This window comes from Puma concolor, chromosome B1, assembly GCF_028749965.1.
Source record: "Puma concolor isolate L17-30 chromosome B1, mPumCon1.1.hap2, whole genome shotgun sequence".
NCBI lineage: Eukaryota > Metazoa > Chordata > Mammalia > Carnivora > Felidae > Puma > Puma concolor.
Window position 1 is genome coordinate 72,509,873 of NC_141670.1, and position 71,205 is coordinate 72,581,077.

A 71,205-nucleotide genomic window follows, 5' to 3' on the forward strand; every position below is an offset into this window, starting at 1 on the left:
AACAATCCTCAAGAGAGTTGTTCATATGCACTGTCTCAAACTTTTCTTCTTGGATTCTCTTTTTGGCCACTGGAATATTCATACTAGCCCTTCTCTAACTCTGTCACAGTGTTTAGCTCAATGTCAAATTTCAGGTCTCATCTTGCTTGAATCATTAGCAGAATTTAACACCGTTGACGACTCTTCCCCTGTGAGTCACCTTTTTCATTTGGAGACAAGTATATCTCACTCTCTTGGTTTTTCTCCTGCCTTCCTCTCATTGGTCACTCCATACGGTCTTCCCTTTTCCCATAGTTTTTAAAATTGGAGATTAGGGGTCAGTCCTTGATCATCTCCTCTTCTCTAGCTACACTCCCTGGCTTGATGACTCATTCTAATGGCCTTAAATACAATCCAGTTGTCACTCATTCCTAAATGTCTGTCTCCAGCCCAGACCTCCTTTCTGAACTCCAGACTCAACCCTCTCCAAATGCCTGCCCAACATCTCTACCTGAATGGCTAATAGGCATTGCAATCTCAACAGGTCTAGAACTGAGCTAACCTTGCCACTTCTGCAAAATCTACAAAGAGCCTTTATTATCTCATGTGATAGCAATTTCATTCTGATTGCTCAGGTCAAAACTCCTGGAGTCATCCTTCACTCCTATCTCTTTCTCACAGTCCACGTGTAATCCACAAGAAAATCCTTTTGGCTCTACCTTTAAAAATGTAAGAATCCAACAGCTTCCTATAACCTTCTCCACTACCCACTCACTCACCCTACCCACCCCCCACACATATGCTATTCCCAGTACCTTAAGCAAGAATAAACATAAATAGGTTCACGTCATTCTTTAAACAAATTCACAAAAATTTTCCATTTTATTAAAATAAAAGATAAAACTCTTACAGTGGTCTACAAGCCTAGTATTATATGCCTTCCCATTATCCTTCTGATCCTTTCCCCTCTCTTTTTCTTACTACAGTCCACTTATATTGGCTTCTTTGCTCTTCCTCAAAAACAAATAGCTTCCACACAGGACCTTGGTTCTAGCTATGCAGAGTACCTGGAATGTTCTCCTCTTGCGTTCTCCTTTACTGCTTTCAATGTTCTCCTTTACTGCTTCCAAAACTGTTCAAATATTACCTTCCCAAATATGTCTACACTGCCTACCCCACTTATTACAATAATTGACACCATTTCCTCAAAACTGAGAAATCTTGATCTCTTCTGCCATGTTGTCTTTCTCTTTCTTTCTTTCTTTCTTTCTTTCTTTCTTTCTTTCTTTCTTTTCTTTCTTTCGTTTTCTTCCTTTTTCTTCTTCTTCTTCTTCTTCTTCTTCTTCTTCTTCTTCTTCTTCTTCTTCTTTTCTTCTTCTTCTTCCCAGAACACATTTCATCTTCCAACTCATTAGGTAACTTACTTAGCGATTAGGTTTATTGTCATCTCTTCTAAACTAGAAGCTCCACAAAAATAGGGACATATGTTTTGCTCATTGATGCATCCTATACAACTGCAAGCAGTATCTGGACCACATTAGGTATTTTATCTTTGTTGAATGAGGATAATTAACCCTGAGAATTTAATGCTAACCCAAGGACTGTATAAAAATACTTTTCATTATTCTTGATTTACTGAAAATGTTATAAAGAATTTGGTCTTATGATGCAACATAAATGTTCATGAATTTTCTTGCCATTGTAATAATGTTTGTTTAAAAAATCCTCTACATCTAAGGGGCGCCTGGGTGGCTCAGTTAGTTAAGCGTCTGACTTCAGTTCAGGTCATGATCTCGCGGTCTGTGAGTTCAAGCCCCACGTCAGGCTCTGTGCTGACTGCTCAGAGCCTGGAGCCTGTTTCAGATTCTGTGTCTCCCTCTCTCTCTGCCCCTCCCCCACTTGCACTCTGTCTCTCTCTGTCTCAAAAATAAATAAACATTAAAAAAAATTTTTTAATTAAAAAAAATCTTCTACATCTATCTGACGTTCATCTGGGTTGTCACATTTGTTTTGCCACAGAGCTGCGCATGAGTTTCATCTCACACACAGTCTCAGCAGTCACCTTTTAATTTTTTTTTTTCAACGTTTTTTATTTATTTTTGGGACAGAGAGAAACAGAGCGTGAACGGGGGAGGGGCAGAGAGAGAGGGAGACACAGCATCGGAAACAGGCTCCAGGCTCCGAGCCATCAGCCCAGAGCCTGACGCGGGGCTCGAACTCACGGACCGCGAGATCGTGACCTGGCTGAAGTCGGACGCTTAACCGACTGCGCCACCCAGGCGCCCCAGCAGTCACCTTTTAAAAACACAGTTGAACTAGGCTCTTTCATCAGGCTTAAAAGTCTTTTTATTTATTTTTTTTCAGTTTTAAAATTCTTATATTTGCCAAGGAACCTCACAACTTTTTATAAATCTTAAAATTCATCTGATTTCTCTTCAACATGTGTACTAGGACAACTGTGACAAATCACCATAACAAATGTGGTTGCTAAAAACAACAGAAATTTATTATCTCACAGATCTCTAGAAGTTTAAAATCAAGATGCTGTAAGGACCATACTCCCAGTGAAGGCTACAGGGGGACGACCCTTCCTCAACTTCTCCAACTTCTGGTGGCTTCTGGAGTCCCTTGGCTTGTGGCTACATCATTCTAATCTCTCCCTCTGTTTTCACATGGCCTTTCTCTGCAAATGTCTCTGTGTCCACATCTCTTTTCTCCACACAGATGGCAAATTGATGCTGGTAAACCATAAATCCAGAATTATTTCATCATCTGAGATCCTTAAACAAATCACATCTGAAAAGAATCTATTTCCAAATTAATTTACCCTGAGGTTCTAGGTGGACATGAATTTGGAGAGAAACTATACCACTGTAGTATAAAATTCACATGGTGAAAATTTTTAAATCATTTATACTATATTATTCCTCATGCCTCTTGAATTCAACTTTTGAATTTTGTTATTTTCGATTTGTGTTTTTGTTTTGCTTTGCTTTGACTTCTTTTTTGGTAAGATACACTAAGCACACAACTTATAACCTTCCTTTAGAATAGTCTTCAAAAATATGAAAATAATGACAAATGAATATTTTTGTTCTGGCAAATACATTTCTCTCAAATGTTCTGTTGCACAAAAAGGTAAGAGGTTAGAGTGAAGAAAACAAAGAAACATAAAATTGCAGCTAGTATGTTTGTATAATTAGACCTGTCCGGGTAACCTTGACCCACAGTGTCATGTTCTATATGGACACATGATTTTGCAACTTTCTGGGCCTACAAGTTAAGCATTAGTGGAGTCCTTCCCCCTATCTCGACCAATAACAGGAACGTTTTTCAATCCTGTGAGCAAAACCACAGGGTTGAGGTGTATAAACAGAGCTGTTTTACTGATGGCCTGGCAGCAGCTGAGTAACAAACAAAAACCTCCCACATACTGAGCCAATAGCACACCATGGCAAGAAATGGAGTAAAAAACTCATTAGCAGATTCTCAAAAACCTTTCATTTTCAGAAAGTTGAGCACACCAGCTAGGGATGGGCTTTTTTTTTTTTAAGTTTATTTATTTATTTTGAGAGACAGGGAGTATGTGTGAGAGGGAGAGGGGCAGAAAGAGAGGGAGAGAGAAAATCCCAAGCAATTTCCGCACTGTCAGCTCAGAGCCCAATGTGAGGTTCAAACTCACGAAACTGTGGGATCACGATTTGAGCCAAAACTAAGACTCGGACACTTAACTTACTGAGCCATACAGTTGCGCCAGGATGGGCTTTTTAAACAAATAATTAGACTATATTCATGATACATTTATTATGATTGTTAATGACGATGTCACAGATACGTAACATTTTCTTGTGTATGTTCCTACGTGAATTATAAAGCAGTCACTTCCTACATTCATCTAGGGATGAACATCCCATTAAATCAATACATGAAAGCATGAATCAGAAGAATTGCTTGGATACCAAGATCAACATCTTATTAGATACACTCAGATAACAAGACATAGAATAAAGAAATACACAGCATGCTATTCACTTTTGTTTTGATCCAAGAAGTTTGGTTTCTAGTATATTTGCTAGAAAAACATAAAATAAGTATAGTATAAAAAAACTATTGAGTTATTTAAAAGAAAAATCCTTCACCTTCTTCATGGAGACAAGTATATCAAGACAAGTATATAATCTCTTGGTTTCTTTTATATAAGATGTAGATATATGTCTATATGTTGCCTTACCATTTTTCACAACTATCCAAATAACTGACAACTGACACTACCATGAACCCCACCTCTTCTCCTACAGCTAATTGTTTTGGTGCTTTAAATTGATTAATCTGAGTCTAATGCATAATAAGTCTGTCTTTTCAAAATTAGCAGTATTTTTCTTCTAACACATTTTTGACTTACAATCTTTTAATGGATAATTATGGAAAATGAGACAGCAGTAAGCACAGAAAACTGACTTCAGTCCTTGCAGAAAAGGTGCTACTTTGAAGAATCCCTTAAATGAGTAACCATAGGACTATGTTTTAATATATAGAATAATCCATTAGTTTAAAAACAAAATCACGGGGGCGCCTGGGTGGCGCAGTCGGTTAAGCGTCAGACTTCAGCCAGGTCACGATCTCGCGGTCCGGGAGTTCGAGCCCCGCGTCGGGCTCTGGGCTGATGGCTCAGAGCCTGGAGCCTGTTTCCGATTCTGTGTCTCCCTCTCTCTCTGCCCCTCCCCCGTTCATGCTCTGTCTCTCTCTGTCCCAAAAATAAATAAACGTTGAAAAAAAAATTTAAAAAAATAAATAAATAAATAAAAACAAAATCACAGAAACCAGAAATTAATGCTCTTGTTTCCGGAAGAATGCCAACAACAACAACAACAACAACAACAAAGCAGAAATGATGACAGAAGGAGAATATCATCATTTTGGAAACATCAGAGTAATAATGAATTCAGACAAGATTCATTGATCTATGCTAAAATCCTTGCATGAAAAGTTGGGAACAAGATATTTTAATCTCAAAGAATGTCTCCCAGTGTTACTTATTACTTATTAAAGGGAACAAGTACATTTACAAAGGACACATCTGATAGGCAGCACTTTAACCAAGAGATCAAATGTGCGGTCACCAATAACAGGAGAGACTGAGATGTATAGGCCTCTGGACGCGATGCCTTGTGAAGAACATACATAACTTTGTGGTACTCCAGTGACCTTAAATATTTGACTGGAGCCTAATCATCAAGAAGAAACTATACAATCAAGAATTCAGAGGCATTCTGCAAAACATATGATGTGTATCAATTATTCAAAAATAGAAATGTAACAAGAAGACAAAAATAAATTGATGGCTAGGAAACTGTTCTGGATTAAAGGCAACTAAATAGACATGACAACTGAACACAATCCATGATATGATGGTGGATTGGGGAAATAAAACATTATAAATAAAATACCTTTCTGTTTGGGGACGAAGTTGGAAATTCTGAGTGTGGAATGACTAATAAGTAATGGTGCTGTATCGCAGTAAAGCTTCCTGAGTAAGATTTTTATATTGTATTTTTGCAGGAGGATGTCCTTTTTTTTTTTTTTTTTTTAATAAAGAAGAGGATGATGTATTGCATTTAGAAGCAAAGATAAAGCAAATGTGGGGTGCCTGGGTGGCTCAGTCGGTTGAGCATCCGACTTCAGCTCAGGTCATGATCTTGCCCTCTGTGAGTTCAAGCCCCGTGTTGGGCTCTGTACTGACAGCTCAGAGCCTGGAGCCAGCTTCAGATTCTGTGTCTCCCTCTCTCGCTGCTCCTCCCTACTCATGCTCTGTCTCTCTCTGTCTCTAAAAATAAATAAATGTTAAATTTTTTTTAAAAAAAAGATGAAACAAATGTGGGAAAAAGTTAATAATTAGTGAATTATAGTAAAGCGTAGTTAGGTATTCATTGCACAATTTTTTCCACTTTACTATAAGTTTGTACTTTTAATTTTTTTTATTTTTTTTAAGTTTATTTATTTATTTTGAGAGACACAAAGACAGTGTGAGTGGGTGAGGGGCAGAGAGAGAAGAAGAGAGAATCCCAATCAGTCTCCACACTGTCAGCACAGAGACTGATGCAGGGCTTGAACTCATGAACTGTGAGATCATGACCTGAAACCAAGAGTCAGATGCTTAACTGACTGAGCCACCCAGGCATCGCTGTAAGTTTGTACTTTTAAAAATAAGAGGTTAGAGGGGCACCGGGTGGCTCAGTTGATTAAGCGTTTGACTTTAGCTCAAGTCATGATCTCACAGTTCTTGAGTTCAAGCTCCACCTCAGGCTCTGTGCTGACAGTTCAGAGCCTGGAGTCTGCTTCAGATCCTGTGTCTCCCTCTCTCTCTGCCCCTCCTCCACTCATGTTCTGTCTGTCTCTCTCTCTCTCTCTCTCTCTCAAAAATAAAATAAACATTAAAAAATAATAATAAGAGGTTGGAAAAAATTACAATAATTTTCTTATATTAGTGTGTGTCATGAGAAAAGTACAAGGCTAGGACAAACTTTTTATTCATTCACAAATATTTACTACCTACCTCCCACCTGCCAGACATTTTTTAGAGTTGGATGGATCAGCAAACAAAACAGGCAAAGAGCCCTGATTTCATGGAACATCTGAGCTTTTACCTCATGTCTGAGCTTCCTCCTTTTTTCCATAGATGAGGATGGAGGATGACAATTGGGCTGGACTCAGTGAGGTCTATCATAAGGTCCCGTTCTACACTAAATGCTATCATTTAGATGAACGAATTTGTGTTGAATGGATATGATAACAGTGGCTAATTTCTTCCACTTAGTGTTTTTTTTTTAAGCTTCTTTTTTATTTTGAAAGCAAGAGAGACAGACAGAATCCTAAGCAGACTCTATGCTGTCAGTGCAAAGTGTGACGCTGGCTTTGAACTCACAAAGTGTGAGATCGTGCCCTGAGCTGAGATCAAGAGTCAGATGCTTAACCAACTGAGCCACCCAGGCTCCCACTTAGTGTTTTAAAAAAAGATTATATTGCAATGAATGCAAAACCACTAACCAACAATGCTTACGTACAGGATATAACAGAAAATACCAGTATCAGTCCTGCTTTTTGTATTATTACAAACCAAAGCAAGACACTATCAAAGTATTTATTGAAAACATCCTAAGTTGTTAAATTCTCTTTGGTTTTTCTTTCCAAAATTATTAAGGAAAAAATCTATTTCCAGTAAAAGAAAACATATTCTTTACCTTGTCTTCCTTTATAGATCCTATACTGCTTTTCCAAATCTGTCTAAATTAAAAAAAAAAAAAAATGCATCACCATTAATGGTTATGCATTGTCCTAAACAAAATGTAAAACACGGAGTGTTAATTGAAAGCTAAATTTAAAAGTAGTAGCCAAAGATGACTTGTTAAAATAACTTTAGATATCTGCCAATTCAATAGGATCGACATTTTTATGAAAAACACATAAGATTTTCTGAAAAATAGAATAAATAGGAAATACTTGTCTATTTAATTGACTGGGCCAGAATATACTTCTCTAGACACTGCATACAATTCTTAATGTTGTTTATGTTCTGAATTCAAATTTGAGGTCAGATGAAAGGTTTTGTTTCTTTCCTATTCATTCTCTTTTATTTTATCTTTTGAGTTTATCAATAATAATGAGTAGCTTTCTGCTGTTGGTGCTACTTGTACAATGACAGTTCAGAACTCTCCAGATCCTCACTGCATTTGCTTTGACATGTAATTACCCACTTTTGTGTGTGTGCATGTTGTGGGGTGGTGTTGGACGGGGTCTGAAAAATCTTATCTTCTAGCAAATGCACTTGCTATGCAAAACAAGTACAAGAAGCCTGGAAAGTAGGAGAAAGGAAAGTGGAAATTTCTGTACTGATGTTTAAGGAGATCCCTCAAAGTGTTAAGGAAATTCAGATCAGGAAGAAGATAGAAGGGATAACTGTGGAAAAGACACTGGGCTTTGATTTCAATCAAACAGGGAAGAACAAGGCAAATGAAAGGAAGATTTTCTCGCCAGACAGAAAGGATGGAATTTAAGTTTACTAAAAGTTGCTAATCGAGTGGGGGAGATGGTTAAGTATTTTTCACCTGAAGAGAAAAGGAGAGAAGAAATCAGCATTGAGAAGTTTATCTTCAAGAGGGAGAGGGGCACCTGGGTGGCTACGTTGGTTAAGTATCTGACTTCTGCTTAGGTCATGATCTCACTGCTAGTGAGTTCGAGCCCCGCGTCGGGCTCTGTGCTGACAGCTCAGAGCTTGGAGCCTGCTTTGGATTCTGTGACTCCCTCTCTCTCTCTGCCCCTCTCCTGCTCATGCTCTGTCTCTCTCTGTCTCTCAAAAAACAAATAAACATTAAAAAAAATTTAAAACAAGAGGGAGAGAGATGAGGAGGTATTATATCAGTGCAAGCAGGAACAGATACTTTCATCATATTTAAATGTCCCAGAAGAGAGGGACAAGTTTGAGCAAATAAAAATAAGAAGATGATTTTCTTTCTTTTCTTGTTTATTAAGTATAAGACAGGCAAGAAATGGAGAGATCTTGCCTGCTCTCCTTCCTTTCTGTTTCATTCTTTCTCCCTGTCTCTCTCCCTCTCTAACACCCGAAGGCAATGTGGGGAAATAACTAAAAGTGTGGGCTCAGAGCACCTGGTGGCTCAGTCGGTTAAGCGTCCAACTTTGGCTCAGGTCATGATCTCACAGTTCATGGGTTTGAGCCTGTGACTTCCTCTTTCTCTGTCCCTCCTCCACTCACTCCCTCTCTCTCTCTCTCAAAAATAAACATTAAAAACAATTATTTAAAGTGTGGACTCCAAGAAAGAGGAAGTGACATGGAAGTGAAGATATTAAGAAACGTTAGGAAAATTGCTAGTTATTTTTGAGCCTTGGTTAAATTATAAGGCAGATAAAATATAGCTTTGGAAGACTCTCTTTCTCTTAATTTTGCTTCCCTCACCACCTGTTCCCCTCCTCTCACCACACACCCTCATAGGAACCCCTCTCCCCACCCACCTTCTTTATTATTGTTGCCTGCCTGACCTGTTCTTTCTGGATTAGCCCCACTTCTTACCAGTCTGTCCTCAACTTGAATCAAGTAATGACTCTGCCTTTAGAAGTTCAAACGGTGGGGCGCCTCAGTGGCTTGTTAAGCATCGGACTATAGCTCAGGTCATGATCTCACAGTTTGTGAGCTGGAGCCCCAAGGGGCTCTGTGCTGACAGCTCAGAGCCTGGAACCTGCTTCGGATTCTCTGTTTCCCTCTCTCTCTGCCCCTCCCCTTCTCTCTCTCTCTCTCTCTCAAAAATAAATAAACATTTAAAAAAAAGAAGTTCAAACAGTGGATAACTAATAATTACCTTATTTATAGAATATAAATAATAGGATTATATAGGATAGAAAATATAGGATATAAATAATTAGGCCTATTTAACACTGTAATCTATGACCTTGCTAACCAAAGGGCTCCAACAGCTGCTGTGGAGAGATGGTGAGAAGAAAGGGAGGAAGGCCAGGAAGGCAAGGTGAATAGGTAAGTAGCTGTTATTCCTCTCAGGAATACCTAAATTTTAAAAACTGAAGTTGTCATTTAACCCCAAAGAAGAGATCTTTCATGGAGCAGTTTATCCACCATGAGACTGACCCTCTTCCTGAAATCTTTGATTGTTGGGGAAGTATCCAGGATTTTCATTTACATCCCTTGAAACTTCTTACTTTGCCTCCATATAACACTAGTTTCAGCTTACAGTACTGAGTTTCCAAGAAACTGTATGTAAAATATATCTAACCATGTTAATGGTCAGTGTTAAAAAATTCTAAAAGGCTCAGAGTAGTGATACATGCAGTTCCTCAGTTGTGTCAATAGGTGGTGCCATTTATACACAACAATGTATTTTCTCACTTCTTATTTAATATAATAATTTCTCAAAAATGTTAATATGGACAAATAACTGGCCTGTGTGCTCTATTGAATTTGTATGCTTTCAGCAACCATTACTTCTTGAGGAGAAATTTTCTAATGTTATTTTCATTGATTACTATTTCTGTTTAAAACAGTTTACATCTGTTACTAAGAAAGTCACTTCAGCCAGGAAAAGGCCTCTCTACCCCCCAAATTTCATTTCAACCACGTTTTGGTTCAAAGTGGTAAAAAGAGAGGGGCGCCTGGGTGGCGCAGTCGGTTAAGCGTCCGACTTCAGCCAGGTCACGATCTCGCACTCCGTGAGTTCGAGCCCCGCGTCGGGCTCTGGGCTGATGGCTCGGAGCCTGGAGCCTGTTTCCGATTCTGTGTCTCCCTCTCTCTCTGCCCCTCCCCCGTTCATGCTCTGTCTCTCTCTGTCCCAAAAAAATAATAAACGTTTAAAAAAAAAAAAAAAAAAAAAAAAAAGTGGTAAAAAGAGAGAGGCAGAAACGAAAGCTAAAGAGATTCTCTTCCAGGTACACTGCCTAAGTGTCAACGAGGCTGGTCAGGGGTGATTCTAAAACCAAAGATATCTGCAGGGATTGTCCCTTTCATTCAGAGAAAAAGATTTCCCAATTATGTATTTTGTTTCCCTCTCTGATGGCCTCTCGTCAGTCCATAAATACTCATAGCTGGTTCTGCCAGCATTTTGGGTTTGCAGATTATGTGTTTTATGAGGCAAAACATAGCAACACAAACATTTATACTGCCCCCACGTTTTACAACTTCAATTGGTGCATTTTATATAAAGGCCACAAAATGAACACGGTTATGAATGAAAATTGGATATACCTCAAGGACGCCACAGGCTGAAATTGAGAATGAAGCAGATTGAGAAACCAAAAGCCTATGCTGAGAAAGGTAAGGAGTGAACTCTTCCAGTTACCATTTTCATTCCCACAGGCTAGAAATTAGCCAAGGGAAAGGGAGATTATGTTTTTCATTTCGGAAACTTGATCTCTGATATGACTTGGATATAAGTAATGGAGTTTCTGTTATGTAGGAATGAAGTAATTTCTATGAAGGAGTCAAACAAAAATCATTGTGAAATATCACTGTATGCTAGGATCTATTTTTTGGTTTTATCTTGTTTGGGTTTTTGTTGTTGTTGTTTCTATGTATCATGCGCCTCTAAGTTTTTTGTTTTGTTTTGTTTTGTTTTTAAATACAGTAAAACTTGTTTGATGTTCCTTAAAATGCTTCTCTAAAGATCAGTATTCAATGCAAGGGCCACTTGCCGTAGTTCTGTAGGGTTTACTTCAGTCAGGAAAGTAAGACGTTTGCTTTGTCTTTCAGGCTGGTGTGTCATTTATTAAACCAATTTTAACCTTCCTCATAGGAATATTTCACCTTGTTTCTTCACTATTCATGAGCAATAATAATTATTTCCAAAACTCTTTTAAAGTCTTCGCAAATGACTAAGAATATTCCAGTAAAACCGCAGTAATTGTCAAGGAATGGGTCTATACTAAACAAGTTGACAGATACACCTGAAAACTTTGATTCTTCAGGGTATGCTTGCAACTGGCAATACTTTGGTTGGCCAGTTACTAATTACTAGATCACTCTTCCCCTTCTAACAGCTTTGGGCCCTGGAGTAGGAAGGGTGCCAGATGCCCAGAGACTGAGTTGTCCTTCAGTAAGAGTTCATTCTTTGTGTTTGTAAACTGATGGCTAAGTAATACACACAAAAGAGCATTGTTAATTTATCTTGCTAGGAAATAAAAATAACAATAGCTTTTTTTTTTTTTTAGAGACAGATGCAGAGAGAGAGATCACAAGTGGGGAGAGGTGTGCAGATGGAGAAAGAGAAAGAATTTTTTTGTTTAATGTTTATTTTTGTGAGAGAGACAGAGACAGAGACAGAGAGAACGAGTGGGGGAGGAGCAGAGAGAGAGGGAAACAGAATCTGAAGCAGGCTCCAGGCTCTGAGCTGTCAGCACACAGCCCGAGGTGGGGCTTGAACCCACCAACTGTGAGATCATGACCTGAGCCGAAGTTGGACGCTGAACCAACTGAGCCACCCAGGTGCCCCACAATAGTTTTTCTTATATTTCTAATTTTGCCCTGGGACTGGGCCAATTACTTTATATATACATTGCCTAACTCAATATTAAAAGCAACGATACGTGGGACAATTGTAAAATTTTTGTCTAAAGTTAGGCTACTCAGATTAATACATAATTTCCTGCTTAGTGTCTAGTCTGTAAAATAATCATAATATAATTTGTAATTGTGCCCTAAGACTTTACAAATGAAATGGAGTCCCTTAGAAAATGTTTATAAGTGCCTTTTATATATCATGATGTAAGCTCAGCTAATTGATTGGGACCTATGATGTATTAAGTAATGATTTAATGATAAGCCACACTTGAAACCTTTTAGAAACAAATGCTGACCAGTTGAAACAAACGATACTTCTTGAACTGAAGCAAAATATAAGTCAATTCACTTGATTATAAGCATTTGTGAGGCCATTAAGAACTCATTTCTTAAATGAGAATTTTAGACAATGTTTAAAAATCCCCGAATATTTCGCCATTTGCCACATCACTACTAAATTAGCAGAATAATAAAAATAGGTAATACTAATTGAGTACTTTTCATGCATGGTTCAGGTGATGTGCCAATTTATCCCCAGGTATTGTCTTATTTAATACAACAAACTCATGAGGCAAATACTGTTCTCCCATCTGATAGAAGAGGAACTGCTTACTAGAAAGATTAAGAAACTTGGCACAGTTTCTGAACAGTAGCACAGGTTATAAGAGGCCAGGCCTGACCAGGCGAATGCTATTTCCATGTCAAAGGCCATCTCATCCTCTGAGCTGTATTTCAGACTTCCTTCAGCGAAGAAATTCTGAATGTCTTCTACAGAAAAATAAAAACAATTTTTTTTTGTTTCCAACATAAGATTCAGAATATGTTATATATTGCCAGGAAAAATTTAGGGCCACATTCACCAGCCCTTATCAATCAATATAAATAAACACGAGTTGATTTATTACTGACAGTATTGAAAAAACTCACTTTCTGAAGAGGTTGAAAATAGATTGTTTAACTGATAACACGATTTTAAACATTCTGATTAGATTAACCAACTGAAGTAAAATAGTTGTGTTTCGACGCCTGTGACGCTGCAGAGGTTACGTTCAGCCACACACGCGTTACTGTAGGACTATGATTAATTGAAGATCAATTAAAAGTCAAAGATTAAAGATTGCTTTTTAACCCCACTTCTAACTCTCAGAAGAATCAGCCTGACTTTGCTCAAGACATTTAAGAGACTTTGTGTTTCATGGGGGGGGGGGGGGGGGGGGGGGCAGGGAAATTGTATTTCAAAACTGAGAGCTAATTCTTTTAAAGATTATGAGTTGTAAGCATCCCATTTGATTCGACCCATGGAATCAACACGTCTACTTCTTAGTTTCTAAAGAAACCATGTAACTCAAGATGGATTTTGAAAAAGGTGAAAAGGGTAACCTGTTCAAACTTTCTTTGGGTTGTGTTTCTCACAGATTGCATTAAGGTTTTCTAACTCATTACTTGTGTTTGTTTCATTATTTTGTTCAACTTAAGGACTCTTGGAAAAGATAAAGCTTTGCCTCTCAAAGAAACCGCTGCCATCTGCCAATGACCGGAAGAAGTCGACCATGACTTTGCCATCTCCACTTCTTTCCACGGAGTACACAACCTTGTTCACAGCCAGAGCAAAATTCGCAAGCTGATCTGGTTGTTGGTGGTCCCGGGCTCAGTGTCACTCATGGTGTGGCAGGTCTACAGTTGCTTGGTCAGCTACTTCACATGGTCCACCACGATGTCCATCGAGGTTCAGTATGTGGAAAAGATCGAGTTCCCGGCTGTGACGTTTTGTCGTTTAAACAGGTAACAATTACTTTTAGTAGTGATAGGTCTCTATCACTTTGCTAGGGTAATCTTGCTTGTATAATGTAAGTTGGGTTTTACTATGTGATATTTAATGTATATAAAACCTTTGAAGTTCTTAAATTATACCTAAAAACCCAAATTTAGGAAGGCAAAGGAGCTTATTTGATTTCTTCTTTAATTTTTCTTTCTTTCCTTTCTTCTTTCTTTCCACAATTATTCACTAGGCATCACACCAAATCCTGCGGTTAGATAAAAGTAAAAGTCTGGATCCTTGCACTTAAAAAGTTTGTTGATTAGGAAGAAAGAGAGAAACATAAACAGTCACCGTGCAGTGTGTATGATAATTGTGCAGTACCATAAAGGTATGTGCAGGGGCTCTGAAAGCACAGGGGACAGGGGACAGTCTCGGTCTGGAGTGTCATGGAATTCTGAGTATCAAGGATGCCCAGGCAGTTCCTAGATGGAGGTGAAGAAGAACCTGAAGAGGGAGCCACTGTGCGAAAGTAGTATGGAGACAGGCAATGTACTGATGTGTACATAATGAGACCTTTAAGGTAACCAAGGCAGGGCCAGTGTCATGGATGAGTGACCTGTGCCATCACACGGGGCCCGAAGCTCAGAAGAGCTTTACACTTGGCTTAATACTCTGCTGTTCTTGAGTCCTTAGCTACAACTCCCTCCAGAAAACTGCAATTCAATGACTGTATCAGGTCTCCTGTAGGAGGGTGGCTGTGCTCCATGACGCCTTCCAGAAAAGCCCTGTAATTGCCAATGGATGGCCTGGAAGAGCATATGCTGGATTTACCCTAGAGACAGGGAGGGCGATTTCCTTAAGATCTCCCACTGATCCACTACTTGATCATGGACAAGTCACTTAATCTTAGCTTCAACTTCTGTATGTGTAAAATGATATGGTGTTGTCTACCCATTTCCTGTTGCATCAGATGAGGTGACACATACACCATTTTGTCTCATTCCTGGGGTTTTCCTTGGACAGGTGTTCAATATATATTAGATATTTTAGCACACTTGTGTGACTGTTAGATATGTGTCAAGGTGTGCATCAAGGTCCCAAAGAGTAAAAGCAAATCAACCCCATCCCCCAGAGATTTTTAATACTATTGCCTCGTGCTATGTTAAATGGTCTGTGTTCTAACATAAGCAAAGGCTGATTGAAGATATCTGTTCTTAAAATAAAATGTATATACTATTTTGACAATGGCAGTGTGAGGAATTTCACAGATCCTCTCTTCAGAGAAATAACCATAACTGGTAAAAAATTATTTTTTTTTAAAAAGTAACCATTGAGAGGTAAATCTCCAAAATATAAACAACTCTCCCCCACCCCCCAAAAAAAACCCACAAAACTTAATAACCCAGTTAAAAAATGTACTAAGGATTTGAGTAGACATTTCTTCAAGGAAGACATACAAATGGAGAATAGTTATATGGAAAAAAAAAATGGTCAACATCATTAACCATCAGAGAAATGCAAATAAACACCACAATTAGATATCACCTCACACCTGTCAGGATGTCTATTATCAAAAAAACAAAAACAAACAAAAAACAAAGACAGCTAGTGTTGGTGAGGATGTGAACAGATTGGAATCTTTGTACACTGTTGGTGGGAATGCATAAGGGAACATTGGCTAGGAAAACAGTGTAGAGGCTTCTCAAAAAATTAAAAATAGATTTACCATATAACCCGGCAGTTTCTCTTCTAAGTATGTATCCAAAAGAATTTAAAACAGATCTCAAAGAGATACTGACACTCCCATACTGATTGCAACAGTATTCATAATACCTAAGATCTGAAACAAACTACATGCCCATTGATAGAAAAATGGATAAAGAAAATGTGATATGTGCATACACTGAAATATTATCCAGCCTTAAAAAAGAAGGAGATTCTGCAATATGAAACCTTATAATATAAACCTTGAGGACACTATGCTAAACGAAATAAGCCGGTCGCAGAAAGGCAAGTACTACATGAATCCACTTATACGATGTCTCTCAAATAGTCCAATTCATTGAATCAAAGAGTGGAACAGTGGTTGCTAAGGACTGAGGGGACAGGAAGTGGAATTGGGGAGTTAGCAATCAATATGCACAAAGCTTCAGGGGCCCCTGGGTGGCTCAGTAGGTTAAGCTCCGACATCAGCTCAGGTCATGATCTCACAGTCCGTGAGTTGGAGTCCTGCACTGGGCTCTGTGCTGACAGCTCGGAGCCTGGGGCCTGCTTCAGATTCTGTGTCTCCCTCTCTCTCTGCCCCTCCCATGCTCATGCTCTGTCTCTCTCTGTCTCAAATATAAACAAAAACATTAAAAAATATATGCATAAAGTTTCAGTTATACAAGATAAAGAAGTTTTAGAGATCTGCTGTGCCACATTGTACCTATAATCAACAACACAATATTGTATACTTGAATTTGTTAAGAGAATAGATCTCATATTAAGGGCTCCTACCACATAAAAATTTTTTAAAAATTAGTAGCAAAAAAGAGAAAATCATTGTATCTATTACAATAATTAGAATATAATATGGAGTGCCTGGGTGGCTCAGTTGGTTAAGTGACCGACTTTGGCTCAGGTCATGATCTTGTGGTTTGTGAGTTTGAGCCCCGCGTCGGGCTCTGTGTTGACAGCTCGGAGCCTGGAGCCTGCTTCGGATTCTGTGCCTCCCTCTCTTTCTGCCCCTCCCTCACTCATGCTTTCTCTCTGCCTCTCAAAAATAAATAAACGCTTAAAAAACAAAGACATGTTAAGGGATTTTAAATAAAAGATGAAAGCATGACTCTTATACAAATATAAAATGAACACGTGTCAAAGATTTTATTTTAGTGAGAGAGCTGATAAGATATTAAAATTGGCTCCTAGGAGATCCAACCAGCAGACATTCTTCCCCATTTTTACTCTCCATAAAACGATCTGGAAAAGACTCATTTCTTGTTAATGCATGGTGGACTTAAATCTGTTTTGGTGGGATTCAGTGAAGGGCTGAGTCAGGCATCAACTTGGACATCAGATGAAGCATATACATTTGGGTTACATAACCTGGGGATGTGTAGTGAGAGGGCATTAATCCACACAAGAAGGACAGATTCGTTGACTGGCTATCACTTATTAACTTGTTTAAACACATCAGTGTATTTTTATTATGTTTTCTTTTGCTAGCCTCTTACCAGTGTATGTTAAATGAAAGAGTAAGCACACTCAAACTAAGCAAGGTTTCTGAAAGATTAGACACAGGAAGGTTTTAAAATTTGAATTAAAGTTGAAAATAAACTCAGCAAGGCCCTTCGGTTTTATGCTGAACAATATGTCTCACAGTTTTTTTTTTTTACTTCCTTTGTTTCAAATATTGTTAGGCTTTATTCATTAAGTTTAGTTCATCTGCTTAAATCACCCTCATGGTCTCAACTATTATTATGTAATACAAAACATTTTAAAAGATTATTTTAAAACGCCTTCCCTTGTACTCATTTTATCTATTGTATTCATACCTCCTACACGTGTGGTAATTCCTTCACTTCTCTGCACAATCCTTTTGAAAAGAATCCGGTGAACATTATATGAAGTAGTAATGATTCTTGACCCAAAATTGCAGGGCTTTGGAGCTGATCCCTGGTATGCTGTCAACATTCAGAGAGACAGAAGGCTGAAGGAAGTGGAAGGTCCATCCCTCAGTTAGGGCTAACACCATGACTCTCTCCCAAATCCTCTGCAAATGTAGATGGCTAACTCCTCAAAGATCACTACAAACACTTTTGACCAAGAAAAGCAAGGTGTTGGCTCTAACACACTTAGTAGAATACCACCATGAGTTAGCTGTGTTTTTAAGAGAAGAGGAAGTCATAGGAGGCTATGTATAGGATTCTAGAACCTGGGCTGGTGGATTTAAGACAGGCCCTGCAAGGGTCAAAGCTGGGTAAGTAAGACACTATCTTAGGACCTGGCCATTAAAGCAGTTTCTCATCTCTGAAAGGATGTATATTGGCTTGGGTTTGTTTTCTATTTTCTATGTTTGGTTTTGTGTGTGTTCTACCCTGACCGAGAAAGGGTTTCACGTGGCTTATATGAGAAAGCAAAAGGATATAAAATATAATTGAAAGTGAAGATAAAATATAATATAAAATCTGGGACATAAAGGAAGTCCAAGAGTGTGGTTACATGCACACAAACCATGCACCACATAGCTCTGTGTACTTACTTACCAAGGGTAGATACACATTTTATTCTATGCTTTCTCGCAGTAAATTTGAATGGAGCATGTTTGTTCAGTTTCAAGATTTATAATATCCAAAGTATGAAATACCAATCACATTTTGAAAAGAATATAGAGTATACATTTAAACAACCACACATAAGGCAGGGTAGAAGTTGCTCAGCAGAATAAGGGAGTTACAAAATCCTTATTGTAGTTAGGGCGAATAGCTAACTTCTGCTTTAGTTGCCAGGAAAGCACTTTGACCATAAATGAGGCATTCATTTATTTAATGCATATTTACCTACCTCTCACTGTATTCTAGGCACTCTTCTAAATTTTTTAGGAAAAATAACTTAATCATCAAAATAACGTTTTGAGACAGGTTTGGTTTTATTTTTTTTTTTAACATACACCAATTTTACAAGTGAAGAAACTGAGTCACAGTGAGAGGAAGAAGTTGGCTAAGTCATCCCATTAAGTGGCTGTAACAATCAGGGCTCAATCAGAGAAAAAGAAGCCCTGTGAGTGACACAGAATAAGGGATTTATTCTGGGGATTAAGTCCACTACACGTAGGGGCTGGTTAAGCAGTCTTTGTAAGTCTCTTGCCTCTGTTTCTGGTGCTGGGCTTGAAGTCAGCAACATCAGCAGTCAGAAAGGAAAATAGATCTGAAGTGAAGGAAACAAACACAGACTAGAAATGCGTGTCTCTCTTTTTCACAAGCCCTGATCTTGGTAGCGTAGGAGACCTACAGGATAAGCTGGCACCTTCTCCAGGTTGTACTCCTTCTTGACCCAAGATCTGAAGAAGCTTAAGGAGGCCAGGGAGCTCCTGGCTGCTGTCCCACCTCAACAAGTTGAGTCAGGAGATCTACAACAGTGTGTGTACCAGACCAAAGCTCCGACCCTACAATGACCTCAGATTGTAACCAGATAAATCCAAGGAAGAAGATGTTGGAAAATAGTTCCAACATAACCACAGGGGCACGGTACAAAGCCACAACAATGACAGAGCTGGGATTTGAACTCAGGAAATCTGGCCCCTAAGTCTATATTCTTAGTGACCTCGTGTTCCTATTCTCTTCATGTTGCGTCTCGAAGATCCGTTAGGACGTATCCAGATCAATGTCTGGGAAGTATTCTAGGTAAATGAAACTGTATGTACAAATACAAGGTAAATTTCAGGATGTGACAAAGACTTCTTAGGGATTCAATTTTGCTTGAATGTGTTATGAATGAAGGAGAGCGTAGCAGATATGCCTGAGAAGTTTATAGGGGCCAGATGTTTGGCTCCTAGATAATGTGTCTTCTAGATAATAGAAAGTTTTTGCTCTTCTAAATATTGCCTTTATTTCTACTAATAGGTTCCAAGCAGATGCTGCAGCCAAATTTAGTATTATTTTTCTCTTATGGAATATTGTATCCAACGTCCTCTATCTTCAGGAAATCAGGTCCAATTATACTGGCTTTAAAGATGCTATTGATTTTTTTGCAAGTTATCAAAACTTCAGCATTACAGAGTTTGTAAAAAAAAAAAAAAAAAGGTCTTTATCTCAACAATAGCACTTTGTTGGAATGTGACTTTTTTGGAAAGCCATGTGGCCCCCAGGTAATGGTTTGATATTTCTTCCAATATCATCAATATAATAAAACTATAGCACAGTACTGCTTCACACTGAGATAAAGTTTACTTTCGTGCGGAATCAACTGAAACTTGCTCAAAGATTGTGTTTAGTTAGTTGAGCATTATGACATCAGGGGTGTGGAATACACACGAGAGGTATTTCTTTTCTTAAGTAGTTTAGATAAGAAAAGGTAGAAAACAGAAATCTTCGATTACCTTTATTGAAGGATAATCTTTCCAAAACAAAAACAATTGTCACCCCAGGGGATATTTTAATTTTTCGCATTCTTCAGTAACTTATTCCAACGTAGCATTTTTATTATCATTAAGGAGCCAACATTTAGTTTTTTTGGCTCGGGGGCTATAGAAAATGAGTAGGCACCAGCATTTGACTGTGAAAATTATGTATATTTCTCTGATCACTCATAACATCCTGTTTTTATCCTTTATAGGATTGATCTACACTTAAGATAAAGTTTCAGATATACCTGAAAACTACTAGCAAAGGCAATTTGACATCCTGTTTCTTGTATCAGCAATTCTGTAGCATGTGTTGTCAGGTGATTCCAAGTTAATTTCATAAATTCATGATTTTGGGACACAATTCTGTATCCTTTTGGTAGCCTTCTTTAGCACACAGAAAACAGGAAAAAAAAAAAAAATGCCTGACAGACCTCTGACAGAGATAAAGCCCTGCTGTACTCTTAATTTAGAGAAGAAGTTCTTCTCTGTTGCTTGTTATTTACCAACCAACATATTTAAACTTGTCACCAAGAAATTTTATAGTAAACATGTATTAGGTCCTCTCTCTCTGTCTCATGACTCACGTTGGCTTTTTCCCGTGTGAGTTCTCCCTCCCAGAGCCATGATGACTCCTGGCAACTCTAGCCTCTCATTACCATAGATTAATACTCCAGTATCCTCTTAATAATTCCATGGAAGACTGATTAGTTCTTCTTGCTTATTTACATATTAAAATGTCCCACCTAGATAATCACATACAAAAAAATAAAAACTATTATTGAGCACAAACCAGAGTCACCACATTATCTATTCTTTCTGATCTTTATGCATTCTCATTTAGACATATGATTTAAAAAAAAAAAAGTTTGAGCAATTTAAACTTCAAAAGTGACCAAACTACCCAGCTGATTGTATTTTCTTTGGTTCATTTTCTTTTCTTTTCTTTTCTTTTCTTTTCTTTTCTTTTCTTTTCTTTTCTTTTTTTTTTTTAACGTTTATTTATTTTTGAGACAGAGAGACAGAGCATGAACAGGGGAGGGGCAGAAAGAGAGGGAGACACAGAATCTGAAACGGGCCCCAAGCTCTGAGCTGTCAGCACAGAGCCTGACGCGGGGCTCGAACTCACGAATCGTGATATCATGACCTGAGCCGAAGTCGGACACTTAACCAACTGAGCCACCCAGGCGCCCCTATTTGGTTCATTTTCATATTGGAGGACTTTGCACATGTCTTCACTGAATATGGAAATTGTTTTACTTTTAATTATGGCGAAAATATCCGAGCAAGGAACAAAGTGAGTGTCTCTGGAAGAGGATTAAGCTTGCTCTTCAATTTCAATCAGGTACTGAATTTTCCTAAACCTAGCCAGGGCTCAAGACAAAAAAGAATGATCAAAAGACTTGATCAAAACATTTTGCCCCGTCATATTGTGCCCATGAATTGTATATTATTTCCATTTTTGATTATGTAGACTGGAGTCCCATGTATGCAAATATTGATCTCTAATATTAAAAATTCATAATTTAGAGGCTAACCTGGACATTTTTAGCTATACTACCGACTGTCAGTTTTGTGACTCCAGAAACATTTATGCCACAAAATAAGGAAACCAGAGGTTTCTAAATCACAATGTGTGTAGTTAATTTAAGATGACTTTATGTATTTTAAGAATATTTTTAGAAAGATTTTTATGTAAAGAAGGCAATATGTTTTGGAAAGAAGCCATGCACACGTATTTAACAAACCATGGAACCTATAGTCTGAAGGATTATTTTAAAAATACTTGCTATGGAAAGAATTTTGTATAAATTGATTTTGCCTAAGCCTAGCTTCTGTAAATTGGTAATTGATCCAAGAAGTCTAAGTGTTTAAGCTTGAGAGGCAGATGTCCAGACACCTAAGAAATTCAACAGACGTCAGCTTCAAGCGTAGCTGGTGTAGCTCCCACCCAAGGTTAATTCTTAAGTTTTATCTTACACAGCTGTTTCTAGTATTACACATTTAGAGATAATCTACTTCATTATAGTGGTTTTATAAATGAGGATTCTGAAATGCTGATAAATTAAGTATCCGAAATCACACAATTAATGGCAAAGTTGAGAAATACATCTAGTTTCCCCAAATCCCATTGAATTATCCTATCTTCCAATCCAAGTGAATGGGGCCATTGGCTACTTTCAAAGAATTTTTCTTAAGGTATATTTCATAACTTCCTCTTGTATCTCATTCAAGATACTTTTTGCTCAACACAGTACTGCACAGTATAATGCATGTATATATATTTGATTATATACCTTTACTGTATTTGCTTGTACATATATTTGATTAATATTTCCAGGTGATTTCAGGGGAGCGTGGGTGGTTCAGTCTGTTGGGCGGCTGACTACCGCTCAGGTCATGATCTCGCGGTCTGTGAGTTTGAGCCCCGTGTTGGGCTCTGTGCTGACAGCTCAGAGCCTAGAGCCTGCTTCTGATTTTGTGTCTCCCTCTCTCTCTGCCCCTTCCCTGCTTGCTCTCTCTCTCTTTTAAAAATAATAAACAATAAAAAAATTAAAAAAAAATATTTCTAGGTGATTTCAATACTGGCCATATGGTCAGTTCCAATATTACATTGTGGATTATACAAGCTAGAATTTCCCAAATATTTTTAGGATGCAATTAAAGTCTGCAGATGCAATGCAATACTCCATAAGTGAATGGCTCTTAAATACTTGTCCAGACTAGCCAACTGAGTATTTCTTAGAGTCCTAACAGACCCAGGAGAAATAGGGTCCTGAGTTACAAATGGAATATTAAGCACGTTCATTAAATGTAATTACATATACAATCGACCTATTCACAGGAAAAATCATCGTATCCCCAAGCCCATTCTTTCTCCTTATAACCTGAAATTACAACTACAGACAGTCTCTGACTTCACAATGTCTCCACTTGCAATTTTTCAGCTTTACAGTGGTGCAAAGTGATACACATTCAGTCAAAGTCACACTTCGAGGTTTGAATTTGGACCTGTTCTTGGGCGAATGATATGTGGTGTGACAGCGTCTCGTGATGCTGGGTGGTAGTAGCTCCCAGACAGCTACGCAATCATCAGCATAAATAACTGATATGCTTACAACCATTCTGCACCCATACAACCATTCTGTTTCTCATGTTCAGTTCCATATTCTGTCAACTACATGAGATACTCAACATTTTATTATTAAAAAGAGCTTTGAGTTAGATTATTTTGCCCAGCTGTGGACTAAAGTGAGTGCTCTAAGCATGTTTAAGGTAGGCGAGGCTAAACTATGATGCTCAGTAAGTTAGGAGTATTAAATGCATTTTTGATTTATGGTATTTTCACCTTACAATGGCTTTATCAGGATGTAATCTCATTGTACGTCAAGGAAGATCTTTAATAACAAAATCACCAGAAGTTTCTTCGTTTTTTTCATCTGGCACAGGATTTATAGAAGAGCATGATGTTAAAGAAATAGTGTAAGTCTTCACTCTTAGGAGGAAATGAATTTCAATTTTAAAGAAGGCCAGAGATTTTAATTGCAAAGAGACGAAAGGAGCCAAATGATTTTCTAAAACCAATGAAGCGAAGAGAACAGCCAAAGAAGAAGCAACTAAAAGGCAACAAGGTGAAGAGAGGGCCTCCAGGAAATCAGATGATTAACAGTCATGATACGTACTGTGGCATTCATCTAAGGTGAAAAGTAATCTATGGAAACTCTTGACACATTGACATGTGATTCAACCATGAAAAGTATGTCTTAGAGGTGTTTAATTTTCAGTTTTTATATAAAAATTGAACAGTGATATGAAATGTTTGATTTTAAGTAAGTCAAATGCTATCATGAGATAGTATAACTAATTCTTAAACTTTTGTAGGATTGATATCAATTTGTAACTTGGGGAAATTGTTGTTTGTTTCAGGAGGAATTCACTTATGAAAAACCCTTGGTTTTGTTTATGCTGGAATCATCTTTGTTATCCATTCACCACAGAAGGTGCCCCAGATTGATGGTTTAGGCTTGTCGTCACCTGTGGGAATGCATGCATGGGTAACAATCCGCCAAGTCAAGGTAAATAATATTCACAAGGTGTAGAGTCTCAGGGAATCAGGTAAGGTAATAAATGTATATACACATAAATAATACTTCCACTAGAAACTTTTTTCTGCCATGCTCTCAGAAGACCTCTGGAAATTCCATAGTTTCATTTCAGATTCTTTCCCATTAGTAGGAGGTAACTATTTAGCAAAAACAATGAATTCACATGTACAACATAAGTGAAAGCTGGGAAACCTGGTAAAATCAACATAATTTTAAATTCCATTAGAGATGGAAAGGATCAGTAAATATGAAGAGACTCCTAAGTTGCTGAACTGTGCGTTTTCTCAATGAGATGTTCTGGAAAGAAGAAAAATAAGTGGGAAGAGGAGGAATTTTGGAGTCAGACATGTCTGGCTGATTTCCATTGGCCAGCCTCTTGCTCTGCAATTTCCTTAATTAACTTCCTGAAATTCCATCTCCTTTCTCTGATAAAGATAATATTGTGTTTTCATGGTTATTATGAGGTTTACGTGAAATGACATAAAGAAAGCACTTACCCACTGCCTGGCATAAAATAAGTACTCAATAAAGGATTTTTTGTGTGTGTATGATTTTGGTTCCTATTTTGTGGGTGGAGTGATTAATATGGTAACATATTATTTCCATAAATAATACTATTTTTCTTATATGAGTTAATTTTTAGAGCAGTCTGTCTGATTTTATTAATTCACTACAGGTACAGAGCATTTGGGATATGTGTAAAAGGACCCCTGTTATATCTACCTTCAGGGATTTTCATGTTAATAGAGCAGGCAAAATAGAAAATGTAGTCAATTAAAAAAAAAAAAAAGAATCAAAGAGATCTGAGAAAAAAAGTAAAAATGTATATTAGCTTCTCTTCTTGGAATGGAGATGTATGGATTGACTCAGATAAACTTCCTGAGCCAGGTATTTATTTTATCTCAAGACAGTGCATCAAGAATACCCCTGGGGAGAATGCAACCCTAACATCAAGCTGCAGAATTTTAGTACCTACAGCACTTCTGGTTGCTTGAAGGAATGCATGGCTCAGCACATACAAGAGCAATGTGGATGTTTACCTTTTCTGCTTCCTGGTAAATAAAGAATGACAAATTTCCCTTATTTAATTTTTCCTACTTAATTTGAGTCACAGGAAATGAACGTATCAGAAAATTGTTTTCCATTCTTATGAAATTCTATGCCAGAAAGTCATCCATTTAAGAAATACAACCTCCACTGACAGATTTTAAATCCCGGAGTCATAGTGGAGATTTCTGGAAAAGAAAAGAAAATTGAATGAGGCCCCAATTCTTCTTTTGAGCATGTAAGTCTGGGTGCTCTTAAATATCTAAAGCTGATCATCACAGTTTTCTCAGTTTGAAAGCAAAATTAGATCATCTATATAAACCTTAATCAACCCCAAATATTTCATCATTGGGGAATTCTTTTCTTTGTGGTTAGAAAAACAACCGAGGCTCCCTTTGCATAGAATTTGGAACATTTCCAAAGTCATGGATATTGGAAGCAAGCCCCGAAGGATGCAGGAGGGCAGGGTGGATAGGAGCTAGACTCTGACCCAGGCTGTTCATTTCAGCTACACAATTTCTCCTCTATGTGACCTTCAACTAAACCCCTCTGTACCTCCTATAAGCTGGGAAGAATAATAATAGTATCCTAGCTCATGGGATTGTCATAAGGATGAAAGGAGCATGTAAGTAGCTTGAAACCCACCTGACACAGAATACACTCTATATAAACACTGGTTATTTTTATTCAGATTTGCCTCATCCCCCTTCTCCGGCAAATTTATAAAGAAGTGTAGAGTGCATTAAAGGCAATACCAGTTTGGCCCTTTAAATTTGCTGCTATGGCCCATCTCACGCGTGCACACACACACACACACACACACACACACACACACACACACACTGGACATACTAATGCTAACTCTGCTTTTATTAACAATGGTTTCCACTTGGCAAACTTCTTAGGAATTTTGAGAATCATCACTTCCTTCTTTCGAGCATTCTGATCATTGGCCTCTGGCCCCTCAAAAACTGCCATTCTGTAAAACTGCTAATGCTGGATCTGATCCATCATTCCTAATTATCTTTCCAAAGTTTCTGGGGAAAAAAAAAATCTGAACTGATGGATGAACCATAATGTTTATAATTTAAAAATGTGTTACTTCTTACAAGTCAGAAACTGGATTACAAATATGTAATTTTGTAATTTAATTACAAATATGTAACTAGGAGCTAGACAAAGTGAAATATAAAATACAAAGCATGGCATTTGTGCAAACTTTTGCATATCCCACGTGCTTCCAAAATGGTATCTGATTTGGTTTGATCCTCACATATCCATCTATGTGAGAACATAAACGAGGACGTTAAAAATATAGAGACGTTAAATGAAGCAGCGAAAGTACCTCTACTAACAACTTGCAGAGCCAATCCCCAAAATCAGTTTTTCAGATATGGATTGTTTCCAAAACGTCATTGTTCTTTGCAATGAGAAAAACAGCATTTGAAGAAGCCCAGCATACTTTGGGAAAGACAGGCTTCTTTATCAATTTCATGCTGAAAGTAGATTTTATTTTTGTATTCCTTTCATTTCCTTTACCAAGAGCACTTCCTCATAGTTAGCCAAATGTATCTGCAAATTATAAGTGGACAATCCCTTTTGGTTATTTTCAAGATCCCTGACTAAACATTGAGGCTAACCCCAGAGACCGCATGGGGTTATGGCAGTAGACAATTAGCTATGTTAAGGTGCAATGACTAAAGATTTAGAATCAGCCTGGAATTAATCCCAGCTCTGCTACATATTGATTTTACAATTTCTCGCAAGGTCCACAGCCAATGATTAACAATATTGGTCCTTACCCGCCCCATACTACCGCTAGAAAGGCAACATGCCAGATGTGCCAGTGTGTATATGTATGTTTAAATCACATGTAAGTATTGTAATCATAGGTAAGTTTAAATCATATGTAAATATGGAAGTGTTCAGTCATTAAATTGTACACCGGAAACTAATATTACATTGCAGGTTAACTAACTGGAACTTAGATAAAAACTTTTTTTTTTTTTTTAAAGAAAGTATACTGTATGCTATGCATCTTTCAATACCATAAAAAAAATCAAGCAATCAATCAATGGATAGAAGGAACAGGACAGAAGGTGAGCAAAATGAGCCAAGCCCAGCTCCCCTGCAACTGCTTGGACAAACCACTTTCTGAACCTTAGTTTCTTATTTATAACGATGATTCCCACATCACAGGATTAGTGTAGGGACAAATGAGATGATAAGTGTGAGAATAATTTTAAATTTCAAAGCTATGTTTTAAGACATTATCTCCACTTAAATGATTTTGCCTGATATAGATGGAGGAAAAGAAACATGGAAATTAACAAAAACATTACTATTTTTCCTTCCAATGTATATTTACCTTAAGTATTAGCATGGTTTCATAGTTTGTTGTTGTTCTCGCTGTTTTGCAAACAACAAGATGGATGGATAAAATATATTTTTGTCATTAGGTCACTTATTTCATGAAATGTAAAGTCTTTATGTTTAGATTTATTATTTTTAAGGAAATGGAATAGAGTGTGACCTACAAAAGTTTTACAACTGTGTTTCACCTACACTTGGTAAGTGGTTTAATTTATTTCTTTATTCTCACGATTTATATGAAAATTGCTCAGAGTGATACAAGACATTAAACCATAGTATGGCTAGTCCTCAGATGAAACAGAATAGAGACTGTAAAGAGGAACTTTTTCAATGTTTTTAAAATTAAGAACAGTAGCTTATATAGACATAGACAGTAAAACAAAACAAAACCCTCTGAATTCACGATGCACCTGAATTAAAGATATTCATTGACCTGGGCACCTGGGTGGCTCAGTGGGTTAAGTGTCAGACTTAAGCTCAGGTCATGATCTCATGGTGTGTGGGTTCAATCCCCATGTCAGGCTCTGTGCTGACAGCTCAGGGCCTGGAGCCTGCTTCAGATTCTCTGTCTCCCTCTCTCTGCCCTCCCTCCACTTGCATGCTCTCTCTCTCTCTCTTTCTCAAAAATAAATAGACATTAAAAAATTCTTATGAAAAACAGATATTCAGTGACAAAGTCACAGCAGAAAGCTTTGATTCTTATTTGTTTTCTTAAAAAAAAAAAGTGTATTTATTTTGAGAGACAGAGGGAGTATGAGCAGGGGAGAGGTAAGGAGAGAGATAGAGAATCCCAAGCAGGCTCTGTGCTGTCAGTGCAGAGCCCAACGTGGGGCTCTATCTCACAAATTGTGAGATCCTGACCTGAATTGAGATCAAGAGACAGATGCTTGACTGACGGAGCCACCCAGGCACCGCGTGATTTTTATTTCCAAATTTTGTGTTTTTTCAATTTTATAGTTTTGTATAATCAAAATAGCCTTGCTTTTTTTTTTTTCTTATTACATAAATAAAGCATGCTTGTTGTGACTAGTTCCAACATTACAGAACAGAGAAAAATCTTGCGGAGATCAGTACAATTTGCATCACTCTGAGAATTATTATCATTATTTAGGTGACCATCCTCTCATTTATTCATTTCGCTATACACTGCATTATATGTAAATGCTTATATAAATTTTTATGCAAATGAGACCAATACCATACGCCACCTTTACTGGGTACAACTTCTTTTTAAGCAATATTTTTTTTTTACTTTCATATTTATCTTAACTCTGAACCAATGTTAATACTCTAGTATATTCTACTTTTATTTTTTTCCACATAAATAGGTTCGTATTTGTGATGGTAAATCATTGCTTTTTAAAATTAAAATAGAATAATATTCTATAAAACTTGCTGTTCTATCCCATTGTGGAAATATCTCCAGGACACCAGGAATAGAATGAGAAGTTTCTTTTCCATTGTTGTAAAATATTTCATGGAATGGATACGGGTAGAAGGAACCTGATGTATTTTTTAATATCTTTCAAGCTGAATATGCAGAAGTCAGATTATTGACCAGTGGAGTTAGGAGTTACGTTGTCAAATTTCTTATGATTTCCTATCCCTGATGGAGGCTGGAGAGAAAGTTTGGGGAAATAAATCATGCATGCAGTCCTTCAGGGAGTGTGGAGTGATAATGGGTTACACAGAAAAATGTGTGCTTATGACAGCATGTGTATGTGAGTGGATGTGTTTGTGTGAGTTGAAGGGAAGGATGGTGTTTATTACCAGAATCAAGAACTAGAGAAAGCAAGCAAAAGTCATGCCCTGAAGAAGTATCATACTTAGATTCCAGAGAAGAAACCCAAAGTTTGCCATTAATCAGGGAGTCTTGGTAAACAAAGCATTCACAAGAACAAAGAGTTTCAGTAGCAAAACTACAGGGAAGAACAAGAAAGGAATATTTACCCAGAGTGAGGAGCAGAGAGATTGGGTACCAGGATGTGGTCCAAAGGAAAGCTGGAGACAAATACCACCTCCTGCAGGGGATTTTTCAAGGATACATTTGCATCGATAGCCTGATTGCTCTACAGAAGTCAAGACAAGACAGAGGACGGAGAACCTCGGTAGTTGAGTCAGAAGTCACTAGGTCCACAGCTACAAGATAATCTGAACACCCAGCCGTGTATTTTACGCTGTTAGAACTTGAGATAAACCGCAGGATAAGTTTACTTTAAACCTGAGTCATTGGCTTTCAGGATTATATTTCAAAGTTCCTCTCAAAGTGATATAAGGTCACACAAACAACTTTCCATCTTTCTCCTGTCCAAATGCATACTATTTTATGGAGATAAACCCAAAGAATTTCTAGAAAAAAACTTCTCATTTCTCACAAAGGTCAGAAGCCAGTGACTCAATGAATTTAAAAGATAATAATTCCTATGTTTCATATTCTGTCTCCTTCGCTGTATTTATGTTAAAATATAAAATATAAACACCATTTGTTAAGACAGTGATGATAGAAATTGTTAACCACGTTTTTAGCATTGAAAATCAAATGATAAAATTTTAAAAAGCTCTTTCCTCCCAACTGTGAAATGATCCCCTTTTCTCAATATCCTGTCCTGATTTTCATTTCAGACTACATTAAAGTTAAGGAATCATGTACAATGGGAAAATATAATTCTAGCTGCCCTGTTCCTTGTGAAGAAACAGAATACCCTGCTACTATTTCTTATTCTATTTTTCCAAGTCAAAAAGCTTTGAAATATCTTTCCAAGAAGTTAAATCAAAGTCAGGAATATATCAGGTAATCTTTTTTTAGTCTTGTAAATTCCTTGAAATCAGCACGAATATTTTGTTTACTCAAAACTCTTAAAGGCCGAGAAAACAAAATTCTGATCAATCAAAGGAGGCAAAGACTTATGTCACTCAATTAACAATGAAAACCTAGAATTTTAAAAGTACATAAGGTCATGCCCTTGAATCCTTTAATTGTGTGAAAACTAAAATGAGGCCTACTTGAGTAATTTGCTCATGATCTCACCCTTGTTGAGCCAACTGGAGAAAATAATAGTACTGACTAATATTAGTTGATGCTTTAAAGTATGAAAACCTCCAGGACACCTGGGTGGCTCGGTCAGTTGGGTGTCTGACTTCGACTCAGGTCATGATCTCACGATTTGTGAGTTCAAGCCCTGCATCAGGCTCCATGCTGACAGCTCAGAGCCTGGATCCTGCTTTAGATTCTGTGTCTCCTACTCTTTCTGCCCCTTCCCTGCTCACTCTGTCTCTCTCTGTCTCCAAAATAAATAAACGTTAAAAAAATTAAAGTGTGAAAACTCCTTTCCTGCATATCACATAGTTTGTTTTAATAACTGTAAGGTTGGGGCGCCTGGGTGGCGCAGTCAGTTGAGCGTCCGACTTCAGCCAGGTCATGATCTCGCGGTCCGTGAGTTCGAGCCCCGCGTCAGGCTCTGGGCTGATGGCTCCGAGCCTGGAGCCTGTTTCCGATTCTGTGCCTCCCTCTCTCTCTGCCCCTTCCCCATTCATGCTCTGTCTCTCTCTGTCCCAAAAATAAATAAAAACGTTGGAAAAAAAAATTTAAAAAAAAATAAAAAATAAAAAATAAAAAAAAAAATAACTGTAAGGTTGATGGAACACAAATTATTTTTCTCATTTTACAGGTAAGGAAACTGAAGCACACTGTATCTCATGTAAATGTCCTATAAAGGTAGTCAGTGGCACAGAAAGAACTTATGCCCAAGACTTATGACCACAGATTCCTTGTATTTTTCCACACAGATATATACTTCCAAGTTTCATTAACTGAGGATTAAATTAGGTCTCTTTCTGCTACACCATTAGAAATTGCAAGTCAAACTTCATGGAAAACTCTTTTAAAATCAGGGAGCAGCCTTAACATTTCTCTTTGTTTCGTGTTTATATTTTTAAGTTGAGCACCTGAAACAGCAACATAGTACATTGGTGTTTGCAATTTCATTTAATATAATTAAAATATATTAACTAATTAAAAGCTGATTTACTTTTGCACAGCCGGGTATCTAACGGTAAAAGCGTGTTTTGAATCCAGTGTTATCCTGGTATTTATTTTAATGAAATAAATAAAATACTCTCCCCATGTAAATACCCAAACAATAAAGTGATCTTTAAAAATCAGAAAGTGGGGCAACCGGCTGGCTGGGTTGATTAAGGGTCTGACTTTGGCTCAAGTCATGATCTCACAGTTTGTGGGCTTGAGCCCCACATCAGGCTCTATGGTGACAGCTCAGAGCATGAAGCCTGCTTTGGATTCTGTGTCTCTCTCCCTCTCTGCCCCTCCCCTGCTCATGCTCTCTCTCTCTCTCTCTCTCTCTCTCTCTCTCTCTCTCTCTCAGAAATTAGAAACATTTAAAACATTTTTAAATCAGAAAGAGAAAGTACTTTCATCAAGACAGGGTTGATAAGGTATGATTTCAAATACTTAGCAGATAAAAAGAAGAAAAGGCTAGAAAATTTGCAAGGATCTCTGTTAATGGTTTTGTATCCAGTACAGATGTCTCTTTGTATTCCATTTTAATATGTGAAAGTGATTTATGTATGGTATTATTTCTGTTATGCTAAAATATGACCAAGAAGAGTACTTTGTGTGACTTTTGGCTGCTAGAGATCTCCCGAGTTTCATCATTATTTAATATGCAAAGAATGTAGGCATGATTTTGGAGACATATCGGTGAATCAGAAAAGAACCCATGTATAACAAAGATGATCCTAGAGAACATTGAGAGGTTTTTTTTTCCCTAAAACTTAGATTATTATAAGTTTCTTTCCAATTAATCTTATCACACAATGGATATGTGAGGACCTCACATGGTTGTGAATAGTTGAGGCCATTACTGCGAGGAATAGGGCAAGTCGCTGAACTGATGCAGTGGAATGCAGGGTGTCCAAATCATAGATGGAGCTGGTGGTTGGAAACCACACATATAATTAGGAAACTGGCTTGGGCACAGGTACCAGAAATCAAAGAGTAATAAATCAGAAAACACAAATGCCAGGAGAGCAGATGTGAAATCTTAGCCGCGGTAAGATTTGAAACAAAGCAACTTCCAACATACGTGAAGACTTGTCTGTGTTTCTTCCGTGCACACAAGCCAACCTCAGACTATGACCAATCCAGGGCCTCATGTGGCAGCTGCCAAACCCCATTAGAAAGATGATAGGAAGCTTAGCTTGACTAAGGTAGGCAGTTTGCAAGTGAATATAAAGATAAATTTTGGCTGAATCCAGGCCAATTCCGTTAGCAAAACAAATGAACTTTGTGAATTGTTCTGTTTTAATTTGACAATTTTTCAAGTAAAAATTGTATGAAATTGTTTGTTTTATGCAAAACTAATTCATTCCCCTTAATACAGCACTCGTACTCAAGAAACTGGAAGTCCTTATTTAGTGTTTTGTAAACGCAATATACTCTCGATTTTTATGTTGATCTCCTTACTGTTATTAAAACCCAAATATGTTATAATTGTGCCTCCCCTGACACAAACAAATATTCTTGGACTTAAATCCCAAACAATTTCATTATCTTCAAGAAGCATAGATTCAATGAGAGCCAAATTACTAGGCAAGGCACATGCCTGCGAGAAGTAGAATAAATGTCACACTATTTTGTAAGGGATGAATTTATCTTCTCTCAAAAACACAGATGGATAATGATTGGAAACAGTTATGAGGTTTGTGCTTAGGAAATTAAACAATATTATCAGTGTACATGCAAATGAGGAGCACAATGGAGAGGAAGGAGATTGCAGTATTGCTAAAATTATTGGACTTCCAAGACTTTATTATTTCCTTCACTTTGGCAGCTGTTTTATTATTTGTAAATATGGCAGTGCCTCCTGATTATCAACTTAAATAAAATACATTCTCCTGTCACCCTGGGTTAAACCAGTGGAAATTAAGTAAACATATTAATGATATATTTTGAAGTAAGTGTACTTAGGAATATTGATTTCTAACTGTGAACAATTAGGAGAGTGATTTACAGCCATGTTCCTTTGATATATGAGAAAACACCACGTAATTCCAAGAAACATTGCTAATAGGATTCATTCTTATTGTTGCCATCTGAAAAATCGTCAGGTGGTTGGTTTCCACCTCAGCTTATAAACAGACAGGTTAATATCTACCCCTTCCTTCATTGGTTTCATCTTCAATTTGTTCCCTTATTTCTTCATTTTACAAATATGTACTGAGCACCTACTCTGTGTCAGGATTTGAGGTGTTCTAGGCATTAAGTTTTCCTCACTGAACAAAAGACAAAAACCCTGACTTGTTGCACTTATTCCCACTGGGGTGAAGATGAACAATAAATATATATAGTCATATCAGATGGTGCTAAGTACTGTGGAGAGAAAGGAAGCAGAAAAAGGGCCCGAGAAGCCAGAGTCAGGAAGAGTTGTTCTTAGGGTTGAGGATTGCAATAAAGTAAGATCTTCCTGAGAAGGTGGCAGTTGAGCAAAGATCTAAAGCAGTGGTTCTCGAACTTTTTGATCTCAAGGTCCCTTTGCATTCTTAGAAGTTACTGAAGAGTCCAATGAGCTTTTATTTGTGTGAGTTGTATCAATATTTGTCACATTGAAAATTTAAACTATAAAAATCTTATTTATTAATTCATTTCAAACAATAATAATAGATTACTATATGGCAACGTTAGATAAAAGATTTTTATAAACAACTATTTTCAGAAACATAAAATTTAGGAAGAAGAGTAGTATTGTTTTAGAATATTGTAAATTTCTTCAGTGTCTGGCTTAATAGAAGCCAGCTAGATTCTCATTTTTTTATTTAATCTGTTGGTTCATGTTGCTTTGGTTGAAGACTGTGAAGAAAACCTTAGGTCAAACCGATATGTAGTTGGGAAAGACAGGCATATTTTAATAGCTTTTGTGGATATGTGACACTTTTCTTTGATAACACGTCAGAGCTCAACAAGTGAAGTTTCTTACATGTTCATTATAATACGCATCTTGTGGTTGCCCCATGGGGAGTGGAATTAACTCTCTACTCAAAATCTGATTTGGATGTTGGGACCCATGATGTCACACTCGCATCAAGGGAGTATGAAAAAATTCATAGTCATATAATGAGACTTTCTGGGAAGTCCCTGGGGTCTCCCAAGCAGACCCTCTGTTGGCTTGAGAGAACAAGGAGAGGCAGCCACCTTTGCCTTGCAATGTGGTTATGAATTAAGACTTGGCTTAGAAATCCCAAGGGTTTGAACTTTCCCAGGTACCAAAGGAGAAAGTGCATGGGCTTTCCTATCACTTTATCTCTTATGGGATAGGAAGAGGCAAGGATGGCACTGGAAAGCTGCCATTCGAAAGTAGTGATATATCAAAACATCTCAATGAAGTTTTTGTACTTAAATACATTAATATCTCTTGGTCTTGTACTTTTAATGGATCTTTCATCCATGAGTGATTTTGAACGTTATTTCTTGGTCATTAGAAAAATTCTAGGGGCGCCTGGGTGGCTCAGTTAGTGAAGCATCAGAGTCTTGATTTCAGCTCAGGTCATGATCTCACAGTTCGTGGGATCGAGCCCCTCATTGGGCACCATGCTGACAGCACAGGGCCTACTTGGGATGCTGTCTCTTCCTCTTTCTCTGTCCCTTTCCCGCTCATGCTCTCTCTCTCTCTCTCTCTCAAAATAAATAAGCATTAAAAAAAATAAAAAATTCTCTGAGTTGTGCAGATCTTCCAAATATTGATCCATTTTATTATATAATATATATTTCATTTTAATATCATTATTTATCAGAAAAGTCTTTAAAAATTGGGGAGTTGTCAAGCTCATCATAGCAGACACAAATTCTCCAAAATTCTAACTGTCACATTAAAACCTAGGCTCAAAATTTATATTATTATTTTCTATTAATTTTTTTTAATGTTTATTTATCTTTGAGAGAGACAGAAGGTGCATGGGGGAGGGGCCAAGAGAGAGGGAGTCACAGAATCTGAAGCAAGCTCCAAGCTGTCAGCGCAGGGCCTGACATGGGGCTCAAACCCACAAGCTGTGAAACATGACCTGAGCCGAAGTTGGATGCTTAACTGAGCCACCCAGGTGCCCCTCGAAATTTATTATTAACTACAAATCTTATCAGCTCTTGAAGCAACAAGTCATTGTGTTCATTTCTGTGACAATGTCCACCAAATATCATAGTCTGAATAACCATAGTTTGCCAGTTTGCTAGCTTTCTTGAAATAACAGTCACAGTGAAAATATCACATGATATGATATGTTCGTTTATTATGAAAATAATTTTGACTTCATGAACCCCCCAAAAAGATATCGGGGACCCCTAAGTGTCTGTGACCACACTTTGAAAACTACTGATCCAAAGGAGATATAAGAGTTAGCCTCAGTGATAAATGGTGGAAGAACATTCCAGCAGGAGGGAAAATCAAATGCAGAGGAAGAATCTAAGCCAACAGCATGCCTCATGTACGGATAGAGCACAATGGAAGTTGGTGTGGCAGGAAGCAGTATAAGCAATGACCAAGGATGGTAGGGCATGAGTTGAGAAAGTTCAAAGTGGGTGGGTGACAGAGGTAGGGCCATGGAGTTTTACTTAGAGTATACTGGGGAGTATCTAGGGAGTTTTGAGCAAAAGAGTGATATGATTTGTTAGTTGCAGAAGTATTATTTTGATCATTGTGTGAAGAATATAGGATATGTAGATATTGCAGTGAAATACATTAAAGTTGGAAGTGGAAAGACCAGTCAGAAAGCTATTGGAAAAATCCAGGTGAGATGGATTCTGTACATATTTTGAAGGTAAAGCAAATATTTGCCGATGGATTTGGCTGTGTATTGTTAATACCTTATAAATGGAGGAAATGTGAAGAGTTTGACTTGGAATATGTTCAATTTGAAATACCTATTGAACATTCAAAGAAAAATACCATGAGACAACTGGATATGTTATTCAAGTTCAAAGTAAGATCTGAGCTGGGGTGGGGACAGAGTGTGAGGGCATCCAAGGCTATCTGAAGAGATATTTTAAAATAATTTTTATTCACTTTGGTCTCAAGTAAAGATTTCTAGAAGACACTAGGAAAACAGTCTGCCCTAATATATTAATAATATAAATGACTGCCATTTGTTGAACACCCAGTATATACCAGATTCTATGCCAATTCTTTACATACATTATTTAATTTCTCCTCACATAGCTTTAAAATCCCAACTCTAGGGGTGCCTGGTGGCTCAGTCGATTCAGTGTCTGACTTTGGCTGAGGTCATGATCTCGCAGTCCGTGAGTTCAAGCCCCATATCAGGCTCTGTGCTGACGGCTCAGAGCCTGCAGCTTGCTTTGGATTCTGTGTCTCCCTTTCTTCTGCTCCTCCCCCACTCACTCACTCACTCTCTCTCTCTCTCTCAAAAATAAAAATAAACATTAAAAGAATTAAATCCAATCCAATCCAATCCTGACTCTAAAATCCCCACTACAGATGAGGAAACCAAGGTTCCAGAAACCCACATGGTTTCTCCAGGATCACACAAGTAACAAAAGACAAGATTTGAATTCAGATCAGACACATACTTAAATGTTTGTAAATATTCCAATCTACTCAATAGATATTGACATTTAATGTCTTTTTCCAATTTTCTCAGGAATAAGCCATAGAAAAATTATTGGATCTGGGGAAAAATTCTTCTCCTTAAATACCAACATGGCAAGAGTACCTTCCAAATGTAACAAGCTATTGTGATTACAGTGCTGTGTTTAATTCAACATTAAGTGACAACTGAATTAAAAATGAATATTAATTTCATCAAATAAGCATTAAAAGTAATGCTGACAATCTTGAGCCAGATTAACTCTGTTTTTATCCCCAGGGAGAATCTTGTGAACCTTGAAATAAACTACAGTGACTTATACTATAAGATAACTCAGCAGCAAAAGGCAGTGAGTGTGTCTGAGTTACTTGGTGTTAATTTACTTGTTCTTCAATTTTTGAGACATTTTCTCTCAAGTTGTTTTTTTTTTTTTTTTTTTTTCCTTTTGTACTTAAGGTTTTAGCTTCTCAATGGAGAAGTGATAGTGCTAGTCTTCGTCTGTCATTTAAATCTGACACTTTCTCTCTCCCTAGACACACCTCCAGTAAACCTCACACCGAGTTTCACCAAGAAAGGCTGACATTCACATTCGAACTCAGCATCTTGCTTTCCTTTCAGACACTGGGCACTCCTCCCTGCCAAGCAACTGACTATTATAGAGTGTTTCAGCAATCCTGCTTCTGAGTAGATAAGCATCTCAGACATCCACACAGAACTCCATTCAGACTGGAGTGAAAAGAAGAGACTGAGCGAGTAGAATTTAATCTTTTTGTACTTCCAATTTATTATTTATTTATTTTTTATATAATTTATTGTCAAGTTAGCTAACATACAGTGTACATGGTGCGCTCTTGGCTTCGGGAGTAGATTCCTGTGATTCACCACTCACTCAAAACACCCAGTGCTCATCCCAACAAGTGCCTTCTTCAGTGCCCACCACCGATTGTCCTGCCCATCCCCCTGCCACCCCACTCTCTTCCACCCTTAGTTTGTTCTCTGTATTTAAAGTCTCTTATGGCTGGCTTCCCTCTCTGTTTGTAAGTATATAGTTTTTTCTTTCCCTTCCCCCATGATCTTCTGTGACATTTCTCAACTTTCACCTATGAGTGAAAACGTATGATATCTGTCTTTTGCTGACTGACTTATATCACTTAGTGTAATACCCTCCAGTTCCGTCCACCTTGTTGCAAATAGCAAGATTTCATTCTTTTTCATTGCCAAGTAGTATTCCATTGTATATATGTACCACTTCTTCTTTATCCATTCATGAGGTGATGGACATTTGAGCTCCTTCCATAATTTGGCTATTGTTGATAGTGCTGCTATAAACATTGGGGTACATGTGCCCCCATGAATCAGCACTCAAGTAAATTCAATCTTTAAGTTACAAGCATTGTCTGTTCATGTCCTTAACAAATTTAATTGCTGATTTTGTAGATCTTATTGCATATTTACAGGAAGTGATGTAGGAGACAGTAGAGAGTATCAATCAGGCAAAATAACAGCAATCACACATGGGCAGCTAAGACCCTAAATGGGGAGGAAATATACAAATTTCTCAAAGGTCTAGAGGCAACTTATATCTCACTACCAAACTGTACAAAAAATAGCATGATTCTAAGAATGGTCCAAGGCAATGAGAAAAAGATCAATAATGTAATCTATTTAAGAAGTCAGTGCTACAGGGGCACCTGAGTGGCTCAGTCAGTTATGAGACTGACTTCAGCTCAGGTCATGATTTCGCAGTTCATGGGTTTGAGCCCCGCGTAAGACTCTGTGCTGACAGCTCAGAGCCTGGAACCTGCTTCAGATTCTGTGTCTCCTTCTCCCTCTGCTCCTCCCTCACTCATTATTATTATTAAAATAATAAACATAAACATAAAAAATTTTAATAAACATTTTTAAAAATAACTAAAAAAAAAGAAGTCAGTGCTACAGTAGTCAAATTCATAGACAAAAAGTTGGATGGTGGTTGCCAGGGGCTGGGGGGAATGGGAGACTGGAGACATTTTTAAATGGGTACAGGGTTTCAGTTGGGGGGATAAAAAAGTTCTGGAGACGGACGTTGGTGATGGCTGCACTACAGTGGGAATGTACGTAGTGCCACAGAACTACATGCTTAAAATCTATTAATATGGCAAATTTTGTGTCACATTTTACTACAACTAAGCACAGTCAATAAAGACAAATATAGATTTTAAAAATTTCTTAAAGAGAAGGCAATACTGTGTTAACATATTTTAGTAAGATGAAATATTACAAGTGCTTAAAAAGAAATAGTTTGGACGCTAGAATTCACAAATTGCTTCACAAATTGTTTCTGGAAAACATCATCATTCAATTAGTCACCTGAATGTTACATTTGTTCATTTAGCACATGGAAATGAATTTGTAATTGCCTAGGATGTTTTATTGATTTGCCTCAATTTATTATCTTCCAAAATCTTTGAGTTATATTTTTGGAAACAGATTTTATAATTGCTTTCTCTCCCTCTCTCTCTCTCTCTCTCTCTCTCAAGTCATCAGTTGGTTAATTCTTTCTCTGTAACTCTCTCCTTTTTGAGATGATTTACATAAATATTATTTTACGATATCACTAATTTCTATTACTTTATACCAATCTTAACATAATACAACTAATTCATTTTCATATAATATCAACTATGGTTAATCTATTAGCTTCAAATAATTTAAACTCTAGTAATGTTTGATGTGCCTTTTATAAAAGACACATTATTTATTCGATTTCATTATTGGCCTTATTACATCAGATGTTGGTGGTCAACTGGACCTATTTTGTGGGGCCAGCATGATTACAATTATAGAAATTATTGAATATATATTCACCAATTTCTACTGGATATGCATTTTGTTCTTGCTGAAGATACCTCAAATGACCCAGGGGTCTCCTCCACCTCAGCATCATCTGAAGAAGAGAAATCACATAGAAGAACGCTAATGTTCACATAGGACAAAAGCTTTTGCTTTTCTCTTCATAATACCTTCAAATTTCTTCATGACTAATTCACTGTTATGTAATTTTATCTTATATTTTGGGAATTCAATAAAAGCCACGGTAGGTATCTATCTCTTTATACATCTTTATCTCCGTCTATACTTATGTGTATATCTATAATATATATATTACATATATATAATATATATACACACACACACATGCATACACATACAGGGAGAGAGAGAGAAAAAAAAAAAAGAGAGAGAGAGAGAGAGCAGGCAGGTACTATTTTTTTTTTTCAACATTGAATTCCCAGCACCTACAACAGTAGAGATGGTGTAGTAGGCATTTCATAATTTTTTTTTAATGAATGAATGTATAATGTAAAAGGACATTCTTTATGTCTTTTATGTTCTTATGTCCTATCTAAAAATGCAAACTGGACCTGGTAAATGAACTGTATGTGAGGAGAAAAGATACTTTTTTATTCTGAAAATAATATGTGCAATCTGTGCTTTACAAAATTTCTGAGAATATTTATTTTCACTGAAATTCAACGTAATTTTATTTTACTTTGTCTGGAAAGTTATACTGTATAACTGTATAACTTTTGTAGGAGCAGGAATCTCTATGTATTTCCTATACAGGTGGATATTTAAATCTATTTAAAAATAAAGTTAAATTTATTTAACTTTATTGGTATATTGGTATATTGGGAGTACATAGTGTTTTATCAGTTTCTCCACATATCTCCATGTGCTTATTTAATCAATCAACCTGCTTTCAGCCTCTCAGAATATTCAATCGATGGTGAATTATTCAGAAGTCTTGCCAGAAACATTTAAGAAATAATCAACAAGTCATAGAATTCTAACCCCAAACTCATTCTAGTGTTGCCAGGTCTCATTTCCTTTCCAGCCACATGAGAATAACATCTGAAAAGTTTTAAGGTGTTGTTTTCAAGTTTAGTTATAAGCAAGTGCTTATAAGGCCAGTGCAATTAGACAGGACTCAGTCAAATGAGGAATATGTTTATCTCATGACCTGGTCATCCCTATCATGACAAATACTTCAGAGAAATTCTCTCCCAGAGATGTGACAGGCTAGAAGCTGCTTCATCCTTATAGCTATCATTGGGGAGACCTACGGCAATGGCATGGGTACATGCCACACAAGACTAAGCAGCAGAGGGACACTATGGATTTAATGTGATCCCCCCCCAAATGCTGATATATTGATAAATCTTAAAAAATAAAGTGTTAAGTAAAGAAAAGTTTAAAATATAAAACACTCCTGGGGTACCTGGGTGGCTCAGTTGGTTACACATCTGACTTGATTTTGGCTCTGGTTGTGATCTCAAGGTTTGTGAGATCCAACCCTACGTCGGGCTCCACACTGACAGCATGGCGCCTACCTGGGATTCTCTCTCTCCCTCCCTCTCTGCCTTCCCCCAGTGTCTCTCTCTTTCTCTCAAAATAAATAAACTTAGCATATATATACATATAACATATATATTATAATTTATATAACATATATATAACATATATATATGACTCCAAAACTCTATAATGCAATAGTTTATGTAAATTGAATATGCATGCACACAGAGCAAGTATGTTATGTCTTTAAGAGAACACATATTTAAAAAGTAAACAAAAATATCACATTAAATATTTACATAAAAACACATCAGAAAGATTGCCTGTAGTGGAAAGGGGATTGAGAAGTGGAGAAATATATAAGGTAATAAACAAACAAGAAATAAAATAAGAAATAAATAAGGTAAATAAACCAATACACAGAAAATATAGGACTGATGATACTGCAGTGTGAAAAGTAACTCATTTCTCTGCCCTGTGGACCAAAATCTAGCATAAAATATTTGGCTGCAAAGCCATGAGTTTTTTTTTGTTTGTTTGTTTTTGTTTTTGTGACCGTTGTGAAAAATCATTTGTTGTGCTAATATTAGTGTGACTGAATCTCAGGCTTACTGCAGGACAGCTTCTTACTTCTTGTATTGCAATTCTTTTCTCCTCTACTTATTCAAATTTGTTAAGTGAAAGCAAGGAGATACTATTCTTACTCTTTTTCAACACATTGAAAAAATATTTAACTGATTTGAATCCATCAGGAAAAACTCCACAAACATTATTCTATGCCTAACAAAAAATGAGAAAGTCACAAAATATAATTGAGATAACTCCTATGTTTTGGACTTGAGGAATCCTGAATTATAACAAATTTTAAGTATTTCACATGACCTTTACTAACTTATCTTCCGATATTCCTATGCTTTAAACATTACAAATATATACTGTTTAAAAGAAATTACATAAGGATTGTTGTAATAAAAGAAGCAACTGATTAAGAACAGAACTTCTCAGAATGTAAGCCTCACTTCCTGTAATTGAGACTTAAGCTCCGAGACCCTAGACCATAGAGTCAGTAAAGAGAATTGAGCAACACAAGCAGTATAAGGAGTAGCTTTTGGACCCCTAAATCAGTAGGTCAGAATTACTTTGGGAAAACAATAGGTATTATGGATTTCATGAGATTTGGATGCCTAAGGGTTGTCATCTTACCCTTGGTTAAAAGTAGCAAAAGCTCTAAAACAGATTAAGCAGAGACCAATCTCATCCATAGACTTTGCCTGATATAGCTTTGACCTCTGGAAAAATGGCAAAATTGATTGAAATAAAGAAGATGAATGAAAGGGGAAATGATAGAAAAGAGGAGGCTGCTGTGTCTGTTAACCACTCTTGTAAAAGTGAAATTACTGATGAGGAAAGGGAAAGGAAAATGAAACACAAACAAGGTAAAATCAAGACTGATACATGAAACAAACATGCAAACAAAATGGGCCTCATTTCTGCTCAAAGCTCTTTTGGGAACTTGGAAACATAGTGTACTATGAGGCTATTTTGTTTTAATGTTCATTTAGTTTTGAGAGAGAAAGAGAGAGCAAGTGAAGGGAGGGGCAGACAGAGGGGCACAGAGGATCTGATGGACTCCGCACTGACAGCAGAGTCAATGTGGGGCTTGAAATCCCAAAACGTGAGACCATGACCTGAGCCAAAGTGGGACGCTTAAGTGACTGACCCATCCAGGTGCCCTGTGAGGCTACTTATTTAGGACTTTATTACAAATGTACCATCTCAGTATTATATAGTAACAGGCCAGAGGACAGTTGGACCACTTGGCTGAAAAGTACCATCAATTGCAAATGAATCCTTGCTTTCTTCATTTCTTTGCTTAAATGATCAAGAGACAAATAATGGAATGGTAAACACCGTGGAATGGAGGAGACTATTCAGGATGAATATTAATTTTGGTTGGTTGCCATGTTCAGCATCCAAACAAAAATCCCAGAATTTTAAATACACAATCCCAAATGTTTTAAATGTAAATATAATTAAACATACAATTGCAGAACTTTAAATGTTACTTCTTTGGGAATTGATGAAGATGGAAATACAGAGGCTGTGCACCTACAGAAAAATGGAATAGTTCTGAAGCATTTGAAATACTGTGGGTGCAAAGAACTCTAGGCTTGTGACATGATAACCAGCAAACCCTCCAGTGATACAACCCTGAGACCAATAATAGTGGATATCAATAAATGTTTGGGCCCTTTACATAGCCCTCCTATTGAAAGGGGACAAGGTCACATAGGAACTTGAAGCTATGTAGGGCAATATCCAGAAGTTGAAAGAACAACTTGGAGGTTGCATTGGTGCTGCAGTGGATGACATAAGCATTAATAAGAAATTGCGGGGCGCCTGGGTGGCGCAGTCGGTTAAGCGTCCGACTTCAGCCAGGTCACGATCTCGCGGTCCGTGAGTTCGAGCCCCGCGTCGGGCTCTGGGCTGATGGCTCAGAGCCTGGAGCCTGTTTCCGATTCTGTGTCTCCCTCTCTCTCTGCCCCTCCCCTGTTCATGCTCTGTCTCTCTCTGTCCCAAAAATAAATAAACGTTGAAAAAAAAAAAAAAAAGAAATTGCACATTGGAGAGCAAAAAAGAAAAACAAAAACATCTTGTGGCATTGCCTATACCTGATAGGAATGGAATGCACTTACCATAATGGAATGCACTTACTGTATAAAATAGAGGGCTTTGCCATTAATGGCTTGTAGCTTAAATAAGTCAATTTAACCTTTTGCTCCATTTTGTCATGCTAAGTGAGAACCTTTAGAATTACCCAATTTTCATCCACAGTTAATATTTTAACTTTAAAAAAAGCACAGATAATTTTGAAAATATTGTCAAATAGATGTATGAAGATTATCGTCTCCCTGACAGAAGCCTAATATTGCATCTCAGCATAAAACAGTGGAAGTTTAGGGTTGCAAGTCGCTGAATGCAGCAACTACAGATGATCCTCATAGGAGTCAATCATTGATCTGTTACCAGGCTTTAGTGGAGACAGAACCACATCAAATAATTCTAAGCCCCAATTCAGCTGCAACGTCAGAGACGCCATCCAATAAAGACAGAACAATTCAGAAGGACTGTATGATAAAATGGAAATGGTCTTTACAGAAGCACGTTCAATGGCAGCTCTGAAGGAAGGGAAGGGTGGGAATATATTGCATCCAAGAACAGGTTGTAGTTGTGCATTTAGGGCCATGACAAAATCCCCAAAATGGGGAGTTCCTATTACTGAATGGCCCAAACATCACTATTTCCTCTCTGTTTAAACAAAACAAGCTTCTTGATGTACTGATGGAAAATTCTTCACTGAAAGATGTAAGTCAGTTTAGAAATGAGCCCTCATTCACCCTGTGAATGATAAATCTTTGGTTGAAGAAGGCACAGTAAGTCCACACAATGGACATAATAGAAGACATTATACTTGGGGATACTGAAGCATGGGACTCCCACCACCAGAATAACATCTGGATATTCATAGACAATTGGAATTTGTCAATAGCCTTGCTGTGTGTCCAATCAAATGAGCCTTCAATTAGGACAATTAGGAATATCTCTCTATGGAGAATGAAATTTTAGAAATCTCTGTAAGAATTCTGAAGAAAAATCTAAATGGGTCATGTAGATGTCTATCTGGGAAAAGCCTAGTGGCTGATTCAAAAGGAATTTGGAATGCAAAGTCTGAGGCTTGTTCTGGCCCCTGAAGCTGGCTACTTGGTATATGAAATATAAGAATACAGAGATGCTTAAACTATTCAATGATGGGCATAAAAGTGACATTCTTTTCTCCTGTATAAAACACTTCCCAGAATGCCAAGAGGAAAAGATTACAAGGCTTTGGGTAAGATTCTCAAGGACAATAGCTAGCAGGTAGGTTAGGGGAACTCTTACCAGTGACCCCATGTGACTTCAAACAGGTTCTGACTGGAATAGGCATGATTACTACTTTGGGCTTTATTACCCTTTGACTGAAGTCAATCCCCTCAAAGATTTGGAACAACAGATTGTGTTTCTATTTGATTGTACCAACTGCATTTCACAGACCAAGGAGACATGTCATTGCTGCTAATGTAGCAAAATGAGATAAGAAGCTTAACATCATATGGACTTAATATATCTCCTACCATCTTCAAACTGGAATCAAAAACCTTTATTAAAAATGGAAAGAGTATGATAGAGGTATGAAAAGCTGATCCGACTCATGGGTAAATTCAGATTTTATCTGAATATGAGGGATAGTGGAGGAGAACCTTTGCAAAGCATTCTTTGTAAAGAATATGGGGATGAGAATGAATGTTGGAGGATGATGCAAGCACATACTATCTGACTTTCTCACCTCAAAAATATCTTCCTTATTCTACTGTGTCTAGCTGTACCAGGTCGAGGACTGCACTTGTATGTTCTGGAAGAGGGAAGAGCCACCAATTTTTCTGAAAGTATAAATATTTCTAAGGGGAAAAATAGACTGAATGAAGATTCCACACTATGTGGCTCACCTGGGAGTAACTGGAAGTCCTGGCCCACTGCCTGTGTAGTGATAGTCCTCTAATCTTCCCCTTTCTAACAGTACACTTTATTGGGAATGGACAAAAGGGACACTAAGATTTCTGCTACTTGCCTGTGAGGGGTTGGTGGCATGGCTGCATATGAAACTATAGCCTAGAGAGGTCAAGTCTCCAGGTGAAAAACAGATAGGCAGAAGCTGTGGAATATGGAAAAGGAGCACATAAATGACAAATAACCTCGGGAAAGAATACTGTCATTCTGTTCCAGAGAGAGGGGCTCAGAACAAGAAACCTAGTACTCTTAATTCTTTCAGGTATGGTCATGGGTCATGATTCATGCTGATGTGCTTTTCCTCTGAGACAGAAAAATGACCTGAAGCCAAACTATAAAGTTGACCCAATAAAGCTATTTGAGGTATCTGAAGAAAAGATATTAATTGGCAGCCCTTGGTAAACTGCCTGCAAAATGAGCAAGTAGGAATCATCTTTTGGGTTTTGCTTTTCAAGCCATGTTTATCATATTCATACAGAGAAGACTCAGGCTAGAGGAATACATTTGTGGAAACCCTGTACAGTTTAAAATATGACATGTTTCTGGTAAGAGCACACACATATATATATATATATATATATATATATATATATATATCAGTGCTATTTCCTCTCCAAAATGCCATGAATCAACAAAGAACCTTCCCCATGGTACATCCAGTTGCTCAGGAGGTAGATGTCAGATTGTTGGAGAGGAAATGGTCAGAGCTTCAAAGTGATACCTGAAAACCTATGTTGTTGGAAATTTGCTTCTAGAATTTTGCTCCTCTTATCCCAGATGGAACCTGAAGTTTAGTGAGCAGTGGCCTCTGGTAACTGTTTTTGTAGCAGGGGATGCATTTTTATATAGAAAGAAATCTTTTGGGGACGGTTTGATAAATAACATGATAATATTAACTGAGATATGGTATGGAAAGACGATTTTTCATCTCTCCACTGCAGTTGTACGTTACAATAAAAGATTTAGAGTTTTAATTATGGATTGAAAGGTAAATGAAACTTGAGTAGACAATGATCCCAGGATGAGGCTGTATTTTCAGAAGTTAAGCCAAAATTCCCCCGATGTCATACTCATGGAGATTGAGTATTAAGTGAATTTAAAATTTTCATGTTACCAAAACACAGTGTACCATTCAATTAAATATGAACTCTGTCAGTGACCATTTGGAGGTCCTCAATAAATTAGCACATCTCTCTAAGGCACTGGCAAAATTTCTGTCTCTGTTAAAAGTAAATTAAAATCTCCTTCAAGCTAGCCCCTTTAACTTCCTGAGCCTAAAGGGAGCTTTCCTACAACAAAATCCACTAAATCATTCTTGTTTTAAGAGACAGAGAGAAAAGAAAACTAATACATGATTAAATGTACATATATATTAATAATACGGTATATATACATCTATACTAATACACGGTTACGTTTCAGAAAGCTTATTGAAAAAAAAGTTCAGAAAAGGTGAAAAGAAATAACTATTCACGGTTTTGGAGATATCTAAACAGAGTTGAATCCTGCAGATCAGATTGGTAGAACTTGGATAAACAGAGAGAAGGCAAGGTCTTCAGCATAGAAGCTTGAAACAAAACCTTACAGCTGCAGATTTGTACAGTGTGTTTGCAAAACATCAAGGAGATTAGTTTAGAGAGAGTGGAAAGGACATCAAGTTGAACTAGAAATCCTTTTGAATAAAAGAAGTGATTAGATTATAGGAATCCTTAAATTCTTCTCTAAGGTAATTGATCTTTGCCCTGCAGCAAATTGAGGAAGAGACACTATCGTTTCTTGAACGGAGTGGTTAGATTGTGGTTGCAGATCAAAAGGAAAAGTAGGCTGTATGATACCAACAGAATATGGGAATCTCCATGCAATGCCAATAGTAATGTTGGCAGATTCTATGCAAGTAGTAGGCAGATTAAAGTTACACATTAATTTGGACCCAGAAATTTTACTATGGAAAACATAAATACATATTATATATAATATATATTTACTATTATGCAGTATGTTATGTATTCATATTATGTATATACCGTATCACATATATCATATATAAAAATCTCAAAAAGTAAATATATAAGTATTTCTTCCAAAAGTGTGTGTGTATATCTATCTCTCTCTATATATATATACATACATACATACATACAAGTGTGTGTCTGTTCATGTGTATAATCTCCCAAGGGAAGAATTCACACATAAAAACATGAAGAGAAATATACATACATTACAACGTTGGGAGTTGGGGGTATTTTGGTAGTCCATTAGTAAAGAAATGTTATTTTGTGGACACTTATGTTGGTGACCCCCAATAAATCATGCCTCACAGTGGAAGAACAAACAAAGATTTCCTATTTCAGTGTCATGACGATATTTGTTTTCAGTCAAGTTTGGCCACATAAATAATTTATGCCTGGAGAATGGTACTTTTCCATTATGGAAATATTATTTGATGTTAGTGATGTTAAAGTGTTGATACTTTTGTTGTTATTTAGTTTAACTTGTGCTTTAATAAGGAGCAACATTTTAGAAATGATTTTTAACAATTTGATGATTTTTGAGTGATTAAAATAATACAGTAGATAGTAATTGAAAAATCTATTTGAATTCAGTCATTAAAATGTAGACAAAAATAAACAATCCCATATAAATAATGTGTAATAATCAAATTACTGACTGAGAACCAGGAGAAAGATTTGTTTTCTTTTCACTTAAAGTAGTTGCTGCTTATGGCAAACATCTGAAAAAAATTACCAGGGGAAAAAAGAAAAGTAAATGGGCAAACCAGGTCATGACATTTAAAAATTTTGAGAAAAATATTGGGTGATTAAATTTCCGAAATAATTTAATAGATGCTTTAGTTCTAGAATGAAGGTCAGAATAATTTTTCTTCTTTTGACAAAAAGAAAAGGTTGAAGACAATAAAATATTTTATATATACAAAATACTGATTGAAGTGCTAATTATTTAGCAAAATTGTTGGGATCTCATATTTTTGAAAGTTTTAGAAACTTGTTAAGACTTTGCCTTTTTGTTAAATATAGATTTACGATGCAATACAAATTTTATCTAATGTAAAATTCCTTTAAAAATGAAAGGGAAAATATAGCAACAAAAGTTGAGTAAACCTTTGAATCAGCACTATTGCAAGAGCTAAGCAGTGAGCCTTTTGTGAGATCTTCATTGAGCTTCAAGGATGAATTTTAACACTGAAAGCCAGCACCTTGACAGAAGTGAGTGCAAGACTTGCCTGGCATTTCTCTTATTTCAAGCCCACAGATCGAGACGTGTTGGCATCTTTTTCCATTTTTTTCTCTTACAACCGTATGAAAAAGCAAAATGTGTATATTATTAGGGAGTTACAGAAACAAGTAAACAAATAAGGCTGTTACTAGTTTTGGTTCTGTTTAAAGAAAAATAAAAAAGTCAAGGAATATCCAGTTAAAGTTTCAAGATTTTAAAATCCAAATTTTTATATCTAAGTGTGAGTCAGTTTTCTTTAGGTACATATAATTACTGTTTTAAATCTGGCTAATATCATCTTCTAAATTCTCTAAGATACATGTACTCACATATACACACAGTCACACACACTTGTGCCAGTGGGGAGAGTGGAAGGTATATATGGGGAAATCTAGGTTAATTTAAATGAATAAAATGGATTATAAAATACTTATGCTCTAATAATAGCATTTTACTGCAGTAGTCAAATTGAGTATATTTATTGGAGCTATATGAAAATAAATCCATCATATATATCTTTTGCTAATCAAGTCTTCTTTTGATGGCACCATTTAGAAGAAAATACACATATACCCTTGAATGAATGATGAGATCTGTTCATATATATCAACAATATTTTATCTGATAGCAAGGATAATTGCTAACAATTTAAAATTTTTCCCTTAAAATAATAATAAATTGTCATCCTCCCTACTCCCCCAGCCCCTCCCCCCGCCCTCCGCTGAGATTAAAAGGAAACAGACAATTCCTCCAGGTGGTCAACAGAGAATTGGTGACACCAGAAGTTGGCAAAGAGACAAGATGGCAGAGATTCTGAGTGGTCTTTTGACTAATGCTGGATTGCTGTGATTGCGTATAATCAGTGAAATTCAGACACCTGAGAATAATAATAATGAACTTTAATGTTACATTTTTTTGGGTTTTTTTTTTTTTGTTTGTTTTTGCAGCTATTCCCATCTGATCTCTTCCCTCATATCTTCAGTGAAGCTTTGTTCAAACTGCAACTTGGTACTAACCATCCATGTGCATGTGTATGTGAAGAGAAGGCTGTTTCAATAAATAACTCCACAGTCAGCACAAAGAACAAACTGCTAAGTGGAAAACACAGATGCTTTAGAAACTGCGCAAATATCATTCTTCCTCCCCAGTAGATTCTCTAGTATTTGGAAGGACGTCATTTATTTTTAAAGTTTATTTATTCATTTTGAGAGAGGGAGGTGGGGGGAGGGGCAGAGAGAGAGGGGAGAGAGAGAATCCCGAGCAGAGTCCAACATGGGGCTCGATCCCATGAATGAGAGATCATGACCTGAACCCAAACCAAGAGTCAGATGTTTAACTGACTGAGCCACCCGGGCGCCCCGGAAGAAGGACATCGACAATCCTGAACTCCTGCCGTCTGGCAAAGCTCTAGCCTGGCTGCCGGGGATTTGAGTGGATGGAGATGCAGTCTTGGACATGCATTGTTTCATAATCTATTTGACAAGAGAACAAACCATCAAAATTTTATCAGACAGAAGAATGGCAGTGGATTATGCCCAGGTACAATGGAAGCACAGACCTAAACTAAGATGGGAAACCAGAGTCTCCTGTATTTCTGGCAGACCTTGTTAGAAGACTTGAGAAGGAAAGTCAGTAAAAGTTCTTTTAGTCAACAACTGCTACAAATAAAATGAAGTTGCTAGTCGATAAAGGTGAGGAGCATGAGAGTGAGGTTGGCCACGTTCGGAGGGTTCCCTCCACATCCAAGGAGTCCGCACTCTTAGAAAGTGCCTTAATGGAAAGGTACAGTAAGTGACTTTCTATCCTTACTTTTATGGCCCATCAAAGCATACCATTGGAATTAAACAGTCCCACAACCTGAAAACTTGAGGCAAATCTGGTTTTCAGGCAGAGCATAAGCCTTTCATACTTAGAAGGCCTGATCGCTATCACGACATCTCTCCTACTACATATATGATGCTCTCATTCTATCCTTATGATTGTTGCTTTGTGACCTACACTGAGTTTTATCACATGTTCTTTCTCTGGACCTGCTTTTGTCACCTGCCTGTGCCCCAGCCCTCCAAATCCTGCCTTTCAGTATTAGTCATAAGGTATAGGGCTAAAACCACCGGTCATATCTCCTCCACACTCCTTGCACACTTGTCCAACTAGAACTTTATCACCTGACAGATAATAATCTAATGTTAAAACCCTCATCAGAAGCCCACCCCTTGCCAACTGCTTTGCTTGCCTATAATATGTTAGGCATCAGAACATTCTGCTTAGAAGCGAAGGTTCTGGCACCTAGTTGCCATGTATAATTATTAGCTCTCCCACTCACTCTCTGTTTGACTTTTGGCAAATTACCCAAACTTTATGTGCTCCATTTCCTTTTAAGTAAAATGGAGGTGGAGCTGTGTGAAGAAGAGGCAAGAACGACCCCGGATCGGCTAAAACCGACGGCCACTGCATCCCCCCAACCAGCATTTACATCCCCCTGTCACGACCACCATACCTAAGAGAATCGTTGAAGGGGATGCTAGCAGAAGGAAAGCCAAGGTGAAGGATGAGCCACAGAAAAGGTCTGCAGGCTCTCTGTGCCTCCAAAGCCAGAGCCCAACCCTCAAAAGACCCCTGTGAAGAAAGGAGAGAAGGTACCCAAAGAGGAAAAGGGAAAAGCAAATACTGGTGAGGATGGGAACAACCCTGCGGAAAACAGAGATGCCCAAACAGACCAGGCACAGGGAGGTGAGGGTCCTGGAGACGCCAAGTGAAGTGTGTGCATTTTTGACAACTGTTTACTCCTGGTGAAATACTATTTTTCATCAAGTTTTATAAAAATGCAAGATTTTATTTTTCCTTCTTCCTTCCTTCCTTCCTTCCTTCCTTTCTCTCTTTTTTTTTTTTTTTTGAACTATATTGGTAGTCTACAGAAAGCTTCATTTTGTTGGGGGAAAGGGCCCATGTCACTAATAGAATATTTCCGAAGCTGGATTGATACAAGGGTGAAACGCCTTTGCCTTATAGTTTTGAGAAACTTCCTCTTGGTTCCCAGGAGTGGGGGATTCCTTGATGTTGACACACATTAGCCACCTTGGCACAAACACTTGTGGTGTGGAAAAACTGAAATTCATTTTGTTACAGCAAATACTTGGTGCCCAGGAAGGGACAAGAAGCACACACTCAGGAAATCAGAAAAGACTGTTTATTTCGCACCGCTGCTGGCCGGCAGAGTTACCTTCAAAGGCCTAGCCTCTGGCTCGGGTTTTACTGATCTGTTATTATATTTGCTTCCAGGTTGGGCAGGACTAGTATAGTCAAGCTTCCGGTTCCTGGCTGCTGGCTGATGTAAGAGGCAAGCAAGATTGCAGAAGCCAAAAGCATGCAAGGGGAGTGTCCAGCCTCAGACATCTGGCTGGTCCTTTTTACTTGCGTTTACCAGCTTTCCTCCTCAATTTTTTATGACTTCTTTTCCCTTTCTGCCTTCACCATAGACTTGACTCCCTGAAACCCAAAGACCTGTTGGAACCTGAGCCCAGGAAGTGGTCCCCAGCACACCAGGCAATCTGGACTTTGCAGTGTCACCACGGAGATGGCATCTCTTAAAACCATTTCTTTTTTAGCTTGTGGATCTTGGTAATTCTGCCATTTTCATTTCACTTCCTGAAAGTCAGGACCCACTTGTGAAAAGTGGTTAAACAACATGTTACATGTGAAATGTTAACCTTCACTTTGATGTTCAGAACATCAAATGAAGACTTCAGTGGGTTTCATAGAGGCTTTCTGATTTTGGTAGTCCATTGAAGAAGGGAATTTGAAAGTTGTTGTGTACTGTTGTGTGTGTGTGTGTGTGTGTGTGTGTGTGTGTTTGTGTGTGTGTGTGTGTGTTTAAGCTTATTTATTTTGAGACAGACAGAGAGAATGTAAGTAAGAGAGTTGCAGAGAAAGAATCTCAAGCAGGCTCCACGCTGTCAGCATAGAGCCCACGTGGGGCTCGAACTCAAGAAACTGTCAGATCATAACCTGAGCTGAAATCAAGAATCAGATGCTTAACCGACTGAGCCAGGCAACCCAAAAGTTGTTGTATACTGTTAGCAGTTGTCTCCCTATGCCCTGCCTGAAATACCATGATTGTTTATGAAAAGTATCTTTTTTTTTTTTTTAATTTTTTTTTTTTTCAACGTTTATTTATTTTTGGGACAGAGAGAGACAGAGCATGAACGGGCAAGGGGCAGAGAGAGAGGGAGACACAGAATCGGAAACAGGCTCCAGGCTCTGAGCCATCAGCCCAGAGCCCGACGCGGGGCTCGAACTCACGGACCGTGAGATGTGACCTGGTTGAAGTCGGACGCTTAACCGACTGCGCCATCCAGGCGCCCCTGAAAAGTATCTTTAATAAAGCTGGATACAGTTTGAAAGTATAAAATAAGATTAAATTAAATTAAATTAAAATAAAGTTAAAAATAAAAATAAAATGAAATAAAATGAAATAAATAAAATAAAATAAAATAAAACAAAATAAAATAAAATAAAATAAAATAAAATAAAATAAAATAAAATAAAATAAATGGAGGTAATAATAAGAGTATTTACCAATGGGTTGCTGTAAGGATTAAACACATGCAAAATGTTCAAAACAGTGTTGGGCACATGGGGTACCCAGTGACTGTAGTATTGCTCCCCAAATGCCATTGGTAGTGTAGATTTTTTTTGTGAGTTTGAGGGGCTGCAGGGATTCTGATCACCTCTTTGTTCAACTTTTTCATGCCAAGTTCAAATAACTGTTACAGTACAGTATAACATTTGAAGAAACGTATGCTGAAAGAATTTTGTAACTTTTATTACAGTTTTAACGCTATTTTTAAAAGAACTTTTAAAAGGGATTTACATGTTAACAAATGCAATGAGCTATATATAAACAGCTTTAAATGCCCAAAAATTTATAAATCAGGAACACCTTTTTAGCACGAAAGAGGAGAGCATGAGCTCCGTATGATAGGCACATTTTCTCCCACTGAAATCTGAAGAACTCCTACCTTTCAGGGGATTTTATTGAGCACAAGTGAAGTAAAAATTGCTCATGTGTCCACAGGTGTGCAAAACTGCTAGTAGTTATCTTTTGCATTATTCATTTTCAGTTAGTACTTTGATAATACTCCTGTCAGGTGTTAAAAATAGGCTCCGTTGACAGGGAAAGAGCAGCATTTAACAAGAATACAAATGAAGAGGAGAAATGGAATGTGGGTGGTAACTGCATGATAAACTAGATTTTTATAGTCTTTGTCGAAAGATAATAGGTGCTGCTTAGTACTTTATAATTGTTTCTTTCGCAAAACTTGCAAAAGAATTGTCAAGTGGAAATGCAAGGTTCCTTATAATCTTTATAATATTTTAACATTAAGTTGCTAATGTTAGCAACTTATGAAAAGGTCCAATTTCTCTTTCCTTAAATATTTTTCTAAGAATCTCTCAGATAGAACTCATTTTCCTTCATTACTCTTCTTATCACCATTTCTATTATGTTGTAGTACACAGAGTGTTTAAGTTTAAAAGAAAAGGCTCTATTCAAAACTGCATATTATAAATTAAAATAGGAAGTATAAGCATACATATACTTTTTTCTTTATCACATGACTACTTTCACTTTCAACTACTCAGCTACTTTTCTTGTTTTGTTCTTATATTTTTATATTTTTAAAAATTTTTTTTTTCAACGTTTATTTATTTTTGGGACAGAGAGAGACAGAGCATGAACGGGGGAGGGGCAGAGAGAGAGGGAGACACAGAATCGGAAACAGGCTCCAGGCTCTGAGCCATCAGCCCAGAGCCCGACGCGGGGCTCGAACTCACGGACCGCGAGATCGTGACCTGGCTGAAGTCGGACGCTTAACCGACTGCGCCACCCAGGCGCCCCTATATTTTTATATTTTTTATATTATTTATTTAGTTTGAGAGAGGGAGAGCAGGGACAGGGCAGAGAGAGAAGGAGAGAGAGAATCCCAAGTAGATTCCCCACTTTTAGGTTCCCCCCTACGTGGGGCTCAGACTCACCAACCATGAAATCGTATTCTTAGCCAAAATCAAGAGTCAGATGCTTAAATGACTGAGCCATCCAGGAGCCCCCTGTTTTGTTTTTATAAATAACAAGGTACGATTCAACGTGCTGGCAAGGAAGAAACAAAACAATCAAATATTTCATATGACTATTCACTTTTTATAGAAGATGCAGTCAGTATCCTGTGTAGCTAGACCTGAACTGTCTGATAATTGCCATCAGCTTTGAGTGACCATCGAGCATTTGAAAAGTGGCTGGTGTTTTTTATTTGTTTGTTTAAAAATTTTTTTTAATGTTTATTTGGTGGGGGGGAGGGGGTGGCAGAAAGAGAAGGAGACAAACATCGGGAGCAGGGTCCAGGCTCTGAGCGGTCAGCACAGAGCCCGAAGCGGGACTCGAACTCACAAACTGCAAGATCATGACCTGACCAAAGTCAGACGCTCAACCGACTGAGCCACCAAGGCACGCAGGACCTCCAAATGAGGAGGTCATTAGACTGATGTGGCTCTAAGGCCATGTAAGTCTACATAAGCAACCCAAAATCTAAGCCTGAAAATGCCTCAGGGTTATGAAATTGAAACCCAAAGACAACCAATCACAAACAGCCATCTATACTTTAAACTATTAGCCATTCAAAATTTTCCTTACTTTGTTTCCACCTTTTTTCTAGAAAAGTCTCTCCCTGATATCCCAGTCAGTGGAGTGTTCCTAACCACTCCCAGTATAGTACTGCCCACTTGGAATGGATTTTTGCTCAAATAAACTCTTAAAAAAATTTTTTTTAAGTTTGTTTCTTTATTTTGAGAGACAGGGAGTAGAGAGAGGAGAGGGAAAGAATCCCAAGCAGGCTCCGCACCATCTTGAACTCACAAACTGCGAGATCATGACCTGAACTGAAATCAAGAGTCAGATGCCCAACAGCCTGAGCCACCCAGGTGCTGCTCAAATAGACTCTTAAAATATTCAACATATAAAATTTTAACACTAGTCTGAATTGAGATGTACTGCGAGTATAAAATACACACTGGATTTCAAAATTTCAGGAAGATATAAAGAATATAAAATGCTTCATTAATAATATTGTATATGGATTACATATTGAGATGATAATATTTTGTATATATTTGGTTACATAAAACATATTATTAAAATTGTTGCACCCTGTTTCTTTCTTCTTTTTGAAGTGTGGCTACCAGACATTTTTTCATTTAAAATTTCCCTATTTTAATGTGACTCAAATTTACATCTGATGTTATATTTCTTTTTGGCCATGTGGACAAAGACCACCTTTGCAATTTTCTAAACAAGCTTAAAAGATATGGTGCTTTGGATGAAGAAATAGTTCTACTAATGCATCAAGGAATTATAACCACCTTATTATTTTATATCCTGCTCTATATTTAAAATTTAGGATGTAAAATCATTAAACACACATGTTTCAAAACCATCATTGCACATACACATTGGCACCCTGCTTTTAAAATGCTTTGGACCCCAAGACATGTTTTAACTCCCAGATCTTTCCTGCCTCACAATCTCTAGGTTCCCGGCCCCTATCTCTAAGATACGAGGCTTTCCTGCCAGATCCTAAATTTGGTTTCTGCTTACTTCCTGAGACTGATATTTTCTTCAGCCCTGACATCACCTTGTCCCAGATTCCAGGATGCAAACTCCTTACTCCCTGGGAAACACTGTGACCCTTCCCACTGAGAGTGCCAATTGCCCAGAAGCTGGCTCAGCCTGTGCCTTACACTGTAATGATTTTTACACAGAGATGAGCCAAATCCCTTTGATTCTGTTATTTGTCCTAATACATTTAAACTAAACTGCCAGATTTTCGTGTTGTGGTTGACTAGAACTTTATGATTGTTTTATATTCGTGAATATATATAAATTATGTTGAAATTTATTCATGTGGTGCACAAAACCACAAAAGGGAAAGTATTTATAAACTTTTTAATTTATTTTTTTAAGTTGACAAAACCATTTTCTCTGGCTTTACTGAGGTACAAATGTTAAATTAAAATTGCATGTATTTGAGGCATACAGTATGATGTTTTGATGTATGTATATATGTATACATTATGAAAAGATTGCTACAAGCTAATTAACATATCTATCACTTCTAATATTTACCTTTTGTGTGTATGTGTGTGCATATGTGTGTGACAGCCCTTAAGATCTTGGCAAATTTTAAGTATACAACACATTATTATTCTTAACAGTAGTCATTATGCTGTATATTAGGTCTCCAGAACTCATTCATCTTAAGTTTGTACCTTTGACCAAACTCCCTCCATTTCCTCCAAACCCTATCTCTTGTAATCACCATTCTACTCCCTGTTTCTATGACTTCAACTTTAGTAGATTCTATACATAAGTTGGATCATGCATTATTTGCCTTTCTGTGTCTGGCTTATTTCACTTATCATAATGCCCTTAATGTCCTCAAAATCTATCCATGTTGTCACAAATAGATTTCTCTCTGTCTCTCTGTCTTTTTAAGTTTATTTATTTATTTTGAAAGAGAGAGCACAAGTGGGGAAGAGGCAGAGAAAGAGAGAATCCCAAGCATGCTCTGCACTGTTAGCTCAGGGCCCAATGCAGGGCGTGAACTCATGAACTGTGAGATCATGACCTGATTCAAAGTTGGACGTTTTAAGGACTGAGCCACCCAGGTGCCCCAGGATTACTCTTTTTTAAGGGCTGAATAACATTCCATTTGTATGTATGTATCAATTTTCTTTATCCATTCATCCATTGATGGACACAGATTGTTTCCAAGTTTCAGTAATGAAGTTCTTTTTTTTTTAAGGGAAATGTTTCATAAGTTAATACAAAATGGGCAATAAATTTAACTAGTAACAATTTTAAACATTTTTATTTTATTTTATCTTATCTTACCTTATCTTATCTTATATATAGAGAGGGAGTGTAAGCAGGGGAGAGGGACAGAGGGAGACAGAGAATCCCAAGCAGGCTCCATGCTCAGTGCAGAGACTTATGTGGGGCTCGACCCCACGACCCTGGGATCATGACATGAGCTGAAATCAAGAGCCAGACGCTTAACAAACTGAGCCACCCAGGTGCCCCTAGTACTAATTTTAAAAACCTTACAGGTAATATTGATGCTTGCTGTCTTTAATTTTAAGAGGTAATTTTCTATTCAAAAGGATTACTGCTTAAAATAGAAGTACATTTTCTCCCCTTATTTTAGAGAATCAAAATTAAAAAAAAACTTTTTTAAAGAATTTAAACTTAGGTATCATAATTAGGTAAATAATATACGGTCAATTTTTAATAGAAATACATACGTTAATACTTTCATACACTAATCAGGATCTAGGCATTCTGGTTTTAGCTTGCAGTCAAAAGTCCTCATCAACTCTTTGCCTTGGATTTGTTCATTTCTTAGAAGTTACTTTAAAATGGCTCAGTTGAGGGGCGCCTGGGTGGCGCAGTCGGTTAAGCGTCTGACTTCAGCCAGGTCACGATCTCGCGGTCCGTGAGTTCGAGCCCCGCATCGGGCTCTGGGCTGATGGCTCAGAGCCTGGAGCCTGTTTCCGGTTCTGTGTCTCCCTCTCTCTCTGCCCCTCCCCCGTTCATGCTCTGTCTCTCTCTGTCCCAAAAATAAAATAAAAAAAACGTTGAAAAAAAAAATTTAAAAAAAATAAATAAATAAAATGGCTCAGTTGATCTACTCAATGTTCATTAACTGTTAAGAGAGTACATTTAGTACAGATTATCTAAGTATTTCCAGAAGGGCCACACCAAAGTCATAGCATCACTCCACTGGAATTTTTACTGAAGAAATGATGGAATTTTAGAGTAAGCATTAACTTTAGGTATCTTTTTCAACTCCTTTTTTAAAGATTAGGAAACTAAAGGGGCGCCTGGGTGGCGCAGTCGGTTAAGCGTCCGACTTCAGCCAGGTCACGATCTCGCGGTCCATGAGTTCGAGCCCCGCGTCAGGCTCTGGGCTGATGGCTCGTAGCCTGGAGCCTGTTTCCGATTCTGTGTCTCCCTCTCTCTCTGCCCCTCCCCCGTTCATGCTCTGTCTCTCTCTGTCCCAAAAATAAATAAACGTTGAAAAAAAAAAATTAAAAAAAAAAAAAAAAAGATTAGGAAACTAAATCCTAAGAAGTTAAATGATGTGTTAAAACCACAGGGCTAAACTCATGAGAACTGGATTCAGATTCTTAACTTTCTGTCCAGTGTTTTTTGCTTTCGTTTGGTTTTTAAAATCTACCCTACACTATTTCCTCTCTCCAATATAGTAGAAGTAGCAAGGAGGTATCATTTAAATACACTTTCAATACAATAGAAGAGGTTTTCTAATTTTCTCCTGGTAAATAAATAGTACTTGCTTATTTGTATTTAATGGGTTTTAACATGAGACAAATACAGCTTAGTTTGTCTATAATTCTTCTGTACAAAATTATAGCTTCTGTCACAATTGCCTGTTTTAATAAATTTAAACAGCTTCCTACAGAATTGGTAGGAAATACATGGGTGAAATTTTGAAACAAGATGTGTGTGAATACGTTTCATGCTACACAAACGGTTATAATGAGATAGAAATAGTTATTTTGATGACATTCCTTTGAACCTAGGGGAGGATGGATGAGTGGAAGGGAGGCATTCAAGGTTGCACATAAGAAGTGGCAGTCGGGAGCCAAGGTGGTGAACTGTACTTCCAAGAGGTACTGTACTGTGTCCCTCCCAATTCTTTATCAGACTTAGATTCTAAATAGCATTCTCTGCTGCCCTCTAGAGCTTTTAAGACTCATTAGTGAGGACAGCAAAAAGAGAAACTTACTTAGGGGTAAGCAGGTAAGTGACTTTTCTCCTTTAAGAATTCTGCGCCCATTTACAATGTGGGTTTTTGTTTGTATTTTTTTTTTTTTTTTTTTGCACACCGCCAAGCAGTTCTCATGAAACCAGCTGGGTGTCTTAAAATTCAACTCATCTCCGCCACTATCTACTAGGAGACAGCATCAAATTCCACAGGTTAAGGGCTCAGTCCTATAAGACTGTCCCCCACTTTAGAGGATAATTGCAAGTCTAGATTGTCACCTGTGTTTATGACCAACTGGCTATAGATCCAAGTTTCCTACAATCTCCTATTTGGGTTTTATTGATTTCCTAGAACAGCATGCAAACTCAGAGAAATATTTTCCTTACTAAACTACCAGTTTATTATAAAAGGTATAACTCAGGAACAGTCAAATGGAATAGAGCAAGGTGGGTGAAGGTGAAGGATGGAGCCCCCAAGTCCTCTCCCATGGCATCACTCACCCTTTATGTCCTCATGTTCACCAACCCTGTCCTTTTGAGCTTTTATGGAGGTTTCATTACATAGGCATGATTGATTAAATCATTGGCCATTTGGCAATTCTTTTCAGCTTCCTGTCCTTTTACCCTCCCCGGAGTTTGGAGCTCAGATGTGGGACTGAAAGTTCCAACCCTCCAATCAATGGTTGGCTCCACTGGCACCAGCCTCCATCCTTAGGTGTGATTTAAAAGTCACCTCATAGGGGCGCCTGGTGTCTCAGTCGGTTGAGCATCTGACTTCGGCTTAGGTCATGATCTCACAATTCGTGAGTTCAAGCCCCACGTCGGGCCCTGTGCTGACAGCTCAGAGCCTGAAGCCTGCTTCGGATTCTGTGTCTCCCTCCCTCTGCCCCTTCCCCACTCATGCTTTCTCTCTCTGTCTCTCAAAAATGAATAAACGTTAAAAAATTAAAAAATAAATAAATAAAAGTCACCTCATTAAAGTAAAAAAGACACCTGTGTCCTCTCATCCCTCAGGAAATTCCAAGAGTTTTAGTTCTTTTTTTTTTTTTTTTTTTTAATTTTTTTTTTTTCAACATTTATTTATTTTTTGGGACAGAGAGAGACAGAGCATGAATGGGGGAGGGGCAGAGAGAGAGGGAGACACAGAATCGGAAACAGGCTCCAGGCTCCGAGCCATCAGCCCAGAGCCTGACGCGGGGCTCGAACTCACGGACCGCGAGATCGTGACCTGGCTGAAGTCGGACGCTTAACCGACTGCGCCACCCAGGCGCCCCAGTTCTTTTTTTTTAAATGCTTATTTATCTATTTCTGAGAGAGAGAGAGAGAGAGAGCCTGTAAGCACAGGTGGAGGAGGGGCAGAGAGAGATGGAGAGAGAGAATCCCAAACAGGCTCCATGCTGAGAGCACAGAGCCCGACATGGGGCTTGATCTCATGAACAGCAAGACCATGCATGACCTGAGCCGAAATCAAGAGTCAGAAGCTTAACCAACTGAGCCACCCAGCCATCCCCAAGGAGTCCTGTGTTTAGAAACAGGGAGGAGACAAAGATGAAATAGATATTTCTTATTACAATGTCACAAACTTTAATAACACAGAAAACAGAATATGTCATTTGGTGACTTACCCCTATATTTATTTAAACCAAATAAAATAATGAATTCTTTCTGCAAGATATTTTTGTGTGTGTATGTAAATTGGTGTTCGACTGTAAAAGTTTTAAAATGTGTACTTCTATCGTCAAATCAAACTGACATCACATTTTCATAACATTTGGCTCTAATTTTTTTGGATGGTTTTCAGTAGGATTGATTCACCGAACTTTGATCTGTCTTCAGCAAACCTTCTGTCCTGCCACCACAATAAAGTAGTACACAAACTAGCAGAGGCCCCCCAGTTCCACCCTCAACCCTGGTTCTTGTCTCTCTAAATCAGCCCCTACCTCAGTGACAGTATGGTCTCCTCCAAACACAAATTATGCAATGCCACTTTTTAAAGTCCTTTTGTGCTTCCCTTTTTGTCCAGTCTCCATTTATCATTCTCTTTGATTCTCGTTTGTGGCCCCACCACTGGAAGAGACTGCTCCCTCCTCTCCTTCACCCAACATACGCTAAGTGCCCATTTGGTGTTGGGCTCAAGGGACAAATCTAGGAAAGGAGGAACTATTTATTTTAGCCTTAAAAAACAAAGCCGGGGGAGCCAAGATGGCGGAACAGGATGGAAGTTTTCTGTGTGTCTCGCGTCCATGAAATACAGCCAGACCAACACTAAACCATCTTACACACCTAGAAAACCGACTGGAGGATTAACACAACCTGAACCACAGAATTCAGCAGGTATGCGGCGCAGAAAGCTGAACTTGGGGAGCGGTAAGGGAGGTGTTTTTGCGAGCAGAGAGAGGACTGGGGGGGGAGAATATGGGAAAAGCACCCCTCCCCAAAAGCAGCTGGAGAGAAAGTGGAAAATTGGAAACAGCCGCAGGGACTAAACTAAAAAGGGAGAAAGGAGGAAGGAGAGGGTTTACATTCCATTGAGACTGTAAACAAGGGGAGCGCAAAGGCTGCAACTCAGCAGCTCGATACCTTGTGGTGCTCTGGTGGGAAGGGTGAATCCCCAGGAGCAGAGTGGGGTCCGGGAGGTTCTCAGCCCACACGGGGAAAAGCGGTTCCACTGCTGTAAGGACATTTGGTAGAGACTGTTGAAGCCACATGGTCCCAGCAGACCCCAGAAAACGGCCACATCCGCTGGTGCTGGAACAAGGTCGTTAAGGGTGAAGCCCGGTGCCAGATGTGTGTTGTGATTTTCCATAATCCCTGAAAAGCTGCTGCTACACTATCTCGTGAACTTTTTCCGGGGCGGGCTGGCACCTGGCCGCAGTCTCGGGGCACCGGCAGCAGCAGGGTCCGGCAAGCGGTCCTGGGTGCAGCCGACATTCAGCCATTGCTCGGTGAGACCCTCCCGCAGAGGGGCGGAACGGGCCAAAGCCGCAGTCCTTCAGAAGTAAGGGGCCGGGGAAAATAGCCACATCTGAGACAAAGCTCGAGAGAGAGGTACTGCCTGGGACTTGGTCATGGACAGTGAAGAAGTGGGGAGTGAACAAAAGCTGAAGACAGAGGACAGGTGCGTGATTGCTGATCATTAAGAGTTCCCATACTAGAGATTGGGTATCTGGGTGACTCCATGGAAACCTCTCCCGCGCATGCGCATATGCACCTACAGGCGCTGCAACAATCCAACCCAGTAGGCTAGCAGCGCCATCTAGTGGAGAACGGAGCCATTACACTGAGCCCTACCCAACTGGGCCAACCTTGCTCTTGAAGAACACAAGTCTCACCGCCTGCTTAGTTTATGGACTATAAAGCGTTTCCTACTAGGACTTCTAGGGAAAAATGAAGTAATTTCAGCCATATTTCAATCAGTTAGCGGGTCCATCCATTCAATTTTCTTTTTTTATCTCTTTTTCACTTCTTTTTCTTGAATACAGAAAAGGAAAAGTTTCAGTTTTATTTCAATTTTTATTAAAAAAATTTCCTTCAATTTTTTACTATATTTTTTACTTTTATGTATATTTTTTCAAATTCTATTTTACTTCCATCATTTTATTTTACTCTACTACAGTGTATTCACTTTTTCAAAATTTCAAATGATTTTCCCTATTTTGTCTCTTTTTTGTTTCTTTTTTGTTTTTCTTTTTTTGTTTCTTTTCTTTTTCTTAAATACAGAAAGCGAAAAATTCATTTTTATTTTTAATTTTTATTAAAAATATTTTTCTTTAATTTTTTTACTATATTCTTTACTTTTGTGTAATTTTCTTCAAATTCTATTTTACTTCCATCATTTCATTTTAGTTTACATCAGTGTATTCATTTTTTTCAAATTCTCAAACAATTTCCTTTTCTTTTTTTCCCCCTTTTTCCTCTAATCAATCAAACCACTTTCAACACCCAGAACCAAAACACACCTAGGATCCAGCATCATTTATTCAATTTTGTGTGTGTGTGTTTTTAATTTTTTAATTTTCAAATGTTTTTAATTTTAAGTTTTATAATTTTAATTTTTCTACCCCATGAATTCCTTTTCTCCCTTCAAAATGATGAAACGAAGGAATTCACCCCAAAAGAAAGAGCACGAAGAAACGACAGCCAGGGATTTAACCAACACAGATACAAGCAAGATGTCTGAACCAGAATTTAGAATCATGACAATAAGAATACTAGCTGGAGTCAAAAATAGACTAGAATCCCTTTCTGCGGAGATAAAAGAAGTAAAAACTAGTCAGGATGAAATTAAAAGTGCTATAACTGAGCTGCAATCATGGATGGATGCCGCGGCAACAAGCATAGATGAGGCAGAACAGAAAATCAGCGATACAGAGGACAAACTTATGGAGAATAATGAAGCAGAAAAAAAGAGGGAGATTAAGGCAAAAGAGCATGATTTAGGAATTAGAGAAATCAGTGACTCATTAAAAAGGAACAACGTCAGAATCACAGGGGGTCCCAGAAGAGGAAGAGAGAGAAATAGGGAAGGGTTATGTGAGCAAATCATAGCAGAAAAATTTCCTAACCTGGGGAAAGACACGGACATCAAAATTCAGGAAGCATAGCGGACTCCCATTAGATTCAACAAAAACCGACCATGAACAAGGCATATCATAGTCAAACTCACAAAATACTCAGGCAAGGAGAGAATCATGAAAGCAGCAAGGGAAAAAAAAGTCCTTAACCTACAAAAGAAGACAGATCAGGTATGCAGCAGACCTATTCACAGAAACTTGGCAGGCCAGAAAGGAGTGGCAGGATATATTTAATGTGCCAAGTCAGAAAAATATGCAGCCAAGAATTCTTTATCCAGCAAGGCTGTCATTCAAAATAGAAGGAGAGATAAAAAGTTTCCCAGACAAACAAAAATTAAAGGAGTTTGTAACCACTAAACCAGCCCTGCAAGAAATTTTAAGGGGGTCTCTCTGAGGGGAGAAAAGATGAAAATATAAATAAATACATACATACATACATACATACATAACAAAAGCAACCAAGATTAGAAAGGACCAGAGAACACAACCAGAAACTCCAACTCTACAGGCATCATAATGGCAATAAATTCATATTTTTCAGTACTCACTCTAAATGTCAATGGACTCAATGCTCCAATTAAAAGACATGGGGCGGGGCGCCTGGGTGGCTCAGTCAGTTGAGCGGCTGACTTCAGCTCAGGTCATGATCTCGCAGTCCGTGAGTTCGAGCCCCGCATTGGACTTTGTGCTGACAGCTCAGAACCTGGAGCCTGTTTCAGATTCGGTGTCTCCCTCTCTCTGACCCTCCCTGTTCATGGTCTATCTCTCCCTGTCTCAAAAATAAATAAAACGTCAAGAAAAAAAAAATTTTTTTAAAGACATGGGGTAACACAATGGATAAGAAAACAAGATCCATCTATATGCTGTTTACAAGAGACCCACTTTACACCTAAAGACACCTTCAGATTGAAAGTAAGGGGATGGAGAACCATCTATCATGCTAATGGTCAACAAAAGAAAGCTGGAGTAGCCATACTTATATCAGACAATCTAGACGTTAAAATAAAGACTGTATCAAGAGATGCAGAAGGGCATTATATCATAATCAAGGGGTCTATCCACCAAGAAGACCTAACAGTTGTAACCATTTATATGCCAAATGTGAAAGCACACAAATATATAAATCAATGAATCACAAACATAAAGAAACTCATCAGTAGTAATACCATAATCGTAGGGGACTTCAACACCCCACTCACAGCAATGGAAAAATCATCTCATCAAAAAATCAACAAGGAAACAACGGCTTTGAATGACACACTGGGCCAGATGGACTTAACAGAGATATATTCAGAACATTTCCTCCTAAAGCAGCAGAATATACATTCTTCTCCAGTGCACATGGAACGTTCTCCAAAATAGACCCTATACTGGGACACAAATCAGCCCTAAGTAAGTACAAAAAGATCGAGATAATACCATGCATATTTTCAGACCACAACGCTATGAAACTCAAAATCAACCACAAGAAAAAAATTGGAAAGGTAACAAATACTTGGAGACTGAAGAACATCCTACTAAAGAATGAATGGGCTAACCAAGAAGTTAAAGAGGAAATTTAAAAGTATATGGAAGCCAATGAAAATGATCACACCACAACCCAAAACCTCTGGGATACAACAAAGGAGGTCATAAGAGGAAAGTATATAGCAATCCAGGCCTTCCTACAGAAGGAAGAAAGATCTCAGATACACAACCTAACCTCATGCCTTAAAGAACTGGAAAAAGAACAGCAAATAAAACCCAAAACGAGCAGAAGACAGGAAGTAATAAAGATTAGAGCAGAAATTAATGCTATCGAAACCAAAAAACTGTAGAAGAGATCAATGAAACCAAAAGATGGTTCTTTGAAAGAATTAACAAAATTGATAAATCACTAGCCAATTTGATTAAAAAGAAAAAGGAAAGGACCCAGATACATAAAATCAAGAATGAAAGAGGAGAGATCACAACCAACACAGAAGAAATAAAAACATAATAAGAGAATATTATGAGCAGTTATATGCCAATAAAATGGGCAATCTGGAAGAAATGGACAAATTCCTAGAAACATAAACTATCAAAACTGAACAAGAAGAAATAGAAAATTTGAACAGGCCCATAACCAGTAAAGAAATAGAATTAGTAAGCAAAAGTTTCCCAAAAAACAAGAGTCCAGAGCCAGATGGCTTTCCAGGGGAAATCTACCAAACATTTAAGGAAGAGTTAACACCTATTCTCTTGAAGCTGTTCCAAAAAATAGAAATGGAAGGAAATCTTCCAAAGCCTTTCTATGAAGCCGGCATTACCTTGATTACAAAACCAGACAGAGACCCCACTAAAAAGCAGAACTATAGACCAATTTCCCTGATAAACATGGATGCAAAAATCCTCAACAAAATATTAGCCAACCGGATCCAAAAATACATTAAAAAAATTTATTCACCACAACCAAGCGGGATTTATACCTGAGATGCAGGGCTGGTTCAATATCCACAAAAACAATTAACGTGATTCATCACATCAATAAAAGAAAGGACAAGAACCATATGATCCTCTCAATAGATGCAGAGAAAGCATTTGACAAAATACAGCATCCTTTCTTGATAAAAACCTTCAAGAAAGTAGGGATAGAAGGATCATACCTCAAGATCACAAATGCCATATATGAACAACCCAATGCTAATATCACCCTTAATGGGGAAAAACTGACAGCTTTCCCCCTAAGGTCAGGAAAAAGACAGGGATATCCATTCTCACCACTGTTATTCAACATAGTATTGGAAGTTTTAGCCTCTACAATAAGACAACACAAAGAAATAAAAGGTATCCAAATCGGCCAGGAGGAGGTCAAACTTTCACTCTTCGCAGTTGACATGATATTCTATATGGAAAAGCCAAAAGATTCCACCAAAAAAACTGCTAGAATTGATCCATGAATTCAGCAAAGTTGCAGGATATAAAATCAACACACAGAAATCGGTTGCATTCCTATACACCAACAATGAAGCAACAGAAAGAGGAATCAAGGAATTGACCCCATTTACAGTTGCACAAAAAACCATAAAATACCTAGGAATAAATCTAACCAAAGAGGTGAAAAATCTATACACTGAAAACTATAGAAAGCTTATGAAATAAATTGAAGAAGACACAATAAAATGGAAAAGGATTCCCCGCTCCTGTATAGGAAGAACAAATATTGTTAAAATGTCGATACTACCCAAGGCAATCTACATGGTCAATGCAATCCCTATCAAAGCAACACCAGCATTCTTCAAAGAGCTAGAACAAATAATCCTAAAATTTATATGGAAGGAGAAAAGGCCCCAAAGAGCCAAAGCAATCTTGAAAAAGAAAACCAAAGCATTAGGCATCACAATCCCAGACTTCAAGCTATCCTACAAAGCTGTAATCATCCAGATAGTATGGTAATGGCACAAGAACAGACACTCAGATCAATGGAACAGAATAGAGAAACCAGAAATGGACCCACAAACGTATGGCCAACTAATCTTTGACAAAGCAGGAAAGAATATCCAATGGAATAAAGACAGTCTCTTCAGCAAGTGGTGCTGGAAAAACTGGACAGCGACATGCAGAGGAATGAACCTGGACCACTTTCTTACACCATACACAAAAATAAACTCAAAATGGATGAAAGACCTCAATGAAAGTTAGGAAGCCATCAAAATCCTCGAGGAGAAAGCAGGCAAAAACCTCTCTGATCTTAGCTGCAGCAACTTCTTAACACGTCTCCAGAGGCAAGGGAAACAAAAGCAAAAATAAACTGCTGGGACCCCATCAAAATAAAAAGCTTCTGCACAGTGAAGGAAACCATCTGCAAAACTAAAAGGCAACCGACAGAATGGGAGAAGATATTTGCAAAAGATATATCAGATAAAGGGATAGTGTCCAAAATCTACAAAGAACTTATCAAACTCAACACCCTAAAAACAAATCATCCAGTGAAGAAATGGGCAAAAGACATGAATAGACACTTCTCCAAAGAAGACATCCAGATGGCCAACTGACACATGAAAAAATGCTCAACATCACTCATCATCAGGGAAATACAAATCAAAACTACAATGAGATACCACCTTACACCTGTCAGAATGGCTAACATGAACAACTCAGGCAACAACAGATGTTGGCGAGGATGCGGAGAAAGAGGATCTCTTTTGCATTGTTGGTGGGGATGCAAGCTGGTGCAGCCACTCTGGAAAACAGTACAGAGTTTCCTCAGAAAACTAAAAATAGAACTACCCTACAACCCAGCAATCACACTACTAGGTATTTATCCACGGGATACAGGTGTGCTGTTTCGAAGGGACACATGCACCCCAATGTTTATAGCAGGATTATCAACAATAGCCAAAGTATGGAGAGAGCCAAATGTCCATAGATGGATGAATGGATAAAGAAGAGGTGGTATATATATACAATGGAGTATTACTCGACAATCGAAAAGAATGAACTCTTGCCATTTGCAACTATGTGGATGGAATTGGAGGGTATTATGCTAAGTGAAATTAGTCAGTCAGAGAAAGACAAATATCACATGACTTCACTCATATGAGGACTTTAAGAGACAAAACAGATGAACATAAGGGAAGGGAAACAAAAATAATATAAAAACAAGGAGGGGGACAAAACAGAAGAGACTCATAAATATGGAGAACAAACTGAGGGTTACTGGAGGGGTTGTGGGAGGGGGGATGGGCTAAATGGGTAAGGGGCACTAAGGAATCTACTCTGAAATCATTGTTGCACTATATGCTAACTAATTTGGATGTAAATTATATATATAAAAAAAGTTAAAATAATAGAAAAAAATAAAAGAAAAAAAACTTAAAGCCTAATATAGAAACAGACATATAAACAAACAATGTGCTAACTATGGTAAATATTGTGGAACAGGAAGATAAGGAAGGACTAAATTTGCCTAGGAAATAGGAGTTTGCCAGCAGAGTATGGGGACAGAGCATTCCAGAAAGAGTATAGTGGAAAATTACAAAGGTAGGGACTAACATAGAAGGCTGGTAAATTTTGTATGTTTTGCTGGGAGTGTAGAGACAATGAATAGCTATTAAGTGATTGTAGGCAGGAGAGTAATTTGGATTTGAGAGAGACCACTCTGGCAGCAATTTGGGAGTGTGCAATGCAGAGGGAGAACGATGGGAAGTAGAAAAACTTATAAAGAAGATCTTGTAACTGTTCCGATTAGAGATGATGACTGCCTGAAGTAGGATAATGTAGGCAGAATAAAGAAGACTTTAAAAAATATTCAAGATGCAAAAACTGGAATTTAAGTGGTTCAAACACAGAGATGGTTGTTCACTGATGCATTCCAAACATCATACCTAGAAGAGTGCCTGCCACAATTAGATGTTCAATAAATATATGTTGGATTCTGGGAAGATGGCAGTGCCACGGTAGTTTTTGAGTCTTCCTGAATCTTCCTTACAAACAGGCATAGCAATTAAAATTGCAAAGCCAAAAACCCACAGGTGCCTAAGCCAAAACAAAAGCACTTACTTGCAACCCAAGTGTACCCAAAACCTATGGATTGGGAAACACAGATAACTAAAATCATCAGATGGTGTTACTATCTAGGAAATAGGAGGAAGAAACTGGGTGCTAAAAGTCAGAGAATCCAGATATCTCACATACTAGAAAGCTCAGTCAACTAATCTGAGACTTTAGCAACCAAAATGGGGAAGACCAATCGACAGAAACCAATCACTGCGTAAGCATAAGGAGCCCAAGGGAAGGTCTGATGAGGATGGGATGGCATGGGATCTATGATACCTGAAAATAATCAACAAATTCTCCTTGCCAGAACAAACACCTGTACAGAGAAGAAGGAGCTAGGAATAAAACGCATACTGAACAGGACAGCAGAGTTGGGACAAAGAAAAGTGGAGATACAGGGGGAAAAAAAAGGGAAAATTAAGAACACATGATTAAACAAGTCCTGGAACAAAAGAATACCACGCAAAACTGGACAATTCAAAAATAATAATGATAGCAAAACATGATGTATCAGAATACTTGGTCCAAATGTTTTTTATCAGAAGAAATTGTACAGCATTCAATTCTTTGTTTTTGTTTTTGTTTTTAAGTTTATTTATTTTGAGAGAGGGGAGAGGCAGGAAGAGGGAGAGAGAGAATCCCAAGCAGGCTCCACGCTGTCAGTGCAGAGCCTGACACAGGGCTCGACTCCATCAACCAAACAGTGAGATCATGAGCTGAGCCAAAATCAACATGAGTTGCACACTTAACTGACTGAGTCATGCAGGTGCCCCATATAGCGTTCAATTCTTAAGACAAACATATAACTCGAAATCGTGGGACAAAGAAAAACTGAATTAAATAAATAGAAGGAAGAAATTAATGATTAAAGCAGAAATTTAAAAGTTGGAAAACAGAAAAATAGTAAAACTAACCAATCCAAAACCCAGTTCTCTGAAAATGGAAAAAAGTCGCTAATTAACAGGATTAAGAGATAAATGAAGAAAACAAACACTATTTCAGGCAAAATAATCTTCAAAAGTGGGAAAAAAAATTAAGTATCATAAAGGTTTATTTT

The 71,205-nt window shown here is 37.8% G+C and overlaps 1 protein-coding gene and 1 pseudogene across 1 annotated transcript; both read left to right on the plus strand.

Moving 5' to 3' along the window:
- Positions 1-10,770: 10,770 nt before the first annotated feature.
- On the plus strand, positions 10,771-40,145 carry ASIC5 (acid sensing ion channel subunit family member 5). Its single transcript, XM_025922219.2, is given in 13 exon segments — positions 10,771-10,810; positions 13,529-13,594; positions 13,597-13,834; positions 19,415-19,577; positions 19,579-19,659; positions 21,134-21,259; positions 23,842-23,857; positions 23,860-23,990; positions 24,928-25,075; positions 27,581-27,637; positions 30,063-30,231; positions 37,326-37,417; positions 39,818-40,145. Coding segments are annotated over 13 exon segments (1,515 nt in total). The 3' UTR covers positions 40,006-40,145.
- A 2,536-nt stretch (positions 40,146-42,681) lies between these two features.
- LOC112858856 (non-histone chromosomal protein HMG-17-like) lies at positions 42,682-51,979 on the plus strand (annotated as a pseudogene).
- Positions 51,980-71,205: the final 19,226 nt, after the last annotated feature.